This window comes from Rutilus rutilus, assembly GCF_951802725.1.
Source record: "Rutilus rutilus genome assembly, chromosome: 1".
In the NCBI taxonomy this organism is placed as follows: Eukaryota; Metazoa; Chordata; class Actinopteri; order Cypriniformes; family Leuciscidae; genus Rutilus; species Rutilus rutilus.
The window spans coordinates 18,281,441-18,353,529 of NC_140209.1; the positions used below are offsets into that span (position 1 = coordinate 18,281,441).

General features: G+C 38.6%; 2 protein-coding genes across 5 annotated transcripts; one reads left to right on the forward strand and one right to left on the reverse strand.

The window, feature by feature from the left end:
• Window positions 1-1,347: 1,347 nt before the first annotated feature.
• Window positions 1,348-25,059, reverse strand: LOC311304253 (GTPase IMAP family member 8-like; the record flags this gene model as incomplete). The annotated part of the gene is made up of 3 exons (XM_084431178.1): window positions 24,875-25,059; window positions 20,323-20,961; window positions 1,348-2,309 (listed from the first exon to the last, which is right to left on the reverse strand). The coding sequence occupies exons 1-3, from the start codon at window positions 24,900-24,902 to the stop codon at window positions 1,348-1,350; spliced, it is 1,629 nt and encodes a 542-aa protein (XP_084287304.1). The 5' UTR covers window positions 24,903-25,059.
• A 673-nt stretch (window positions 25,060-25,732) lies between these two features.
• On the forward strand, window positions 25,733-50,689 carry LOC311292059 (GTPase IMAP family member 8-like). Of its 4 annotated transcripts, XM_084411503.1 has the most exons (4): window positions 25,741-25,857; window positions 43,574-44,126; window positions 47,082-47,732; window positions 48,647-50,689. In XM_084411503.1, the coding sequence occupies exons 2-4, from the start codon at window positions 43,994-43,996 to the stop codon at window positions 49,642-49,644; spliced, it is 1,782 nt and encodes a 593-aa protein (XP_084267629.1). In that variant the 5' UTR covers window positions 25,741-25,857; window positions 43,574-43,993; the 3' UTR covers window positions 49,645-50,689. The 4 variants fall into 4 exon arrangements, with proteins under 4 accessions (XP_084267631.1, XP_084267629.1, XP_084267630.1 ...); XM_084411505.1 differs by lacking the exon at window positions 43,574-44,126 and having other exon boundaries at window positions 25,733-25,857; XM_084411504.1 differs by lacking the exon at window positions 25,741-25,857 and having other exon boundaries at window positions 43,582-43,868.
• Window positions 50,690-72,089: the final 21,400 nt, after the last annotated feature.

A 72,089-nucleotide genomic window follows, 5' to 3' on the forward strand; every position in this document is an offset into this window, starting at 1 on the left:
TACATTTCTGTATGGGCACTCTGCAATCAGTGGAGCTTAAGTTCCTGTCAATGAAGACAGTGCTCCTGGTTGCATTGGCCTCCATCAAGAGGGTAGGGGACCTGCAGGCATTTTCGGTTGACGAAGCGTGCCTGGAATTTGGACCGGCTAACTCTTACGTGATCCTGAGACCCCGGCCTGGATATGTGCCCAAGGTTCCCACCACACCCTTTCGAGACCAGGTGGTGAACCTGCAAGCGCTGCCCTCGGAGGAGGCAGACCCAGCCTTGGCACTGCTCTGTCCAGTACGCACCCTCCATGCTTACGTAGACAGAACACAGTGTTTCTGGACTTCAGACCAGCTCTTTGTCTGTCATGGAGGGAAGCTGAAGGGAAAGGCTCTCTCCAAGCAAAGGTTGTCTCACTGGATAGTGGACGCCATTGCTTTGGCTTACCAGCAGCAAGGTCGACCATGCCCCCATGATCACTGAACTCATTAAGATCCTTATTTCTGACTTTGATTTTGTTGGTTACAGCATAACTGTGAATTTGCATAAATGCCCAGAATTTTTGATATAATATAAAGGATTTCTTAAAAGTTGTTTAAAAAAAAAAACTTACTTTTAGGCACACGCACACGTCAAGATTCAGTCTATGCATCTCAACAATGGTTACGAGCAGAATATTCAATTAGGAAAAGTAAATTACATAGACAATTCAGATCATAATTTATTCATACCGCAATGCATGATGGGAGCCATTAATGAGTTGTGATTGGTGGCAGCCACTGCAACATGCTTTATTATTGTCACCATTGTTGAGATTCACAGGCTGATTATTGATGTCTGTGTTTCTAAAATAATTTATTAGAAAATCTTTTAATCAGAACAATGTTTATTAAATAATTTGAATTATAAGTTAAGTACTGATAATCATAGGCTGTAGAATCACAAAGCTGCTGCTAACAAGTTAAACCAAACTATCTCAAAAACTATAAGTTTCATTTTTCAGATCACAGCATGATTATGTCAAAACATTACCAACACTATCAGGTCACATTTTACTCTGTTCATTTAACTGTTATAAATCAATAACAGCAGACAAACAACAGTAAAAATTATAGTGTTAATTTAACACTCATATTTTAACACTTTACACTCTTGAGTGTGGACTCATATCTGACACATCTCCATCTGAAAGCAGGTGAAGGCGATTTACTACTAATCAAGGAACCGGCTTTACTGACGAGATGCACCTAACAATATCGTGCAATATATCGCCCAGCCCTAGGCACAGCAAGTGTATAGACATATTCATTTTCAGGGTAATTCAGTGTTTGTCTTCTGTATATGATCATTAACAAGTTTCTCACTGAACTGTGCACATTTTTTGTGTTACTAGTTTTCTTGTTGCACTGATTGCAAAGTAAATGGCCTCTGCATGTCTGAGTCCTTTGCTCTCAGCCTCCTTTATGGTGCTCTCCTTCTCCTCAAGGGTCACCTTCTCAAGTGCTCTGCGAATATCTGATGCATTCACATTAGAATACATAAGAAGTTCTCCCACGAACGTGCCAGAAAAAGACTGCTTAGCTTCATGTCGTGACTCCTCTGCTAAACGCCAGTATAATTCCTGCCATTCTGTTTGATTTAGCTGTTTGTGCTCCTGTTTGTGCTGCTTTTTTTTCTCATCTAGTTTCTGCTTCTGGATCTCCTGAATGCATTTTTCTGCCTCCTTAAACATCTCATTTGAAAAGTATCCATTTTCTTCCATCATCTTCTCTATTTTACTGATCAGATCTTTGAGATGTGGGAAACTGGCAGACTCATTATCCAGACAGAAGAATCTGTTTCCACAACTCTCTACAAGTTCTTTAAGAGCTGGATCACCTTCCTGTAGATACTCTTCAATTGTTTTCTTTCCTTTCTTTAACTGATTTTTGTGAGTGAAGACGATCATGGAATATTTTGGCATCTGTTCTCCAAACACTTCTTTAAGTTTCTTTATTGTATTTTTCTCCTCCTCAGTGAATCGACCCACTTTAATGACAATAATAAAAGCATGTGGCCCAGGAGATGCGAACATTATGCATTTTCCTATTTCAGATATAATCTCATCCTCACTGAGTTCAGTATCATAAAGTCCAGGTGTGTCGACCACTGAGATCTCTTTACTAAACCTCACTGTAGTTTCTGAATGACACTGTTTCGTCAGAGAGTTTAAACTGGCTGAAGATTCAAACACGTTTCTGCCGATGATGGTGTTTCCAGTGGCACTTTTCCCAGCTCCAGTTTTTCCCAGCAGAACCAGTCTGATCTGGTCTTTCCCCGCATCTGGAAATAAAACAGAATTATCAAATGAAACTAAGGCAGACAGATCAAATCACTGATAACGGCAAATAAAGGCACAATATGTCATTTTCCCCTCTACATACGATGGAAAATAATCCAACAATACTCGGAGTTATTAACATAACTGTACACAACAAAATCCCCAGTGTTACATTAACACTGCTCAGTGTTTATATGAGTCCACACTCAGGCTATGTTTACACGGAAACGATCTGAAGAGAAAACGCAAAAGTGGCGTTGCGTTATCACTTTTTATTCTGCGTTTAGACGAGCGTTATGTGGGGGAAATCTGCGTGCATATGGTGACGCAAAAGTGTGTGAAATTCAATGTAGTATGCACTCCAGACGGCTAGGTGGCAATGTGAAGCACTGCCACACAACAACACCAAGTCAGCGCGCCTGCGTAACAACAATCACTGTCTAGCAGACTTTTGCGTTTTTACCCTTTAGACGGAACGCGATGGTGGAGCGTTTTTAAGATTTCCACTCTTGAGGGTGGTTTCACTTTTTTGCGTTTTTAAGCCCCAAAAACGCTGTCGCCGTCTAAACGAAAGGCACATCTGATAAAATATTTTTACGTTTTCACCCGCGAGCGTAAACAGGGCCTCAGAGTGTTATGAGTAACACTGAAGCAATGTTAAAGTGTTTTGTTTTACTGACTCTCTTGTTCCATCTCGTTCATCAAAATGAACGAATCTTTTTCGGGAATATTCACAGGGAACATAAATAATTACTTTACCTTCCGAGTCTTTCATTCATTTGTCACGTGACAGGCACAATGAACGATTCATTACTATTAACTTTAGATTTAGTTTGACTGCTGTAACTGATTTATAACAGCCAGATGAACACGGAGAAAATGTGATCTGATGGTGTTGGTTGTGTTTTAACATAATCATTATTTCATAACCATTTGACCTGAATCACTGAACTCATATAGAGCCTAATTTCTGAGTTAGGTTTACTTTATTGATTATAGCAGTACTATCCTCGAACCACATAATATTTTTAACATTTACAATGTAATCAAAAGACATGAATTATAGATCAATTAATTGAATTTCAATTTCAGCTCCCAGCGATCACCAAAATAGTACAATCGAGAAAAAACTTTTATTTTGCCATGTTCTGTTTTGAAAGAACGTTCTAATTTTGTCTTGTGTTATGAATAACACGCGCACGTGCACATCCACCCCTCCCAAAGCCATAAACTCTCTCAGCTTGAATGCTTGAATGTTAAACTGATAAGACTTAAAAAGAAGTAAAAATGATCAACTTTAATTACAATGCAATGCTGGCCCAATTGTGCAAGTGACAATCCTGTCATGTCCCAACTAAACGCAAGAGTGTAGTTTCAACTCTTGCCTTGTCCAACCCATTTTGAGAGACAGAGAGAGAGAAGACGCAGCACCGCTTAACACTCATGCGGTTTGTGAAATTGCATCTTGGAGAAAGTTTTAAAATGATTAATTTGATTTTATAATCTGTGTGGATTAATTTAGGATACTCATACAATCTACATACTAAAGTGAATCAATGTTTGCAGGGGAATTGTCCTCATTATAAGTGGTAGACCTGCGGGAATTATTAAAATACTCATTTTAATAGTTGAAAAAAGTACAATCAATGTTCAAATTTCGATTTTTTAAGAATTGTTGAAAGGTGTCTTTTTAATAAATGCAACACGTTCCCAAAGTCATGTGAAATAATCGTGCTACATAATCGTGATTTCAATACTGACCAAAATAATCGTGATTATGATTTTTTCCATAATCGAGCAGCCCTAATGAATTATCTGTGAATCTCAACAATGATGACAACTATAAAGCATGTTGCAGTGCATTCTAGGTACCACCAATCAAAACACATTCATGGCTCCCATCATGCATTGCTGCATGAATAAATAATGATCTTATGGTCAGAGTTTATCTGTTTATCTGAATATACGGCATGCCACCATTGCTGAGATTCATACGCTAATTCTTGATTTCTGAGTGTGCCTACTAGGGTTGGGCGATTTAAATCGCGATATTGTTATGCGCATCTCGTCAGTAAAGCCGGTTCCTTGATTAGTAGTAAATCGCCATCAGTCAAATGAAAGATTGGTATCTTAGAGCACACCCAGGATTCTAACCGACAACAAAGACTTGACAGAGCAGCCATCAAGTATTAGACACTATTCTAGATTATTACATGAGGAAGTTTATTGTCCAATAATTAGAATCTCTGTTTTTTCAGAATTACGTATAGAAAGTTGCTAGTCATCCAGTTCCCTTTCAGTCGAGAACGTCAGACGTACACAGCAAAATCCCCAGTGTTATTACTCCTCAGTGTACATATGTGTCCACACTACAGGGTGTTAACATTAACACTGAAGCAGTGTTGAAGTTAATGAGATAATTAAGTGATTAATTAAAGGTGAACTAAGTAACTTTTTTACCTTAACTGAACAGCTTCGGAGTCATTGGAATGGTTATATTTCTTATTTCAGGTTGAATGGTGGTCGTTTCGCACCCCCCTGGTGCCCGTGAGCCGAAAATCCGCACTTGCAACTTTGAGCCGGCGGGCCGCTGGCCGCCGCGTCAGGAAGTATCGCGTGATATCAGGTCTCGCGATGTAAACAATTGCTTTACGGCCAAAAGAAATCTGCTAAAATGCTGTCATTATTGCGCTCCCTCACGCTGTTCGAACCCGAATGAAGAAGACGTTTTAAAGAATGTCCCATCTGCTTTGATGTCGTTGATCTACTAGGTTCTGGTGTTTGATAATCGCCAACGAGTTTTTACAACAGTGTTGTCAAATATCTATTCCGAAGCTGTGGGGGGAGATCTAGAGAGAAACCTGTGAGCAAAAAGCGAGAATACAGCGAAGAAATCCCGAAACTACTGAGCCCCGCTTTAAGTGATGATCGGCCATTAGTAGTGACACCTAATGTTAATAAGCAGAATCATTGATGGAAAGAGAAAAAACAATAACAGAAAAAAGAGAAACACAAGAACTACAACTGACTTCGAGTCATTACACATTGTTGCACTTATTATTACCAGTTTGACTTTATTTCTGTCATACATCTAAAAAAGTTCTTGAGATTCAACAGAAGTTTAGACGGTAATGCTTTATGGAATTTTTCGTTTCACCATTTTTCGTCACCATTATGATGATCAGTGTTTGCTTTAGTTGGGCTCTTGACCCTTTTCATTTTTTTATGTTAGGTTTTCTCTGACTGTTCCAACATTGTGTTTATAAAGCACATTTGTTACTGCAAGAGAAATCATAACCTGTTCACAATATGTTTTGATGATAATGACATTATGAGCATGTAGCAACCTGATTCCATGATGCAATTCAGAGTCTAAATCTTTAACTATATGCTTGATGTCTCATTTTAGTATTGGTGATTCTAGTCCTGAGATTCTACAGTTTGAGATCCAAAAGCAATTTGAACAATTTTGAAAATACTTTGTGCACGGAAGTTATTGTGTTTAAACACACAGATATCAAGAATCAGCATATGAATCTCAACAATGGTGACAATAAAAAAACTAGTGACAAACAGATTAACACTGAACATCACAAAACAAGCTTCTAAAGTTATAATAAAACAATAGCAAAATAAAAGCAAACAGAAAAAAAAACTTTATTTTGCATACTTTATTTATGCTGCAATGCATGATGGGAGCCATGGATGTGTTCTGATTGGTGGCTCCCATCATGCACTGCAACATGAAGCATTTGTGTGATTGTCACCATTGTTGAGATTATTCGTGATGTCTTTGTGTGATTTTTAAACTTTCAGATAATTAAAACATTGCTGGAATAAGCAACTGTAGTGAAAAATTAATAAAGCATTAGGATAATCAGTTGCACATGCTGGGTGAGATCAGTGAATCAGGCCACTAGTAATTTCATCATCTTAAACCTAACTTGATCGCAGACCAACTGCAACAAATGGTCTGTACGATTAAATTAGGCTTACGATGCTTTCGGGAAACACAGCCCAAGTCATAGCTTCTCATGCCACAACAAATGTGCTTTATAAACACAGAGTTGGAGCAGCCAGAGAAAAACTAATGTTAAAAAGGAAAGGGTCAAGAGCCCAACTAAAGCAAACACTGACCACCATAATGGTGACTTGAAATGAAAAAGTCCACAAAATATTACCGTCTAACTTCTGTTGAATCTCAAGAACTTTTGTAGATGTATGACAGAAATAAAGTCAAACTAGTAATAATAAGCGCAATAATGTGTAATGGCTCGAAGTCAGTTGGTGTTTCTCTTTTTTCTGTTCTTGTTGTTTCTCGTTCCGTCAATGATTCTGCTTATTAACATCAGGTGTCACCACTAATGGCCAATCATCACTTAATTAATCACTTAATTATCTCATTAATTTCAACACTGCTTCAGTGTTAATTTTAACACCCTGTAGTGTGGACACATATGTACACTGAGGAGTGTTAATTTAACACTGGGGATTTTGCTGTGTAGTCGACGTCGACAGAATGGGATCACGCATAGGGAGCCTGTCTTCTTCGTACTATTATTTAATCAAGCCAATTCAACATTAGGCTTGTTTGAGATGAGCAAAATCTGCGCAGAATCAATCACCGGTGATCAGCGCGAGATGCATGCCGGTTAGAAATGTGTCCGAGTGCGGTCCGCCTTGCTCTGATGTGTGAATATTCCCAAACTATCTGACAGTGCGATCTCTATGGGTTATGCAATGTAATTTTTATAAAAAAATAAAAAACACATATGTCTGTATTAAAGAAAAAAAAGATTGATAAACATGTATTTGGAATGGAATTAAATAAGTAGGCTACTTTGGGTGTCTTGTTCATTATATATATTTTCATATAAAAGCGACAGAACTTAAATTCCATCCAGTTTATTAGCAACACTGTGCACAAGCGTGAATCCCGTGAATCCCACGATATCCATCTTTGATCTCGTAGGTGTCTGATCCACTGCGAGAAGAGAGATCTGTCCGTCTTGCCTTCACTTTTTTCACTCCTCCCCTCACTGCAGCCGCCTACTCTCGCATACATTTCAGGCGAGGCAAGGCACATCTCAAATAAGCCTATTGGCGTGCGTGATTACAAGCTCAGCCCCGCAGCGGGGGTATAAACATGGAAGTGGACACGTGCACCAGTTGCCTTTCGCTTTGGAGCCGATAGGATGTCTCTGAAGAGTTACTACTGTTTATACTGCAGTTTATACAGCAAGCGAGTGTGTCTGTGTTCTTGCGGGAAGACCTCCCAGTGTCGGTGTTTCTACAGCGCGAGTGCAGTGGTGATCGCAAGCTTCTTGAGCTCTCAACTGCTGTTTTAACAGCATCAAATTTCTATTTGTTTGTTTGTTTGACGGTTGGTTAGAGGGCGAGAAGTGAGTGCTTCACTGTTTCAGTTCGCTGATTCAGTGTTGCCACGGTCATTCCCTGTGTGCTCCGGCACTGGTGACGGTCCCATTTCCTAAAATAGCAACATGGGTGTGAGTGCGTCTTTTTCAAGATGCCATTTCATCCGTGCGTTTCTGGGTGCGGTAAGGCTCTGTCCCCCTCTGACGGTCATGAGAGTTGTATCGCGTGTTTGGGCTTACACCACACTGAGACAGCTCTCGTGGATGAGTCATGTTCCCATTGTGGGAATGTGACCATCTCGGTGTTGAGATCGAGACTCGCCTTCGCCAAAAGCGTGGGTGTAGTCCCCGCCTCTGGGCCCCGCCCTTGTGTCTCCTCTGGGTTACCTTCCCAGAGAAGACCTAGGGTGCCGTCCGAGCTGGGTGATCTGAGGATTACAGTGAGGGGCAATCCGCCCGGTAAATCCCTGTGGTCCCGAACCGTCTCGGTTGGATGATTGGTTTCTCGGGGCGGGCCGGGCTGGTTCTCAGCCCGCCGCCCCGGTACCTTTCTTTCCTGAAGTGCATGAGGAGCTTACAAAGGCATGGACGGCACCTTTCTCTGCCAGAAACCGCCTAAGTAGCTCCTCCCCCCTCACTACCCTTGATGGGGGAGTGGTTAAGGGTTATGAGGCTATCCCTCTGGTGGAGCCGTCTGTCGCGATGCAACTGTGTCCGACGGCCACTGCCTCATGGAAAGGTGATCCTCGTCACCTCTCTAAGGACTGTAAGTTCTCGTCTGCTCTTGTGGGCAAGGGTTACAAAGCCTGTGGGCAAACCGCTTCCTTTCTGCATGCCATGGCATTGCTTCAGGTCCACCAGGCCCAGGCACTCATGAACATGCACAAAGGTAGTCTGGACTGTGAGCTCATGGGTGAGCTCCGCACTGCAACTGATCTTGCCCTCAGGGGCATGAAGGTTGCAGCTCACGCAATCTGTTCAGCAATGTCCACCCTTGTGGTCCAGGAGCGCCATCTCTGTCAGACTCGGCTATGCGATTCATTGTCGCTCGGCTCCGCTCAAGCTCAGTGATAGTCATCACACTACAGGTTGAGCAGATATGCTCCTGAAAATTCAGTGATATTCATCACACCTAGTGTTAAGCAGTGCTCCTGTCTTGCCTTACTACTGGCGAAGGATGCGATATAGCCGCTTCCTCCAGCCGATATGAAGGCCAGTTTTTACAAACTCGTTCTTCATGTACCCAGTATGTGGTGGGTCATGACCATCTTGGCCCTGTGTCACTTGTTACGGGCCCTTTCTATGAAAGCCAAGTTACTACACAGAGTGGCAGTTTTAAGCTCCACCCCCAAGCTTGGTCTGCAGTGTTTGACCTGAATGACATGTACTTCAGATCTCTAACCTTCCGCACCACAGGCCATCCTGCGTGTTGCGTTTGAGGGTTTGAAGTATCAGTACAGAGTACTACCCTTCGAGTGCTCCTTAGCCAGTTGGGTCCTCAGGTCAACTGGGAGAGAGTAATCTCGCCCACGGGCTGAGTATCTCTTTTCCAGTATGGAGATGGACTCGGTCTGTCTGGTCAGTGGTAATTCAGAAGTGAGAAAGGGTCCCACTGAAAGAATTTTTCAGAGGCTCCTGGGGCATATGGCAGATGAAGCCACTTGGCTTCCTCCGTATGAAGACCGCTTCAGCACTGGCTTAAGCTCGAGTCCCGAGGTGACCGTGGCAGAGCAGCACGTCCTGTGTGACAACAGATCACCCCGGCCTGCTGCCAAACCCTCAGCCTGTGTCCGAGGGGCCATGTATAAAGGGCATGCTTTAACGGAGGCCTGGGCAACCTCCGACTGCATTGGTTTTCATTACCTCGAGTTGTTGCAGTTCCCTTCGCTTCGAGCCACGCTTGGAGACTCCATCTCCGGGTGATACAGCAGACACTGGCTCAGCTGGCCCCGGGGCCTCGCAGAAATGCGTTCTCCAGTGAGCCTTCTAAGTGGCTATGCGATTCATTATTGCTTAGCGCTGCTCAAGTTCAGTGATCTTCATCACACTCAGGTGTTGAGCAGAGATGCTCCTGATGCTCAGTGATCCCCTTCACAGCTGGTGTTGAGCATTGCTCCTGTCTTGTGCACCCATATCGCTTAATGTACGTCAGGAGTGGAACAGGTCTTGATAGTTGTTATTGGACAACCAGACCTAGTTCCCTTCGACAGCCCTTCCTGACTTCCCCGAATACATTCTCAGGGACGGGGCATGATGGCACCCGCATTCAGACCCCTGGAGAGATTCCAGGCCGGTCCTAAAAGTGGATGCGGAGGTTCAGGTGGTTACCGTAACAAATGTCTGGTAGTCACCATCACTTCTGCGAGAGAACCCTCTAAAAGTGGTAGTGTTGCTTATGGCAAATAGAACTGAACCTATTCGTGAACCTATTCGTTGAGTGAGTCTTCTCTCCGTGAGGAGATCCTGAAAGCGTTCGGTCATTTCAGTGCTCTCTTTCCTGTAAGATGGGTTGAAGTGAGGCTGTCCTCCACCCTCAAAATTATGTTGCCTCTATTTTTCTTTTTGTTGCACATCATGATGTAGTAGCATGGGAAGCACATCCTGATCGTCAGGTTCCTGAGGGAGCAAGGTACTGAAAGAAGGCCTAGCGCCCCTCTTTATCCTCTTGGGCCTTATCGCTGGTGCTACTGCACTGTAGAGACAGCCCCTGAGCCACTGCAGGCAGTGAGTTCAAAATTCTGTTTTTAAACAGTTCTCCTGCTCGTATGGTCTCTACTAGAGGGTAGGGACTTGTTAGCTTTTGGTCAACGAGTTGTGCCTGTAATTTGGGCCGGCTAACTCTCACGAGTTAAGACCCCAGCCTGGATAGGTGCCCAAGGTTCCTACCTCTCCCTAAAGGTGGGACCAGGAGGAGGCAGACACAGCCCTGGCTTTCTCTGTCCTTCCGCTTCATTGCAGTTATACGTCACAGAACGCAAGTGAGCTCCTCTGAAATGAGTGTGTGCTCCCGCCTAGGCGTTGACACAGTGTGCTTCACTGACAGATATTGTAGAGTTGGGGGCTGGGCGACACCTATGTTCGAACCACTGCTTCTCGTGGGCTCCCTTCTCATGAAGCCAGATTCACTTGAGCCCGGTTTGAAGTGTCGGTTTGCTGCGCCATTCCCCTCCTATGGACCGGATACGTGCGCCATTTTTGCTCCAGTTGAGTTCCCTTTAACTGAACCCTGTCGAGTTCCTCCACACCCTCCTGCGACGGACGCGGCAGAGCGTCTGAAGCCAGGCCTACCACTCGTACGCACTAGTGGAACTTGTGTTAGGCTAGGGTCCATATGTTGTGATCCCTATGGTGATCCCATATGTGTATTCTTCCGCGATACGGCTCCCTACGGCGAGCCTGTGTCTTCTTCCCTTGGCAAAGTTTCTGCTGTCACTGTCTAAAAAGAAAGGTGAATACCTCCCCCTTAAAATTGCAGGGGGATCAGGAGGCTTCTGTCTAGGCACTGGAAGGTGGCAGCTTAGTGGCGTTTTCAATGGGGGATCCCATTCAGTCGACTACGTCTGACGTTCTCGACTGAAAGGGAACGTCCTGGTTGCGTATGCAACCCACTGTTCCCTGAAGGAGGGAACGGAGGACGTAGGCTGAATTTAAAAGAATGTTGTGGTCAATAGTATCAAATGCAGCACTAAGATCAAGTAACACTAATAGCGAGATACAACCACGACCGGATGATAAGAGCAAATAATTTGTTACTCTAATGAGAGCAGTCTCAGTACTATGGTACGGTCTAAATCCTGACTGGAAATCCTCGCAGATATAATTTCTTTCTAAAAAGGAACATGGGCGTCAGTTTGGTTTGAAATGTGCTGGGGACAGAGACGCATTCGGAAGTGCATTTTCAGAAGTGCTGGGTACAATGATGCATTCATTTTTTTTTTCTCTTTCGCACAGGTCATGTTTTGAAAGACAATGTCCTGTAGCTTACTAATGTAAAAAAAATAAAAAAATGTTTAATAAAAAAGCGTTGCTAACACAATGCTAAATCAGATGTATGTACAATAACATTATGATGTCCAGCAATCGAAATGGTACATTGGGTTTAATTTGTCGTTTAATGAGGTCTAATATATATTGTTAGTGGTGAGAATTTTCACGTGAATAAATACATAGATCTGACTATTTTAAGCGTGTATTTAACCCTCTGGGGTCTAAGGTGTTTTTGGGGCCCTTGGGATGTTCTGACATGCCCTGACATTTGTGCTTTTTTCAGTTATTTATAAACATGTTAAAAATTCACTCTATATAGCACAAACAGGGCTACCGTAATATGTGAGCAACATGTCTGTAGAAGTTTGTATTTTTAAGAGAATAATGTTTATGCGTGGTTATTGAAAAAAATCAAAATGAAAGTTGCTGAAATAAGACCACAAAACTCATACTAAATATGTGTCCACAAGACTTGTGACTAATGGATGTTGTCGCTTCGAGTTCTGGCTTCAAAATTATGTGAAAATAGTCTTGCTTTATCGTTCACAATAAAACAATACATTGATTTAAATTGTGTAAGACAGGTTTTGCTTGGAAAGCCAATATGCGAGGGGGGCGTAAAGGGGGAGTAGTTTACACCTGAGAATACAATGTCCCACCCATTGTGCGTAACGTCTTGCATAATGAGCCATTCATTCAGGTGTGACACTGAATAAATAATAGCCACAAGAATAAAAAAATAGCCACAAGAATAAAAAAATAGCCACAAAAATAAATGCAAGGACAAAAGATATATTTAGAAGAAGACTTATATTGACCATTTAAGATTTTGCTTACATCTATCTTGTAAATATGTTTTGCTATTTTATTAAAAAGGTTACAATTACAACAATAATTACAATTTCAACAATATTTCAAGTGTACTCTTTCTTTGTAAAAAAAATGACTATAGGCCTACATTTTATCATATGTATTCATTAGTTTGAATATAGCCAACATTGGAACATCTAACTAGGGCTGGGCGATATATCGCACGATATTGTTATGCGCATCTCGTCAGTAAAGCCGGTTCCTTGATTAGTAGTAAATCGCCATCACCTGCTTTCAGATGGAGCGGTGTTAAATTAACACTCCTGGGGCTGGAAGTGTATATGAGTTAGGGCTGGGCGATATATATCGTGAGATTGTTATGCGCATCTCGTCAGTAAAGCCGGTTCCTTGATTAGTAGTAAATCGCCATCACCTGCTTTCAGATGGAGCGGCATTTACTACAAAGAGCCGTAGTTAACTGACAAGCTGAGCCATATCGCATTAATATCGCGGATGTATCGGCAGCAATAATTAATGCGATATGGCTCAGCTTGTCAGTTAACTACGGCTCTTTGTACACAGCAAAAACTCCAGTGTTAAATTAACACTCCTGGGAGTGTATGAGTCCACACTCAAGAGTGTTTAAGTTAATGAGATAATTAAGTGATTAATTTAGTGATGATTGAACATTATTGAAGACACCTGATGTTAACAAGCAGAATCACTGAAGGAGAAAATCTCAAATTGTAAGTTACCGTTATGACGATCAATGGTTGCTTTAGTTGGACTCTTGACCCATATATAATTAACTTTCGATTTTGTTTGTCTGTTGTTTCTGAATTATAATCACCAGTTGAACAAAGAAAAAAGTGATCTGATGGTGTTGGTTATTATGACAATCATCATTTGAACTTGATCACTGAACTCATTAAAATCCTTCTTTCTGACTTCGATTTATGTTGTTGGTTAGTGAATCTGCATAAATGCCCAGCATTTTTTATATAATATAAAGGATTTCTTAAAAGTTGTTAAAAAAAAAAAAAATCATTATTTTAGGCACACACAGATGTCAAGATTCAGTCAATGCATCTCAACAATGGTGACGAGCAGAATATTCAATTAGGAAAAGTAAATTACATAGACAATTCAGATCATAATTTATTCATACCGCAATGCATGATGGGAGCCATTAATGAGTTGTGATTGGTGGTAGCCACTGCAACATGCTTTATTATTGTCACCATTGTTGAGATTCACAGGCTGATTATTGATGTCTGTGTTTTAAATGAATTTATTTTAAGGTCTTTTGATCAGAACAATATTTAGAATTATAAGTAAAATACTGATAATCATAGGCTGAAGAATCACTAAACTGCTGCTTACAAGTTAAACCAAACTATCTCAATAAGTTTCATTTTTCAGATCACAGCATGATTATGTCAAAACATAACCAACACTATAAGATAACATTTTACTTTGTTCAATTAACTGTTATAAATCAATAACAGCAGACAAACAACAGTAAATATTTAAGTAAACATATAATGGTCTAGAGCCCAACTAAAGCAAACACCCATCACCTTAACGGTAACTTACAATTTGTGATTTTCTTCTTCAGTGATTCTGCTTGTTAACATCAGGTGTCTTCAATAATGCTCAATCATCACTAAATTAATCACTTAATTATCTCCTCAGCCCTAAATGCCACTTCATCTGAAAGCAGGTGAAGGTGATTTACTACTAATCAAGGAACCGGCTTTACTGACGAGATGCGCATAACAATCTCACGATATATATCGCACAGCCCTAATATGAGTCCACACGTATAAAGTGTTAAGATATGACTGTTAAATTAACACTCAAGAGTGTTAAAGTTAATGAGATAATTAAGTGATTAATTGAGTGATGATTGAGCATTACTGAAGACACCTGATGTTAACAAGCAGAATCACTGAAGGAGAAAATCACAAATTGTAAGCCACCGTTATGGCGATCATTGTTTGCTTTAGTTGGGCTCTTGACCCTTATATGTTTACTTTAAATTTTACTGTTGTTTGTCTGCTGTTATTGATTTATAACAGTTAAATGAACAAAGTAAAGTATGATCTGATAGTGTTGGTTATGTTTTGACATAATCATGCTGTGATCTGAAAAATGAAACTTATTGAGATAGTTTGGTTTATCTTGTTAGCAGCAGCTTTGTGATTCTACAGCATGCGATTATCAGTATTTTTCTTATAATCCAAAATATTTAATAAACATTGTTCTGATCAAAAGACTTTTAACCCTTAGAGGTCGGCAATCACGCCGGCGTGATCTGATCGCTTTTTTCTTTATCAGTGCAAAAAGTAATCAAAATTCTAATATTAATTTTTATTTTATATGCTTGTGTTATACATCAATCGATCCTGTTAAATGTGTATTATTTTTGTGTATACTCACAATAAAAACAAACTGTTGTGCTTTTCGCCAAATAAAGAAAAATAAACACGAAGCCAGTTCTGCCTTCTCTCTGCCAGTGTAGTCCATTCTGAAACGCGTCCGAAAATCTGTCGTAACTCAGCGAATACTTCTCACACAGACTTGTGAGATATGTCTTTATGAAGCTTGAATTCTCTTCTTTTAAGTGAAGTAATTAATATAAAAAACAAATGTTTTCAACTCATGTAATCCGTTTGAAAGCAAGGAGAGGTGCCGTTTTTTCTTTCTGCCTCATTATCTCTATAATGAGCTGAGGCCGCCCCGGCCCCGGCACTATTCACATGGTAAATAGTTTAGGTGATCTAGATGCTTCGCACCCGCCCCCCCAATCAATGCCATAAAAACACAAAGTTTCTTCATCAGATTCACTGATAGTTTTCACGTGAGTAAGTACGTATACTCAAGTGGTCTAGTGGTAGAACATTTGCCAAGCGTGTCAGAGGTTCTGAGTTCGAATCTGCACTAATATATATTTTTTTTTTTTTTTTTTATCAAATCAGATTATGTTTATCAGTGGTTGTATATCAGGCAGAGACATGTTTGTGTGTATTTTGTTTTGTAATTTCACTGGAACGAATAGAGAGTCTCCACAACGGATTGAAGCGCGCGTCCGAGTGAAGACTGCGCGAGCCTAAAACAAACACAGTATCCGCGGGAATCCACGGCGCAAACCTGTGAGGGGCTGTGTTTTCTCGAGCCCCATATCAGCTCGAGAAAACACAAGTTTATTCAGATCATTACTTGTTTACACCGTCTCGCTGCTCTGTGAGGAATAATAATAATGGAAAATGTCCCTCAAAAGGTAGATGTAAACAAACTATTAAAAGGTAAACATAATTTTTTTCTTTAAATAATTTTTATTGTGTTTTATTAGTAACAAATTTGGGGAGAGGATGAATATTCCAAAACTGAAAATACAGTATGAGAATTAACTGCACAATTACTAGACATGTATAACTTGGATATTATACAATTTGCAAGCACAATTTGTAAAAAAAATAAAAATAAAAAAAATGTATATAAAAAAATATAAATAATATGTATATGTATATATGTATATGTGTGTGTGTATATATATGAAGAGTTCAGATGCAAAAGCCTCTAAATGCCATCTGAAATTTTCTTCTAGAATGATCAATTTTATGAAGCTTGTATATTTAAGTTAGCTATAGGTGACACACCTGAATGAATGGCTCATTAAGTATGCAGGGGCATTGTCTCACAAGGTGTGAACTACTAAATATGCATGATGCTGTTGGAGCGTTTACGCCCCGTCCGCATATTGGCTTTCCTAACTAAAAGTGTTTCACAAAACTAAAATCAATGTATCGTTTTATGTGAATGATTAGGCAGGGTGATTTTCATATCATTTTGAAGAAAAAATTCTAGGCGATGACATCCATTAGTCAGAAGTCTTATTGCAACATATTTAGTATGTGTTTTGTGGCCTTATTTCAGAAACTTTAATTTTTGGTTTTTAGATAACCATGCATAAACATTTTTCTCTCAAAAATAAAAACATGTACATACATGTGGCTCACATATTATGGAACTCCTGTTTGTGCTATATAGAGTGAATTTACACCTTTGCCATTAATATGTTTATAAGCAACTGAAAAAAGCACAAATGTCAGGGCATGTCAGAACATCTCAAGGACCCCAAAAACAGCCCAGACCCCACAGGGTTAAATGAATTTATTTAGAAACACAGACATCAATAATCAGCCTGTGAATCTCAACAGTGGTGACAATAATAAAGCATGTTGCAGTGGCTGCCACCAATCACAACTCATTAATGGCTCCCATCATGCATTGCGGTATGAATAAATTATGATCTGAATTGTCTATGTAATTTACATTTCCTAATTGAATATTCTGCTCGTCACCATTGTTGAGATGCATAGACTGAATCTTGACATCTGTGTGTGCCTAAAAGTACAAATTTATTATTTTATTTTTTTAACAACTTTTAAGAAATCCTTTATATTACATCAAAAATTCTGGGCATTTATGCACAATTACAGTTATTCTGTAATTAACAACATAAAGAAAGAAGGATCTTAATGAGTTCAGTGATCAAGATCATCATGGCGGCGCGTACAGACGCAGCGGCTCGACGTCTCTCCAGTATTTACAATTTAGTGTTTATTTACCTGGCTATTTTGCTTGTTTTCACTCGAAACACTCGGGCGAACCTGATTCAGAGTTATTTTAACTCTCTGTAGAGAGGGACCAAATGTTCTCTGAACAGAGTTAGTTTAACTCTGGGGATTTTGCTGTGCAGTGGAAAACAAAATTACATTTCATGTAATTTTAAAGTAAAATACTGTTAAATGTACGGATTTTGGAAGTACGCTGTAAAAAAAAAAAAAAAAAAAAAACTTACCATTGTATTTACCATACCTTACCGTAATTTGTATGTTTTACATCATTGAACTAAAATTTACGATAAAAAAATGGCATCTTTGGTTGCCAGTACTTTACTGTAAAAAATACAGTATTCAATATTTTAGTTTTTAACGTTGCTGAGTTTACGGTAAAAACTGGCAGCTGGTTGCAAGTGCTTTACCGTAAAAAACACAGTAGTAATATTTTAGGTTTTATGGCATTGAACTTATTCTAGTACACATTTGTATTACAAACCAATTTAAACCAGAGGTTTAGACGTTGATGCTTTATTAAAAATAAATAGCACCATTATGTAGATCAGTGTTTGCTTTAGTTGGGCTCTTGACCCTTGATTTTCCAACTTTAGATTTTCTCTGATTGCTTTAACTGTGTTTTTAAAACACATTCATTATAGCATGAAAATTAGAGAGAAAATATCATCAGGTGCTGCTGGCTATTTCTTGATGATGATAGTGATGATGCTAGTCATCATGTAATGATATGATTCACTGATCTTATAAAGAGTTTTGTGATTCATGGTATGAGGAATATTTATTACTACTATATTTCATGTTTTTGATTATATTAGCTCTGTGACTCTACTGAATTCAAGCCAGCAGTGACAAACAAATAATCTGAATAACTTTAAAAACACATGGTACAAAAAAGATTTTAAACTACTGAACAATTAAGACCAACACAGTCATCAAGAATCAGTGTATGAATCTCAACAACGGTGGCAATCAACAAAATAATCAGATAAAACTCTGAACATCACAAAACAAGCTACTAAAAAAGTTGCAACAAAAACAACAGTAAAAATAAAAGCAGATAATAATAATAAAAGAAAATACTAAGGCAATTCAGCATAATTTATTCATGCTGCAATGCATGCTGGGAGATATTGATGAGTTTTGATTGATGGCTCCCATCATGCACTGCACTTTTATCATTGCCGTTGTTGAGATTCATACGCTGATTCTTGATGTCTGTGTGTCTGAAAGATACAGTAATTCAAAACTTTAATGTGCACAATGTTTTAAAAATTCTTCTGATTATCACAACACTGATGTATTGCAACAACAATTAATAACCCATATAATCAAAGATAAGACTCTGTATGAGCTCAGTAAATCAGGCCACTATATGATGGATGTGTCATCATCAACATATAACCAACATCACCTTAATCATTTTTTCTCTGATTTTCTTGCCATAACCAACATGTTTTATAAACACAGAGATAAAACATCCAGAGAAAAACTAATGCTAAAAATGTAAGGGTCAAGAGCCCAACTAAAGAAAACACTGATCACCATCATGGTAACTTTAAATGAAACAATAAATCATCAACATCTAAACCTCTGTTAATTCTCAAACAGAGGTGTAAAGTCCTTATATTACTCCATATTTAAGGTCCAGTTCTGGTTTATTTCTTTGCTCTTGGCTGACATGTGGCATTGCTATGCAGAGGTGTAAAGTCCAGGTTCAGAAAGTAAAAGTCCTCCTCAGTATTGTATTCCAATCACCTGGATTTGCTAATTCAGACAGGAGAGAGAACTAATTAGTAGGGCTGACTTCTAATAGTCGAGGATTCGACGATTCGATTCGGAGAGGTCTGATTTGACTATGAACCTCATTGAAATTTAAATAAAGAAAACAAAATTTAAATAAAGAAAAAACTAAATTTAAAATTTAAATAAAGAAAAAACTAAATTTAAAATTTAAATAAAGAAAAAACTAAATTTAAAATTTAAATAAATAAAAGACGGAAAAAAAAAAAAATAATAAAAAAAACGGAAATTTAAGTAAAGACAAAACTAAATTTAAATAAAGAAAAACTAAATTTAAATAAATAAAAGACGAAATTAAAATAAATAAAAAAAAATAATAATAAAAAAACCGAAATTTAAGTAAAGACAAAACTAAATTTAAATAAAGAAAAACTAAATTTAAATAAAGAAAAACGAAATTAAGTTAAATTAAAAACGAGATTAATTTAGATTGATAATAACGGGTAGATTGATAATAACTTCAGAAGAATCAGACAACCACAGGTGCAGTGGAACACTTTTCATATGTGAAGAAGTGATTTTTTTTCTTTTTCTTTTGGGACAATGTGAACTTAAGCTGAAGGCTGCGCGCGAAGCGTCTCAGCAACGAAGACATCCTTTCCTTTTTCTTTTTCTTTTTGCTGCATGTGCACTTTCTGAAGCCCATTCGATTATGACTTATATTAGGCCTATGTTTATTTTCGTTGTTGTGTAATTGTTTTTATTTATTCAGGCAGGCTTATTGTATTTTGAAAAATGTTTATGACATTTTGGACTAGTGCCAGGCTGTTGCGCTAAGTTTAATTTTATTAAAAATTAAACTGTGTGAACTGTGAATTAAAAGCCAAGAAATAGGTTCCTAAGTGAGAGATAAAGGCATGTTTTGGCACGTTGTTGTTTTTGAAGCCAATTTGTTCCTATTTTATGTGAACTTTTCTGATGTTTGATATATGTGTGATATGTTTTGTTCATCTGGCTTTAAATGAATAAAAGGTATTTGTTACACATTTGTTTTTTTTAGCTCTTTTGTTTGAAATGGAAAAAATCTAGCTGCTATCAAAAAAAAAAAAAAAAAAAAAGGTTTGACTATCAGTCGACTACGGCAAAATCTAACGAATCAGATTCGACTATGAAAATCCTTAGTCGAAAACAGCCCTACTAATTAGTGAAATCAGCTGACTGAGTTTATGGGTGGAATAAACATATGGCAGAACTTTTACTTTCTCACCCCTGGACTATACAACTCTGATTAAATCAAATACTGCTTCAGTGTTACTTTAACACCCTGCTGGTGGTTCCCTTATGAACACTGAGTGATGTTAATTTAACACCTGGGATTTTACTGTGCACTTATTGAACGAATTGCCATATGTTTGTATTTTTGAAGTCATTTGTAATGGCAACATGTAAAGGGCACTTACAAAAGACCTCAGGAGCATCCATGCTTGTTCTCCTCGTTTGTTTCATGATAAATTTCCCTTTTTTCTCCACCATCATTCCTTCTATCTTCTGCAGTAGTCCTTGTATCTCAACGTCTGATATACTCTTATTATTGAAACAGTGAAACTTTCCTCCACATTCAGTCACCAGTCGCTGGAGATCCACATGGTTTTGTAGATGTTCATCAATGGTCTCCTCCAGATCCTCCAGTTCATCTCCATGTGTGAATAAAATCATGATGTAATTCTGAACTTCAGGACCAAATAAACCTTTAATGAAATCCAGGATCTCCTCCTCATTTTGCACAGGTTTCTCTAGAGGAACGGTGATCAGAACTGCACTGAGACCTGCTGAACATCGAGAGACCAGCTGATCCTTCATCTTCTCCAGCTTCTCTTTATTCAGATCTGGATCCAGTAGATCTGGAGAATCAATCACACACACCTGCTTCTCTCCTATCTGTGTTTTACCCTCACACACTTCAGACTCATGATTTTTTACTTTAAACTTTTTTTTCCCCAGTATACTGTTTCCAGATGAGCTTGTCCCAGAACCCTTCCTGCCCATTAGAAGAATCCGGATCACTGGATCATCTGAACTGGAGCTGATCGCTGACATCTCTGAAAGATACAGAAAATATATGTAAATATGTAAATATTAGGGATGGGCGATATATCGCACGATATTGTTATGCGCATCTCGTCAGTAAAGCCGGTTCCCTTGATTAGTAGTAAATCGCCATCACCTGCTTTCAGATGGAGCGGTGTTAAATTAACACTCCTGGGGCTGGGAGTAGGGCTGGGCGATTTAAATCGCGATATTGTTATGCGCATCTCGTCAGTAAAGCCGGTTCCTTGATTAGTAGTAAATCGCCATCACCTGCTTTCAGATGGAGCGGCATTTACTACAAAGAGCCGTAGTTAACTGACAAGCTGAGCCATATCGCATTAATATCGCGGACGTATCGCCAGCGATAATTAATGCGATATGGCTCAGCTTATCAGTTAACTACGGCTCTTTGAACGCAGCAAAAACTCCAGTGTTAAATTAACACTCCTGGGAGTGTATGAGTCCACACTCAAGAGTGTTTAAGTTAATGAGATAATTAAGTGATTCATTAAGTGATGATTGAACATTATTGAAGACACCTGATGTTAACAAGCAGAATCACTGAAGGTGAAAATCACAAATTGTAAGTTACCGTTATGACGATCAATGGTTGCTTTAGTTGGACTCTTGACCCATATATTATTAACTTTAGATTTTGTTTGTCTGTTGTTTCTGAATTATAATCACCAGTTGAACAAAGAAAAAAAGTGATCTGATGGTGTTGGTTGTTATGACAATCATCATTTGAACTTGATCACTGAACTCATTAAAATCCTTCTTTCTGACTTCGATTTATGTTGTTGGTTAGTGAATCTGCATAAATGCCCAGAATTTTTGATATAATATAAAGGATTTCTTAAAAGTTGTTAAAAAAAAAAGAAAATCATTCTTTTAGGCACACACAAATGTCAAGATTCAGTCTATGCATCTCAACAATGGTGAGGAGCAGAATATTTAATTAGGAAAAGTAAATTACATAGACAATTCAGATCATAATTTATTCATACCACAATGCATGATGGGAGCCATTAATGAGTTGTGATTGGTGGCAGCCACTGCAATATGCTTTATTATTGTCACCATTGTTGAGATTCACAGGCTGATTATTGATGTCTTTGTTTTAAATGAATTTATCTGAATGTCTTTTGATCAGAACAATGTTTATTAAATATTTTGAATTATAAATATAGTACTGATGATCATAGGCTGAATAATCGCTAAACAGCTGCTAACAAGTTAAACCAAACTATCTTAATAAGTTTCCTATTTCAGATCACAGCATGATTATGTCAAAACATAACCAACACTATAAGATAACATTTTACTTTGTTCATTTAACTGTTATAAATCAATAACAGCAGACAAACAACAGTAAATATTAAAGTAAACATATAATGGTCTAGAGCCCAACTAAAGCAAACACCCATCACCTTAATGGTAACTTACAATTTGTGATGTTCTTCTTCAGTGATTCTGCTTGTTAACATCAGGTGTCTTCAATAATGCTCAATCATCACTAAATTAATCACTTAATTATCTCCTCAGCCCTAAATGCCGCTCCATCTGAAAGCAGGTGATGGTGATTTACTACTAATCAAGGAACCGGCTTTACTGACGAGATGCGCATAACAATATCGCGATTTAAATCGCCCAGCCCTAGCTGGGAGTGTATATGAGTCCACATTCAAGAGTGTTAAAGTTAATGAGATAATTAAGTGATTAATTAAGTGACTATTGAGCATTATTGAAGACACCTGATGTTAACAAGCAGAATCACTGAAGGAGAAAATCACAAATTGTAAGTTACCATTAAGGTGATGGGTGTTTGCTTTAGTTGGGCTCTAGATCATTATATGTTTACTTTAATATTTTCTGTTGTTTGTCTGCTGTTATTGATTTATAACAGTTAAATGAACAAAGTAAAATGTTGTCTTATAGTGTTGGTTATGTTTTGACATAATCATGCTGTGATCTGAAAAAGGAAACTTATTGTGATAGATTGGTTTAACTTGTTAGCAGCAGTTTTGTGATTCTTCAGCCTATGATTATCAGTACTTTACTTATAATTCAAAATATTTAATAAACATTGTTCTGATCAATAGATATTCAGATTACTTCATTTAAAACACAGACATCAATAATCAGCCTGTGAATCTCAACAATGGTGACAATAATAAAGCATGTTGCAGTGGATGCCACCAATCACAACTCATTAATGGCTCCCATCATGCATTGCGGTATGAATAAATTATGATCTGAATTGTCTATGTAATTTACTTTTCCTAATTGAATATTCTGCTCATCACCATTGTTGAGATGCATTGACTGAATCTTGACGTCTGTGTGTGCCTAAAAGAATGATTTTTTTTAAAAACAACTTTTAAGAAATCCTTTATTATATAAAAAATTATGGGCATTTATGCAGATACACAGTTATGCTTTAACCAACAACATAAATCGAAATCAGAAAGAAGGATCTTAATGAGTTCAGTGATCAAGTTCAAATGGTGAATGTTATAATATAACCAACATCATCAGACAACTCTTTTCTTTGTTCAACTGGCAGTTACAATTCAGATACAACAACCAAACAAAATCTAAAGTAATCATATAATGGTCTAGAGCCCAACTAAAGCAAACACCCATCACCACAATGGTAACTTACAATTTGTGATTTTCTCCTTCAGTGATTCTGCTTGTTAACATCAGGTGTCTTCAATAATGTTCAATCATCACTAAATTAATCACTTAATTATCTCATTAACTTAAACACTCTTGAGTGTGGACTCATACACTCCCAGGAGTGTTAGGCCCCGTTTACACGTACATGGTTATTTTGAAAAACGGAGACATTTCCCTTCGTTTGCGCCCTTCGTTTACACGCAAACGGAGGATTCGCCAATGAAACCGATTCTTTCTAAAAACTCCGGCCAGAGTGGAGATTTTGAAAATCTTCGTTTGTCCGTTTGCATGTAAACAGAGAAAACCGGAGTTTTAGGTAGCGACGTCACAGAATGTGACTATTTTCGGGATTCTGATTGGCTAAGGTGGGCTTGAGCTTCTCGTTACACTGACACCTACAGGTTTGGCATGCTCTTGACAGCATATACACAGGTTCGTGTGCACGATGTTATTTTTGAAAACGAAGAGGGGTGAAATGTCCATTTATGAAAATAGCCACCTACGTGTAAACGTAGCCTTAATTTAACACTGGAGTTTTTGCTGTGTACAAAGAGCCGTAGTTAACTGACAAGCTGAGCCATATCGCATTAATTATTGCTGGCGATACGTCCGCGATATTAATGCGATATGGCTCAGCTTGTCAGTTAACTACGGCTCTTTGTAGTAAATGCCACTCCATCTGAAAGCAGGTGATGGTGATTTACTACTAATCAAGGAACCGGCTTTACTGATGAGATGTGCATAACAATATCGTGCGATATATCGCCCATCCCTAAAAAGAAGACATTAAATCTGTGAAGATCTCAGCAGAGGAGGATTAAACAACTCCACAAACCGCATTACCAGCTTCACTTATTACTAACCAGACTGACTTTATTTCTGTCAGACGTCTACAAAAGGTTTTATTGAGAATTAACAGAGGTTTAACTCTAATGTGTTTCATTTAAAATCACCATATCAGTGATTAGTGTTTCCATTAGTTGGGCTCTTAACTTGTATAATATCTTTAAATTTTTGGCTGCTGTTTGTCAAACACATTTACAGCAGCAAAGAAAGCTAAATTGACTTGTGATCAGATGACGATGGTTATCTGTTGATGGTTTGATAATCATCATGAAATAGACTGATTCAGTAAGGTTTTTATAATTTAACAATTGTGTTGTCACATTAATATTTTTTTCACAACACAAACCCTGTGTTACTGCAGCATGAGTTTTTGCTGTGTGTGAAGATATTTCTTACCTGTCAGTGATGAAGGTCCCTCTGCCATCTTTAGTGAATGAAACTTCAGATAAATCACAAGAATAATGCTTCAAACAAAACATTAATAAATCACACTATTTAAATGAAACTTGTCGAGGTTTTGCTCAAAAAACTGAGAGAGCAGTAGCTGTTGAGGTTAGCTTTACATCCACTTTGTTTGTGATGAAAAACTCCCCAGTTAGTTTCCTGTTCTTCATGTTATACCGGTTAGAGGAGTTGTTCATCTTTGTTTCTGGCTTCTGGCAACACAAATGATATGTTTTGGTAACCACTGTTACAAAGACCACAACCTATGGAAGTAAATGTGTAAAGGAAATGTATATTTGTATGTTGTATGTTTAGATTTGTTATGTTTGTGATTTAGTTAATAAAACTTGTGCGCAATACGTATTTGGTTCTGATTCTCTGCTTGCAACAAAGTTTATTTTATGATTTAGATTTTGATTACAGGCTCTTAGTAGTACTTAGTAGTAAGAAAGACATTTCCCGCCCCCGGAAATGAATATATCTTAGAATTAATGGACAATAAACACTGATTGTTCATGGGACAAACAGGTTGATTGATTGTAATATAAATTTTACTACATTAAATTAATTCTATTAACTGATGCAAATATTCATAATTAATTAACATAATAATTATTATAAGTTATGATTGATTTATAATATTTATTTTTAGCTAATTTGCTACACATTTAACAGAAGTAAATCTGGAAAGGAAATACTGTGACAAAAAATAGTGACAAAGGAATGTCAAGAACCTTGGCTCCTATAAATGCGTCACAGTCACTCCTCCCTCAGCTCAGTTTAGCTCATATTTCAGTAACGCTCCTCCCTGCATGTTTATCAGTATCTGTCTCACACATTAAAGCTGACAACGCTCTCTCAGTCTACAACAAGCAGCTTTTGGGACGAAAATCCTTCAGCTTTCATTGTTTATTTTAGTCAAGGATTCGCTTAAGGTATGTAGCATGTTTGATATATATATTTTGTTTGTCTTTTTTTCCCCCAGAAATGGTCCAGTTTGAATATTTCACTTTCACATTTTGACTTCTAATAGATTGTATGTAATGATGTTTGGGTTAATCTTCTTTGTGAAGTTTTTGGTCCTCTGACTTCGACGGGAATCAGAATACTGGGACAAAATCCTTTGTAAAACTAGAGAAGTTTTTGAACTTCACATGACGTCACATTTATGAAACATCGCTCTTTATGGCATTGTTGTGTCTGTGAACTGGAAAAAAAAAATGTTGTAGGATTCATTTTGAATATTTTCATTTAGAAATTGCTAGTAAATTTCACAAATACTTACAAAGAAACTGCAAGTAACATGTTGAATCAAACGTGACATTTTGTAGTAGGAAAACTGAACTAGGGGTTTCTTGTAAAACTTGCTCCAATAATCTCTTTGGAGTTGGAGGAGCCATTAGTTGATACAACATCCATTGTAAAGCTGCATCATATGCTTAACAATTTTGTATTAATCTACTATGTCAATGTGGATCTCATCACTTACATTATAAATAAGAGATATTTGTATGTTTTTTTTCTCTATAGTTGCTCTCTATCAAGCATTTTCATATGCTTGTTGTGACTTGTCACAAAGATAACACTTGTTATAGAAAACACTTGTTAGAGAGACTCCCTACTACCAGAGAAACTTGTAATGATGGATGTGAATTGATCTGATATTAGGCTGAATGCACTTTTGATTTGCTTTTTGCTAATAAAGTCCATCTGAGAATCAAATAGCTTCTAAAATAAGCTTCAAGCTTCAAACTGGACTGAGGTGCTTTAATATAGGCTTTGTTTATCTGTTGCTGTTAATTATTTCTCCCAGCGGGCACCTTGACGTCAATTTAACATCAATATGACATCAACATTGATGTCAAAATGACGTCAAGAAATAGGTCAAAAGTGAAAGTCATATTGACGTCAAAGTGTCGATGTCAATTTGATGTCAAGATTTTGACCTAGAGCTGCTGATGTCATTCTGCCAAACAAAAAGGTGAAATGCATGGCTGTACACTTATTACCAGCTTCACATAAAGCTAACCAGATTTACTTTATTTAATTTCTGGTTTAATGAAATCATATTTTGTACTTTAAGGTCACCATGATGGTGGTTAGCATTTGCTTTAGTTGTGCTCTTGACCCTTGACTCTATAATATAACATTTTCTCTGGCTGCTATAATTGTGAGTTTATAAAGCACATGTGTTGTAGCAAAAAAAGCCATGAGAAAATGAGATCAGGTGATGTTGGTTGATTATTGTTGATGACATCATCATGCCTGAATTCCTGATTTTATTCAGTGTCTAATGCTTTGATTATATAGGACTTGTGGTTTTAGAACTGTTTTATTCATAATAGAAGTCATTTGATTCTACAACACGTGTAGCAGTTTTATCAAATAATATACTTGTTTTTTTAAAAACTATTTAGTGCACAAAAACCTTATATCTATTGCAGTACTTAGATGTACTTACTTGTTGAATTTCAACAATGGTGACAATCAAACAAAATATCCAGATAATCAGATCAACTCCAGCTGCATAATTTATTAAAGCTGCAATGCATGCTGGGAGATAAGGTTGAGTTTTGATTGGTGGTACCCAGCATGCACTGCAGTATGAAGCATTTCATTGATTGTCACCATTGTTGAGAGTCATACACCAGGGGGGCAGGGATTTGTATTATTTTGAAGCTACCCCGGGCGCCGCCATTGGCTTGCGGAACCCCACCTGCAGTTAGCATCCCATTGACTCCCATTCATTTTGGCGTCACTTTGACAGCGAATAACTTCACATCTGAGGCGTTTAAAGACTCCATTTGTCCATTATTTATTTCTAAAGAAACACGAAAATGTATAAAAGTCTCCATTACCTTGTAGCTTACGTTATGGCCCTGTAGAAGCAGTTTTTGTAAAAGTAGGCTTAACGATTGCGTCACAGCCACGCGACTCTCTGTCGCACAGTAGGAAATTACCGTATGGACAGGAGGAGAAGCTCGCGGGCAATCGGGAGGACGTCGAGGCAAAATGACAAAGTAATTAATCAGAACACCTACAAAAAGTTTCTCCTGCTCCAAGATCATGGACAGCTCCTACTCACGCTCTCCGTCTCTGCGAGTTTCGGAAGGTAATGATTCAGATTGATCTTGGCACAGCTACTAGAAGACAGACGGTTTGCTCACGTCACATCTACGTCGTCGAGCTCAGTTTGAGTCTGCGCAGTACGCTGGACCCCCAGGAAGTAAAGAGTTTCTAATTGGCTTCACTTTGTCTCCGTTGAATCCAATGGGGTCGCTGTGTCCATTTCTTTTACTGTCTATGTCATACACTGATTATTGATGTCTAAGTAATAATGTAGAGGAAAAACTTTAATGCACTAAATGTTTTTAAAATCCTTTATATTATTTGATAAACATCACTGCTCTCATGCTGTAAAATTAAATGGAGTCTATTATAATACAACATAAAAAACACAAATCCTATATAACATTAGCCTCTGAATAAGATCAGAGATTCAGACATGATGATGTCATCAACAATAATCAACCAACATCACCTGATCTCATTTTCTCATGGCTTTTTTTGCTACAACACATGTGCTTTATAAACTCACAATTATAGCAGCCAGAGAAAATTTTATATTATAGAGTCAAGGGTCAAGAGCACAACTAAAGCAAATGCTAACCACCATCATGGTGACCTTAAAGTACAAAATATGATTTCATTAAACCAGAAATTAAATAAAGTAAATCTGGTTAGTTTTAAGTGAAGCTGGTAATAAGTGTACAGCCATGCATTTCACCTTTTTGTTTGGCAGAATGACATCAGCAGCTCTAGGTCAAAATCTTGACATCAAATTGACATCGAAACTTTGACGTCAATATGACTTTCATTTTTGACCTATTTCTTGACGTCATTTTGACATGAAGGTGCCCGCTGGGCTGTACAGCATCAGTGGGAGATTATTATTGACACAATGAATGAAGTTTATTGAACAAACACTCTTATGATGGTGCAGGCGCTAACTATCTACAGTGAGGAGTAGGGCTGGGCGATTTAAATCGCGATATTGTTATGCGCATCTCGTCAGTAAAGCCGGTTCCTTGATTAGTAGTAAATCGCCATCACCTGCTTTCAGATGGAGCGGCATTTACTACAAAGAGCCGTAGTTAACTGACAAGCTGAGCCATATCGCATTAATATCGCGGACGTATCGCCAGCGATAATTAATGCGATATGGCTCAGCTTATCAGTTAACTACGGCTCTTTGAACGCAGCAAAAACTCCAGTGTTAAATTAACACTCCTGGGAGTGTATGAGTCCACACTCAAGAGTGTTTAAGTTAATGAGATAATTAAGTGATTCATTAAGTGATGATTGAACATTATTGAAGACACCTGATGTTAACAAGCAGAATCACTGAAGGTGAAAATCACAAATTGTAAGTTACCGTTATGACGATCAATGGTTGCTTTAGTTGGACTCTTGACCCATATATTATTAACTTTAGATTTTGTTTGTCTGTTGTTTCTGAATTATAATCACCAGTTGAACAAAGAAAAAAAGTGATCTGATGGTGTTGGTTGTTATGACAATCATCATTTGAACTTGATCACTGAACTCATTAAAATCCTTCTTTCTGACTTCGATTTATGTTGTTGGTTAGTGAATTTGCATAAATGCCCAGAATTTTTGATATAATATAAAGGATTTCTTAAAAGTTGTTAAAAAAAAAAGAAAATCATTCTTTTAGGCACACACAAATGTCAAGATTCAGTCTATGCATCTCAACAATGGTGAGGAGCAGAATATTTAATTAGGAAAAGTAAATTACATAGACAATTCAGATCATAATTTATTCATACCGCAATGCATGATGGGAGCCATTAATGAGTTGTGATTGGTGGCAGCCACTGCAACATGCTTTATTATTGTCACCATTGTTGAGATTCACAGGCTGATTATTGATGTCTTTGTTTTAAATGAATTTATCTGAATGTCTTTTGATCAGAACAATGTTTATTAAATATTTTGAATTATAAATATAGTACTGATGATCATAGGCTGAATAATCGCTAAACAGCTGCTAACAAGTTAAACCAAACTATCTTAATAAGTTTCCTTTTTCAGATCACAGCATGATTATGTCAAAACATAACCAACACTATAAGATAACATTTTATTTTGTTCATTTAACTGTTATAAATCAATAACAGCACACAAACAACAGTAAATATTAAAGTAAACATATAATGGTCTAGAGCCCAACTAAAGCAAACACCCATCACCTTAATGGTAACTTACAATTTGTGATTTTCTTCTTCAGTGATTCTGCTTGTTAACATCAGGTGTCTTCAATAATGCTCAATCATCACTAAATTAATCACTTAATTATCTCCTCAGCCCTAAATGCCGCTCCATCTGAAAGCAGGTGATGGTGATTTACTACTAATCAAGGAACCGGCTTTACTGACGAGATGCGCATAACAATATCGCGATTTAAATCGCCCAGCCCTAGTGAGGAGGAGCATTTCAGCACAAACAGCAAAAACTCCAGTGTGAAATTAACTCTCTTGGGAGTTTATTTGTCTCCACACTCAAGAGTGTTAAATGAACAATGAAGCAGTGTTGAAGTTAATGAGATAATAAAAGGGATAGTTCACTTTGAAATTAAATTTTGGTATGTTTTAGCTTACCTCAAGGGCATCCAAGATGTAGGTGTCTTTGTTTCCGCAGTAGTTTCAACTGTGATATTTTTAGGTCAAACCGTTCTTGTCTGTCAGTAATGCAGGTCTATGGTCACCACCTCAAAGAGCATGCACAGAGAAGTCCAAATTAAACAATTCCCCATCATAATACACATTGATGGCCTAAGACACGAAACGAGTGGTTTGTGTGAGAAAACGAACAGTATTTATATCGTTTTTACCTCTTGTACACAACCACGTCCAAGTGATCTGAGGGCGCATGTGCTTCCGGCGCTTTGCGCAGACTAAGCCAGAACACAAGAGGTAAAACCGATATAAATACTGTTCGTTTTCTCACACAAGTGAGTTACAACTCTCAGATGAACAAAGAAAAAAGGTGATCTGATGGTGTTGGTTATGTTTTGACATAATCATCATGTTGATATCTGAAACACCAAACTCATTTAGAATAAGGTTTACCTTGTTGATTACAGCAGGCCTGTGAATCTACAACATACAATTTTCAGCATTTTCAATATAATCCAAAAGATTTATTAAAATTTATTCTGATCAAAATACTTTTATTTAGACACACTGACATGCTTGTCACTGGGGCTGTACCCTCAATGGTACAGCTTTTGTACCCTTGGCATAGGGTACATATTTGTATCTGTTACAAACTGCTCCAAGACACAGACGTGAGATCCAAATGCAGCTTTATTTTAAGGCGTAATCCAGAATCAATATCAAACACAAGCAGAGGGTCAAGCACAGGAAGGCAGTCCAAACAAACAAATAAACAAAACAGGCAGGGGTCAGAGGCAAAAGAGTAATCCAGAGAACAGGGCAAGAAATCCAAAAACCAAGAGACATGAAAACCAGGGGAAACGCTCAGAAGTGCAGTGCAACAACATACAAAACGTCACAGTGAGTGATGGGGTGAACCAGGCTTATATGGGGTGAACTAAACAAGAAGATAAGATACAGGTGAATGTGATAATGAGTGCTGATGAGTCCAGGCAGAGAATGATGGGAGATGTAGTCTGTGAGTGAACGTGAGAGTCTGGTGTGGAGTGCCCTCTGGTGGTTCTCAAGGGCACTCCAGCTGGTGACCGTTACAGTACCCTTGTGACAAAACTTTTATTTCCTTTATTTCAAGGCTACTCAAATATAGTGATAAGTTAAAATCTACCTTAAACAGTGTTGTAATGTAACGGAGTACAAATACTTCGTTACTGTACTTAAGTAGAAATTTCACGTATCTGTACTTTACTTCGCTATTTAAATTTATTTCAACTTTCACTTTTACTCCACTACATTTCCTAGATAAAATGTATACTTTTACTCCGATATATTTCCACTAAGCATCTTCGTTACTCGTTACTACAAAATAAAATCAGAAGAAATGTGTGCGACTGCAATAAGGGAGGTTTGGCGAATCACTGCTCCTAGATTGCATTACACACGCTCCGCACGTTCTATTTCAGCGTAATGGTTGTTTGTTGCCATGCCAAAGGAGGAGGAAGCATAACTGAAACCGCTATGGAAGCACGAGCACCTACTGGAGGACCTCCCGTTATCGTAGACGACCACCCTGACGCAGAGCTGCCAACTCTCACGCATTCACCGTGAGACTCACGCAATTGACACTTTTCACACGCTCACGCGCCACACATCCATTTTCTCACGCACAGACAAATCGCGAAGCAAAGAGGACACGGAGACCGACAGACTAGACAGAGCAGGTTACTTATGATATTAAAAAAAATCTCAGCTCTCAGATTCTGTCAATTTTATTACGAAATTAAAACAATAAATACCGTTTTGGCGCTTGTAAATGTGACGTGACAGATCCCTAGCGCACGTGAACCGATCATCTCTACTACACTGTTAGACCTTACCGGGTTTTTTTACAGTAAAATACTGGCAACACTGTTGCCAGTAATTTACTGTTAATTGTGCAGTTCTTTACTGTAATCTACAGTATGTTACTGTAAAATGCACTAAAACTCGAGTTAACTAATTTCACTTGCAGAAACCTTAAATTGACCAACTGTCATTTAAATGTATTAAACTAAAATGTATAATGCATTAATAACATGAGCAAAGTATTACTGTGAACTTATTTAATTTGAAACCACAACAAAACTTTTGTAAATAAAGAGATTTCCACTGGACCAGCAACTACACAGTCACCGCCTGTTAAATAAAGCAACATGCAGCATATCATCAATGTCTCTAGATCTTCTCCTGGACTGAAGCACAGGCTCTACTCTTCAGCACAATGGTGACCCAAAAAACTAATTTTACAGTAAAAACCTGTTTTATAACTTACAGTTTATTACTGTTAAAATACATTTTGTGGGTGTGTCTTTTTATCTTACACTGTTAACCCTTTCAACCCCACAGGGAAATCCACACTACAAAGAGTAAAAGTAACATTGAGACAGTGTTGCAGTGAGATAATTAAGTGAATATGTAAGTGATTGTTGAGCATTAGTGATGAACACCTGCTGTTAACAAGCAGAATCACTGAAGGAAAGAGGAACACACAAACAGAAAATAGAGAAACACAAGAACTACAACTGACTTCCAGCCATTACACATTATTACACTTATTATTAACCAGTATGACTTTATTTCTGTCATACAGAAATTATTGAAAATGTTTGTTTGAAGTTACCATTATAGAGATCAGTGCTTGCTTTAGTTGGGATGCTGATGCTAAAACATTCACCTTTCTATTGCTGCTTGAGCTGTGTTTTTGCAAGTCACACTTGTGCGCACACAGTTTATGAATGATTGCGGTTGTAATGCTTATGATGACAAAATCCTCATATTGCCTGTTCATTCACTAAGGAATTAATTCTTACTCATTCAGAGTTTTATCCTCAATCAAAAGTGTTACATTAGCACCACTGTGAAACTACAGCAATAAATTACTATGACTCATTTTTTTTAACACATCATGCATAAACCAAAAAAAAACAGAGCTACACTATGTTCTAGAAACACAGAGATATCACAATTTAGCACATTAATCTCAACAATGGTGGCAATATTTCTTTTTTATTATTATTATTCATGCAGCAGTGCATGCTGGGAGTTTTATATTTTCCTGGAACCCAGCATGCATTGCGACATGAAACTTTTCACCATTGTTGAGATTCATATGCTGATTGTTGATATCTGTGTGTGTCTGAGTCAAGCAGAAGTAAAATAAAACTCAATGCACTATATGATTGTTATTTTTCAGAAGACCTGATTACGGAAATATTGATTTCATTTTGTAGATACACAAATTTATGCTAAATATGACATACCCATAATTTCAATTTATATATACAGGAAAAATCAGATAGTCCAAGATGATTGTGACATCATCACAAAAGAACAAAAACACCTGATCATCTTCCTCTTGACTTTTTCTTGCCTTATCAATGTGTTTTATAAACTCACTGTTACAGCAGCCAGAGAGAGATGAAGGATAAGAAATCAAGGGACAAGAGACCAACTAAAGCAAATACTGATCTCCATCATGGTGACAACACATTTTATTATTAACTAAATTTCTGTTAATTCTCAACAAGAACTTTTGTACATGTATGAAATAAATAATCGTAAACTCGTTTGTAAACTGGTTTCACACTTAGTGTTACTGGAAGTCAGTTGTAGTTCTTTTGTTTCTCTTTTTTCTGTTCTTTTTTCTCTGTCCTTCAGTGATTCTGCTTATCAGGTGTTCATCAGTGTCTCAATTCACTCTCTTCTTTTAATTCACTCTGTCAAGTGGACTATATTAGTGAACTAATGTAGGGAATAGTGAATGAGGGTATAGGGTGTGATTGGGAAAACAGCCTCTGAGTGTCGATTTTGAGCACTGTTCATTTACAGTATATTCCTGTAGGCTATTTTTGTTTTCTACGGTATATTACTGTTTTAATGGAAAATGGTATGATACTGTCTGAATTACGCCTTTTTTAAAGCAAGGGTTAACAGTGTAGCTAATAGTAAATAAACACGAATGAACAATGTTAAAAGAAACAGTACAACTTACCGAAATGTATATTCATCATACATAATATCGATCAATCAGTGTTTTTCAACCGCGAAAAGGGTCAGTAAAACAGCTGGAGAACAATTATGTCACATAACATTTACCTCAGGAAAGCCATTTGATGACCATAATATAGGCTATAGCACGTTAGTTGGCTAGAAAAAAAAACAGCTATAGAGAGTATTTAGCTAAATATGTGTACTATATTACATATTTATTATATTTTTACTTATATCATTAAATAAAGTTGTAATTATGATAAAAAACGCATTATATTTTATTTGAATTATATTTAACCCTAAATAATACTACCAGCTGATAGGGCTCACTGTATGTTTACAGCATTAGGTGAGATTTTTTTTTCTGGAGAAAAATTAATGCCTATCTTGTAGCCAGTAATTTACTGTTAATTGTACAGTTCTTTACTGTAAAAATGCACTAAAATTTGGCTGTTTTCCCAATCGTACCCTATATCCTCATACACTATTCCCTAGTTTACTAATAAAGTCCACTTGAATGAAAAGAAGTGAGTGAATTGAGAAACTGATGAACACCTGAAAAGCAGAATCACTGAAGGAGAGAGACAAACAAGAACAGAAAAAAGAGAAACACAAAAACTACAACTGACTTCCAGCAACACTGCCCAGCCAGCACAGCCATGTGGGGCCCAAATGGGTTTGACCTGGGCTATCTAACTGGGACCCAGCCAGTTTTGTCCTCGGTTTCCATGTTGGCCCCACATGGGTTTGCCCAGATGAAATGAACACTGCTTAGTGTGCACAGTACAGGCTGTTTAATGTAACACTGAATCAGTGTTGGAGGTAATGACATAATTAAGTGATTGAATAATGATTGTGCATTATTGATGAACACCTGCTGTTAACAAGCAGAATCACTGAAGGAAAGAGAAACACAAGAACTACTTCCAGCCACAGCCTTGGATGAAATCAACTGAAGATAAAATACATTACATCTCTCAAGATCTGATTAAACAACTCCACAAACAGCATTACCAGCTTCACTTATTACAAACCAGACTGACTTTATTTCTGTCAGACATCTAACGAAAAGAATTAAGAAGAGGTTTAGATGTTGATTACTTTTTTGAAAGTAATAGTTTGATTTGATGTTACCATTGTGGCGATCAGTGTGTGCTTTAGTCAGGCTCTTGACTTTTTAACATTAGTTTTTCTCTGGCAGCTGTGTCTGTTTGTTATGGCGAGAACAGCAAGAGAAAATATAATCAGATGCTGTAAGCTGATTGATGATAAGAATATACTTATCATATAGTGGCTTAACTCATTGATTATTTTTGATGTTCATACGGGTAGTATGTTATTCATTTTGTTTTATTGTTGTGATTCTACAGCAAGAGATCCAGCACAGTTTAATCAGAACATCAAATGATTTTTAAAACACCATTTACACATGTTGGACTACAGAAAGTTCCACTTGCACGAGACATCAAGAATCAGCATATGAATCTCAACAATGGTGACATGCTTCATGCTGCAATGCATTCTGAGTGCATCATACAAAACTTATCCATGGCTCCCAGAATGCATTGCAGCATGAAGCATGTCACCATTGTTGAGATTCATATGTTGATTCTTGATGTCTGTGTGTGAGTAAGATTAGGAGGAGCCCAAAATATGTAAATGGAGTTTTAAAAATAATTTGACGTTCTGATTAAATTCTATTATTCTCTTGTTGTAGAATCACAACAATAAAACAAAAATGAATAACATACTACTGTATGAACCTCACAAATAATCAATGAGTTAAGCCACTATATGACGATCATATTCATATCATCAATCAGCTTACAGCATCTGATCATATTTTCTCTTGCTGTTCTCGCCATAACAAACAGACACAGCTGCCAGAGAAAAACTAATGTTAAAAAGTCAAGAGCCTGACTAAAGCACACACGGATCGCCACAATGGTAACATAAAATCAAACTATTACTTTCAAATAAGTAATCAACATCTAAACCTCTTCTTAATTCTTTTCTGTAGACGTCTGACAGAAATAAAGTCAGTCTGGTTACTAATCAGTGAAGCTGGTAATGCTGTTTGTGGAGTTGTTTAATCTGATCTTGAGAGATGTAATGTATTTTATCTTCAGTTGATTTCATCCAAGGCTGTGGCTGGAAGTAGTTCTTGTGTTTCTCTTTCCTTCAGTGATTATGCTTGTTAACAGCAGGTGTTCATCAATAATGCACAATCATTATTCAATCACTTAATTATCTCATTACCTCCAACACTGATTCAGTGTTACATTAAACAGCCTGTACTGTGCACACTAAGCAGTGTTCATTTCATCTGGGCAAACCCATGTGGGGCCAACATGGAAACCGAGGACAAAACTGGCTGAGTCCCAGTTAGATAGCCCAGGTCAAACCCATTTGGGCCCCACATGGCTGTGCTGGCTGGGTGAGTGTGAAACCAGTTTACGATTATTTCTTTCATACATGTACAAAAGTTCTTGTTGAGAATTAACAGAGATTGAGTTAATAATAAAGTTTGTTGTCACCATGATGGAGATCAGTATTTGCTTTAGTTGGTCTCTTGTCCCTGGACTTCTTACCATTCATCTCTCTCTGACTGCTGTAACAGTGAGTTTATAAAGCACATTTGTTAGGGCAAGAACAAGTCAAGAGGAAGTTGATCAGGTGTTTTTATTCTTTTGTGATGATGTCACAATCATCCTGGACATGTCTAGTTTTCAGATTTTTTCTGTATATATTAATTATGACCGTAGCTAGCGAAAGCGGTCATATAGGGATTGTCAAAGTTTTTTTTGTTGTTTTTTTGTTTCAATCTATTGAATTTTCCGTTAACGATACCAGGGACACCGAAACACCGGGGAACATGAAATTTGGTGAACATGTAGCCCCACTAGACTTTTACGGAAAAATTTCATTTGGTCCCCGGGGGCCACTCCCCCCCCCCGCGCTGGGCCCCCCCAAACCCAAAAAATGCAGTTTTTCCTAAATAATTACCTGAATCGTGGCACCAAGGATGAAGAAATTTGCAAAGTATGTTGGTCTTAAGGGCCCACATCAACCTAGCCCATAATCGATTGTCAAAGTTTTTTAGTTTTTTTTTTCCCGTCAATCTCCTGAATTTTCCATCAACGATACCAGGGACACCGAAACACCGGGGAACATGAAATTTGGTGGGCATGTAGCCCCACTGAACTTTTATGGAAAAATTTCGTTTGGTCCCCGGGGGCCACTCCCCCCCCACGCTGGGCCCCCCCAAACCCAAAAAATGCAGTTTTTCCTAAATAACTACTTGAACCGTGGAACCGAGGATGAAGAAATTTTTATGGTATGTTGCTCTTAAGGGCCCACATCAACCTAGCCCATAATCACTCATTTGTGATTTGCGCCCCTTCCCATAAAAAATGAAAATGCAATATTATTCTGCTTTAATCACCCCTATCTTCAGTTGAGATGTTCAGAACTGCACCATATTTCATGTGTATGATTAACTTGACATCCTCTGGGGGTATGCTAAGTTTCGTAGAATTTCATCCATGGGGGGGTATAAAATAAATTAATTTATGTGCACATTTAGTGACTGTACACTCATCGGCCTGTAGATGCTGGTGTTGAGCGAAGGGTTGCTGGTTTAGGATGATACTGTCACACACACACATGCAGGAATACAAACAAACGCAAGCATGCACACACACTGACATCCACACGCACAGACACACACCCATACACACACATACAAATCCACATGCACAGACACACACACACAAACACACATGCGCACACACAAACACACACACATACACACACACACAGACAGACATGCACATACTACTACTTTTTTTAGGTATATACATAAACATGCAATACAGCCAAATTGCTCCACGTCATTTATTTTTGTGGAAAGCCAGTGCAGGCCTGAGCGGCGGTCATATTTTGTACCGCCATGCGGTACATCTAGTTGAAATGATTGGTATTTCATATTTAGCATATATCTGTGAATCTACAAAATGAAATCAATATTTCTGTAATCAGGTCTTCTGAAAAATATCGTAATCATATAGTGCATTCAATTTTATTTTAGTCCTGCTTGACTCAGACACACACAGATATCAACAATCAGCATAATTATGAATCTCAACAATGGTGAAAAGTTTCATGTCGCAATGCATGCTGGGTTCCAGGATAATATAAAACTCCCAGCATGCACTGCTGCATGAATAATAATAAAAAAAGATATATTGCCACCATTGTTGAGATTAATGTGCTAAATTGTGATATCTCTGTGTTTCTAAAACACACCGTAGCTCTGTTTTTTTTGGTTTATGCATGATGTGTTAGAAAAAAATGAGTCACAGTAATTTATTGCTGTAGTTTCACAGGAGTGCTAATGTAACACGTTTTCAGATAATGAAAACTCTGAATGAGTAAGAATTAATTCCTTAGTGAATGAACAGGCAAAATGATGATTTTGTCATCATAAGCATTACAACCGCAATCATTCATAAACTGTGTGTGCACAAGTGTGACTTGCAAAAACACAGCTCAAGCAGCAATAGAAAACGAATGTTTTAGCATCAGCATCCCAACTAAAGCAAGCACTGATCTCTATAATGGTAACACAAAAACATTTGTGTTGTAAAACAAACATTTTCAATTAAACATCTTAATAACACCTTCTGTATGACAGAAATAAAGTCATACTGGTTAATAATAAGTGCAATAATGTGTAATGGCTGGAAGTCAGTTGTAGTTATTGTGTTTCTCTATTTTCTGTTCTTGTGTTTCTCTTTCCTTCAGTGATTCTGCTTGTTAACAGCAGGTGTTCATCACTAATGCTCAACAATAACTTATTTCACTTAATTATCTCACTGCAACACTGTCTCAATGTTACTTTTACTCGTTGTAGTGTGGACTTGCCTGTGGGGTTGAAAGGGTTAACAATGTAAGATATAAAGACACACCCACAAAATGTATTTTAACAGTAATAAACTGTAAGTTATGAAACAGGTTTATACTGGCAACACTGTTGCCAGTAGTTTACTGTAAAATAATTTTTTTGGGTCACCATTGTGCAGAAGAGTAGAGCCTGTGCTTCAGTCCAGGAGAAGATCTACAAACATTGATGATATGCTGCATGTTGCTTTATTTAACAGGCGGTGACTGTGTAGTTTCTGGTCCAGTGGAAGTCTTTTTAAGTATTTTAAAATAGTTTTTTAGTGGTCTTAAATGAAATAAGTTCACAGTAATACTTTGCTCACATTATTAATGCATTATACATTTTTGTTAATACATTTAAATGACAGTTGGTCAATTTAAGGCAGTCGGTTTCTGCAAGTGTAATTAGTTAACTTGAATTAGAATTTAGTGCATTTTTACAAAAACAAACTAGATTACAGTAAAAAACTGTACAATTAACAGTGTTTTACTGTAAAAAACCTGGTAAGGTCTAACAGTGTACTTTAAGACTTTTACTTAAGTAATATTCTAAAAGGTAACTTTCACTTCTATCATAGTCTTTTTCTAGTATGATACTTGTACTTTTACTCAAGTATTGCTTTCTAGTACTTTATACAACACTGACCTTAAATAATTAAGGTATCATTGAAACCTTTAAACTAGGGCTGGGCGATATATCGCACGATATTGTTATGCGCATCTCGTCAGTAAAGCCGGTTTCCTTGATTAGTAGTAAATCACCATCACCTGCTTTCAGATGAAGCGGTGTTAAATTAACACTCCTGGGGCTGGGAGTGTATATGAGTCCACGCTCAAGAGTGTTAAAGTTAATGTGATAATTAAGTGATTAATTAAGTGACTATTGAGCATTATTGAAAATACCTGATGTTAACAAGCAGAATCACTGAAGGAGAAAATCACAAATTGTAAGTTACCATTAAGGTGATGGGTGTTTGCTTTAGTTGGGCTCTAGACCATTATATGATACTTAAATTTTTACTGTTGTTTGTCTGCTGTTATTGATTTCTAACAGTTAAATGAACAAAGTAAGATGTGATCTGATATTGTTGGTTATGTTGTGACTAGGGCCATGACATTAACGCGTTAATTTCGATTAATTAATCTGAGACAAAATAACGCGTTAAAAAAAAATAACGCAGATTAATCCATTCCGTATTGACCTTTGAACCTGGAGCCGTTCTAGCCACAATTCGACTGTAAAATGAAGGAGGGAGACGAGAACGCGCTGGCGCTGCCTGGATCATTGATTGGAACATTTACTTATAAAAAACAGCCGGCATTTCAACGTTGATTCACCGGTGAACGTAAGGGACCAAGGTCGAATCAATGTTGGATTATGTTTCGATTGTGCAAAACGAATCAACGTTGAAATCGTGACGTTGTTTCATTGTTGATTTCGTGACGTTATTTCACCGTCTCTTCTTTCAATATGGGTGAATAAAGATTGTATGTCGACGTTGTTGAACCAATGATGAATTATGCTTCGGTTTTGCAAATTGAATCAACGTTGATATCGTGACGTTGTTTCACCGTATTACCTGGCTTTCATCATGGGATAATGAGTCATGACAATGCTGACTGAATTTGTGATTAACTGTACACTAAAATATTGTTAACTGTCAAATTACTTGCAGCAATGGCTTAATTAAACACATTTAATAAAAATATAACACATGCTCAAGATTGTAAAACAAGTTTTATTCTGAAAAAACAAAAGTCTAAAAATACTTTCTAAAACAGATGAAAAACATCTCAAACTTTAAATTTCAGCATTTTCGAAGTAATGTTAAAAACCTGTAAAGCAAGTGTAAATGTTTATAATTTAATGTTTAATATCAAATGTATAATTTAATAATGTTCAATCATTTAATAATGTTCAATTGTATTGTATTGATTATTTGCTAGGCACAATTATTTCAATGCTCACCCTTTGAACATTTGAACATTATTTCAATAACATGTTCAACACAATTATTTTTAATTGATTGACAGCCCTAATTTATATGCAATTAAAATGCGATTAATTTCGATTAATTAATTACAAAGCCTCTAATTAATTAGATTAATTTTTTTAATCGAGTCCCGGCCCTAGTTGTGACATAATCATGCTGTGATCTGAAAAAAGGAAATTTATTGAGATAGTTTGGTTTAACTTGTTAGCAGCAGTTTTGTGATTCTTCAGCCTATGATTATCAGTACTTTACTTATAATTCAAAATATTTAATAAACATTGTTCTGATCAATAGATATTCAGATTACTTCATTTAAAGGTCCCATTCCATGGATTATTTTTATTATTTAATAATGTTTCCAGGGGTGCCCTTATAATGTTAGTATGTTTTTTAGATCAAAAATTGTTATAATTTAGAAATAAAAGGCATATTTCCTAGCCTGATTTCATTCCCTGGTTTGAACACTCTGTTTGAAGGGGCGTGTCTGCTGTGAGACTTCAGTGTAAACGCCCTCTGCTGTGATTGGCTGACATGCTTGCATATGAAATATATGGCATTAAATGTGGAACTATCTGGAAAACTTTTACTATTACAGCTATTATACGTTTTTACTATTACAGCTATCTGGATTAACGAATCGTGAGAAGTTTTTTAAGTATTTAGATCTATTACAATCACATAAAAGGTTGCAGTTATGAGCACTGAGCAGATGACAGCCTGTTGATCGCGTGAAAGATCTTATCATTGCAACGCAGTTTCTGCACTCACTAATGATTTCACCAATGCAAACATGAGGCATATAAATACAGTAAGAGCTTCGTTGTGCAGTGTAACAGCGTCATTGATTTCATAACGAGTTTTGGCAAGTGTCCAGATAAACTCGCGCTGTGTGATTGACAGCTTGGGCGATTGGAAAGGGATTGTTCTTTGATCACTTTCTGTATATTAATCACAGTTTAAGTAAGATTATTTTCATCCTACTAAGAGAAACGAACGATGTGAAGAGTGATCGCTACTTCCATATTAAATCACTACTTACCGCTTGCTGGAATATAGTTGAAATTGCCCCCTTCGTCAGTATGAAACGCTGAGAGAAGCCTGCTTGATATTATTCATTAATTACAGCAGTATAATATTTTTAGCCTTTTCAATGAAATCCATATGATCAAATCAATAATAAAAAATAAATAAATATATGTTTTATTTAGTTTTTTTTTTTTAGGCACAAACACACATCAAGATTTTGCGTATGAATCTCAGCAATGGTGACGAACAGATGAACATAAGCTCATTATTTATTCATGCAGCAATGCATGATGGGAGCCATGAATGAGTTTTGATTGGTGGAACCCAGAATGCACTGCAACATGCTTTATAAATGTCACCATTGTTGAGATTCACAGGCTGATTATTGATGTCTGTGTGTCTCCTTTTTATGTAAGAGAAACTTTTTAGAAATTATTTGCCTTACATTGTAAAAGTTAAAATATTATGCCGTACAAGGCCAGTGCTGCTATAATTAATATAGTTCACCTAACTCATAAATTGGACTCTATGAGTTCAGTGATTCAGGTCAAATGATTGTGAAATAATGATTATGTTAAAACACAACCAACACCATTACATCACATTTTCTATTTGTTCATCTGGCTGTTATAACTCATGTACAGCAGCCAAACAAAACTTAAAGTTAATAATTTAAGGGTCAAGAGCCCAACTAAAACACACACTGATCACCATAATGGTGACTTTAATTATGGTTTTCTCCTTCAGTGATTCTGCTTGTTAACACCAGGTGTCTTCAATGTTGGCAATAAAAGATATTTTGTAAATTTTACTCATTTTAAATGGTTACCTCTAAAGGAATTCATTTGATTAATTATTACTCAATTCTAATTTGTTAAATTTAATTAATAATATTGCTTGTAATCTGTTGCCTCATTTTTATTAATTAGATATCAATAAAATCAATGTATTCTTTTTTACAGTGTACACTCCCAGCCCCAGGAGTGTTAATTTAACACCGCTCCATCTGAAAACAGGTGATGGCGATTTACTACTAATCAAGGAACCGGCTTTACTGATGAGATGCGCATAACAATATCGTGCGATATATCGCCCATCCCTACTTACAGGCCCTGGTTCTCTGCGCCAAGTGGAGTTAGGGCACAGCTGCATAGCAACGGCCTGCTCCACTGACGGATATGCGTGTATCCCTTAGCTGCCCTGCCATCAAGGGTGGTGAGGGAGGAGGAGCCACCGGAAGGTTTCTGGCAGTAAAAGGTGTGTGGTCCACGTCCCCGTAACCTCCTCGCGCACTTCCAGGAAGAAAGGCACTGGGGTGGGTTGCTGAGAACCAGCGCGCGCCACCCTGAGATACCAATCGTCCAGCCTCGAGGGCTCGGGACATGGTGGAGGGTTCCACACGAGCCCGATCCTGTTGGTGGCCCGGGAAAGCATGGCCATCATCTCCGGGTCCGTCTCGGGCACTGCTGACACACCCGAAGGAGGTAGCGGCGCCGAGTCGGCATCCGCAGAGAGGTCTGACCCATCTTCCGATGTAGCGATCGACATCTGTTCATCGCGGGGAGCACCAATATACAATAAAAATACAAAATATGTGCAAAAAACAATATAGTCAAACAATATCAATTATATAGTCATTTAACTTTTGTAAGACACTTAATTGTCAGAATGGCTGTATGCAGGGAGCATGAAACATCATGAATAATGCTGTGATTCACACCTGAAGAGACAAAGACTCTCCACTGGGAATATCAATGAGGAATGAGGGAACTATAGAGAATGAATGTGAGGAGACTTAAAGGTATAGCGGAGGATCTTTCCGAATTTTAGATAAGAACCGCCCTCTCCACTTTTTGAAAAAATGCACATGCGCAACACTCTACCTGCTCCCGAGAGGGAACGCCTATTAAACGTGTGCGAGGTTCTCCTCGTGCACGCTCTGTTTACAAGTTGCTGTCGGCATCGCTCATACAAGATTACTTTCCAAAAGAAGATTTGCACTTTTTCTCCAAATAGCATGCCAAACTTTACCTGTCGAGTAGAAACTTCGCGACTGAGGCATCAGTGGGAAGCCCAACCTGTGTTTTCAGCGCACGCCATCGTGTGAAACAATCTCCCAAAAACACTCTGATCTTGTTTCTCTCTTCTGAGGCCTTTCTCTTCTTCTCATACAGTTCGTACAAACTTTTTCTCTTGCGACCCTCAGACATTTTCAAAGGACCCGGTGAAACGGCGAGCTTCAATGAATGGCTGAGCTCTAGCTCACCACACATAAACACCTGAAAGTGCGCATGCGCAGAAAGCGAAAACTAAGGGACGAGCACGTACGACGGCCTTACGTAAACATATCACCAGAATGATTGACACTTAGGTGGACCAATAGTTTACACTACCCACCCGGAAAAAGAAAATCCTCCGCTATACCTTTAATGATTGAATGTATTGTTTGTAGCTTATTCACAAAATCAAGTTTAAGTTAAAATAAGTAGGCTAATCTGACTATACATTTTCTTTACACAAAGACTTTACTTAAAAACCTTAAGACCTAGACTATCGTTAAAATTTTTTAGTTCAGTATTTTTTTTTTAAAAGAGGTCTCTTCTGCTCACCAAGGCTGCATTTATTTGATTCAAAATAAAGCAAAAACTGTTTATTGTTTCAATTTAAAATAAATATTTTCTATTTAAATATTTTAAAATGCAATTTATTCCTGTGATAAACATGTTCAGCATTTTTACTCCAGTCTATAGTGTCACATGATCCTTCAGAAATCATTCATTTTCTGCTCAAGAAACATTTCTGATTATTATCTATTGAAAATTTTTTTTTTTTTTTTTTTTTCAGGATTCTTTGATGAACTGAAAGTTCAAAAGAACATTTATCTGAAATAGAAAGATTTTTTTTAACATTGTAAATGTCTTCTTTACCGTTACTTTTGATCAACTATTCATCTATTCATCAAAGAATCCTGCATTTTTTTTACACAACTGTTTTCAACATTCATAATAATAATACTACATGGCATGTTTCTTGACCATCAAATGAGCATATTAAAATGATTTCTGAAGGATCATGTGAAACTGAAGTAATATGAAGACTGGAGTAATAATTGACATCACAGGAATAAATTGCATTTTAAAAATATATCCAAATAGAAATCTGGAAATAGTCCAACCAATGTAAATAAAAACGTACTCATTGTATCCACGGCTGGAATAAGTCGCTATTCAAAATAAGCCTCACTCTTCTTCTGAGGAGTTAGTTGGGCAGGTTGACTTTTGCCCTTTTTTTTTTTGAGTTTGTGGTTTTTGTAACAGTGATTATCACACATAAACACATAATTTGTTGCAAAGAAAGCCGGAAACAAAAATGATCAGGTGATATAGTTTTCAACAACATAAAGGAGAATAATGCACTAATCTCATCACTGACTGAAAGTGGTTTATTGATATTAATAGATTATCACAAAACATTATGTGAAAAAAAAAAAAAAAAAAAAAAACCCGGACATCAAGAATCAGCAAATGAATCTCAACAATGGTGACATGATTAATGCCGCAATGCATGCTGGGAGCCATAATAGTATAAACAGCATGGCTCCCAGAATGCATTGCGGCATGCAACATGTCACCATTGTTGAGATTCATATGCTGATTCTTGATATATGTTTGTCTATAAAAATAAAAGTTATTTCTACAATATATTTAATAGTCTAAATTCTGAATGTGTTATCTGTTGCAATAGTTTATTGTTAGTGAATATAATCTATTAACAACAAATAACCACTTTTGGTCACTGATGAGAGTAGTGAATTATTGTACTTTATCTTGTGGAAAACTATATCACCTGATTATTTCTGTTTCTGGCTTTCTTTGAACCAAATTATGTGTTTTGGAAAAACTGTTTAAAAAAAAAACTTTTACTTAAAGTCGAAGCTAAAAGTCAAACTGCCCAACTAAATGAGACACTAATCACCATAATGGTGACCAAACATTTTCAATAAATTGTCAACATCTAAACCTCTGTTCATTCTCAATAATAACTTCTGTAGACAAATGACAGAAATAAAGGCAATCTGGTTATTAATAACTTAAGATGGTAATGATGTTTGTGCAGTTGTTTAATCCTCCTCTGCTGAGATCTTCAGAGATTCAATTTCTGTGGCTGTGTCTGGAAGTCAATTGTAGTTCTGTTTCTCTTTCATTCAGCGATTCTAATAGTTTACAGCAGGTGTTCATCACTAATGCTCAATCATCACTTAATTAATTATTTAAGTATCTCATTAACTTTAACACAGATTCAGAGTTATTTTAACTCTCTTTAGAGAGGGACCAAATGTATTCTGAGCAGAGTTAATTTAACACAGGGATTTTGCTGTGTACATCTTGTTCTGTTCATATCTTGGACACCTGTCATGAGAAGAATTACCTTGACCTATATCTTATTCCACATATTTATTGTATCTTTCAGAGATGTCAGCGATCAGCTCCAGTTCAGATGTTCCAGTGATCCGGATTCTTCTAATGGGCAGGAAGGGTTCTGGGAAAAGCTCATCTGGAAACTCTATACTGGGGAAAAAAAAGTTTAAAGTTAAAAATCATGAGTCTGAAGTGTGTGAGGGTAAAACACAGATAGGAGAGAAGCAGGTGTATGTGATTGATTCTCCAGATCTACTGGATCCAGATCTGAATAAAGAGAAGCTGGAGAAAATGAAGGATCAGCTGGTCTCGCGATGTTCAGCAGGTCTCAGTGCAGTTCTAATCACCGTTCCTCTAGATAAACCTGTGGAAAATGAGGAAGAGATCCTGGATTATAATAAAGCTTTATTTGGTCCTGAAGTTCACAAGTACATAATGATTCTGTTCACACATGGAGATGAACTAGAGGATCTGGATGAGAGCATTGAGGAACATCTAAAAAATCAAGATCATGAGGATCTCCAGCGACTGGTGACTGAATGTGGAGGAAAGTTTCACTCTTTTAATAACAAGAGAAAACTTGGTAATCAGGTCCCAGAACTATTGCAGAAGATTGAAGGAATGGTGATGAAGAACGATGGGATATTTATCAAGGAGCAAATGAAGAGGAGTGAACACAAGGAGACTACTGTCAGTTGTAATTGTAAGTTTTTATTGTAATAATTTGGAGCATCTGTAAATGCTTTAAATTTAAATCTAACACAACCAATGTCTTTTCAGTTGGTTTCATCTAAATGTGGTTGAAGTCAGTTGTAGTTCTTGTGTTTCTCTTTTCTTCAGTGATTCTACTCGTAGTCACCAAATTACTTAAATTATCAAACAATCATTACTGTATTAATCACTTAAGTATCGAATTAACTCTAACACTGCTTCAGTGTTACTTTTAACACACTGCTGGTGGTTCCAATATGAAAACTGAGCTGTGTTAAATTTAACACCAGGTAACTTATGAGCACAGTATACTGTGCAATGTTCTCAATGCACTCTAACACTATATTATCTGATCTTTATTGAATATGATTTCTTTTGTAACAAATTATGTGCTTTGTTAACACTGTCACAAAATCCACAAACTGATATAAAAAGCAATGCATTTCAAATCTATCCAGAAAGGATTTACGGTGAAGAGGGAGACAGTACCGTTACGGTTAAGTGTTCTCGACCCAGATGGCGTTGCCTATAGACGAGCACCACAATCCTGGTCCAAACTTTAATGCTCATCTATATATAAAGCTGGCTACCTCCATCCAGTCTGAAAATTGTTTTTGCCTGTAAAGTCCAGTGCAGTGCTATAGCCTATTTTGTAATGTCCCAAGACAAATGGTAATGGCATGTTGGTATAGCAACAAATTCACCATATTTTGACTTTATTCACAAAAAATTAAGACTTTATTCTCATAATGTTTCGACTTTAATCTCGTAATTTTAGATTTCTTTTTTTTTTTTTTTTTTTTTTTTTTTTTTTTTTTTTTTTTACTCTGTGGTTCAGGGCTTCCGTAGATCAGGGATTTGATCTTTCTGCCTTAGTTTCATTCGATTTTTCTGTTTTATTTTCAGATAGATGTCCAGAGAAGATTGATGAGATTCCTGAGAGGAAAGACCAGATCAGACTGGTTCTGCTGGGAAAAACTGGAGCTGGGAAAAGTGCCACTGGAAACACCATCATCGGCAGAAACGTGTTCAAATCTACAGCCAGTTCAAAGTCTCAGACGAAACAGTGTCAGGCAGAAACTACAGTGAGGTTTAGTAAAGAGATCTCAGTGATCGACACACCTGGACTTTATGATACTAAACTCAGTCAAGAGCAGGTTATTCCTGAATTAGTAAAATGCATAACATTATCCTCTCCTGGGCCACATGCTTTTATTATTGTCATTAAAGTGGGTCGATTCACTGAGGAGGACAAAAATACAATAAAGAAACTTAAAGAAGTGTTCGGAGAACAGATGCCAAAATATTCCATGATCGTCTTCACTCACAAAAATCAGTTAAAGAAAGGAAAGAAAACAATTGAAGAGTATCTACAAAATGGTGATCCAGATATTAAAGACCTTGTAGAGAGTTGTGGAAACCGATTCTTCTGTCTGGATAATGAGTCTGCCAGTTTCCCACAATTCAAAGATCTGCTCAGTAAATTAGAAATGATGGTGGCAGAAAATGGAGGGCACTTTAAAAATGACATGTTTGATGAAACAGAAAAACACATTCAGGAGATTCAGAAGCAGAAACTAGATGAGAAAGTGAAACAGCACAAACAGGAGCACAAACCGGTCACTCAGACAGAATGGCAGAAAATATTCTGGCGTTTAGTAGAGGAGTCACGACAAGAAGCTAAACAATCTTGTTCTGACACATTCATAGAAGATCTTCTAAGTTACCATAATGTGAATGTATCAGAAATACGCAAAGGCCTGAAGAAGGAGGTGACCCTTGAAGAGAAAGAGAGCACAATAAAGGAAGCTGAGAGGAAAGGAATCAGTCGTGGGAAAGCAGTAGGACTTGCAATGAAAGCTACACGAACACTAGCAAAACAGAAGCTGTGCAAAGTACAGTGAGAGACTCAAAAATGATAAATAATGTGTGTGTGAGAGAGAGAGAGAGAGAGAGAGAGAGGGGGGTGGATGTAGAGTCAGATGAGTGTTGATGATCTGACTTAAGATCAGTGTCTGTTCGTCGTACTTTGCTTAATACATCTGAGATGATTTGAAAAAAGCCAGATCTTCTAATCATGATAACTGATATCTGGCTAATTTGGATTTGACCAAATTATTAAATTTAATTTTGGTTTTGTGTAGATATTTAGCACTCAATGTGTGTTAAAATTTAACTTTGGATAGAATAGCGCTGGTTGGACGGCGATTTTTGTTTATGAAAAAATAAGTATATTTTATATGGTATTCCATGAAAAGTTCTAAAATAAATAATACAATCAATTTAAATAAATAAATAAAAAATTAATTTAAAAAATCTTAAAGATTAACAGGTGCTTTTTGGCAGCCAATCATGTCATGCCACTTGTCTTTTTCAAACTTAACATTCACATTGGTTTTCAGTAGTTTATACTAACTAGATTGGCTTTTTTCTGCCAGACAACTACATAAGCTCTTATTGAGAATGAACATGTTTTGGTGTTGATGTTTTATTTGAAATCAGCAAAATTGCAATTATTAATACCTTTATTTAGCATCTTGACCCCCAACCAGACTCACACAGACATCAAGAATCTGCACATGAATCTCAAAAATGGTGACAATCAAAAGCTTCATGCTGCAATGCATGCTGGGTGCTACCATAGTACAGAACTCATCCATGACTCCCAGCATGCATTGCGGCATGAATTAATTATGCAGCTGAATATTCCTACTATTCTGACTATTTGCTTTTATTTTAGCTGTTGTTTTTGTTGTGACTCCATTTTTATGATATTCAGATTATATGAATATTTTGTTAATTGTCACCGTTGTTGAGATTCATTCGCTGATTCTTGAAGTCTGTGTTTGACTGTTATCAAGCTTTCTGATGTTTTTTTTATTTTTATTTTTTTATTTTTAAAGAAATCCTTCTGTATTACTGGATAACATGAGTAACAAGCAGTTTCACAAGACTGTAATAAATTAACAGATGCACATCATCCATATACTCAAAACCTTCAGATCAGTACTTGATAATTGTATCATCATCTGAAAAAACCTGATCTTTTTTCTCTTGCCATAACAAACGTACTTTATAAAAACACAGTCTATATCTCTCAATTCATTTTCTACTCTTGACATACCACTACCTGAAACTCCTGATAAACGCCCATCACGTGTAACAGCGAACTAAGATAAACAAACTCTGTTATCTTGGCCGTTATTAAAATAGGCAAACGCCAAGAGGAATCTTTGGCGAGGATTCAATATTTTTGTCTGTTCAAGAAAACACTGCTTCTCTTGGCACCTTCTCCTCATCCAGGGAATTATTTGGCAAGGAAATTGAAGACGTTACAAATAGAGTTGCATCTCTGGAGAACACAGTTACTAACCTCATGAAACTGGATGAATATAAACGGAGAACTTCCCAGCTAACAGACTTTAGTTATACGAACGTTCTCCAAATATTCAGTGTTGGTTCTGGCAATGCAAAAAATGCCCAGTTTTCTTGACGTTAGGGGAACGTGTTTTAAAATGTATAATGTTCCTCAAATGTTAATGGAGAAATGTTTTCCATAAATACCTACAACTGCTGATAAAGCATCACCTTAATGAAAGTCAAGGGTCAAGAGCCCAACTAAAGCAAACACTGATCTCCATGATGGTGACCTCAAACCAAACATTTTCAATAAGACATCAACATCTAAACCTCTGTTCATTCTCAATAAGATCTTCTGAAGACATCTGACAGAAATAAAGTCAGTCTGGTTAGTAATAAGTGAAGCTGGTAATGCTGTTTGTGGAGTTGTTTAATCAGATCTTGAGAGAGTTAATGTCTTTTATCTTCAGTTCATCTAAGACTGTGTCTGAATAAAGTTGTAGTTTGTGTTCTTATTACTCTTTCGAAAGATGATTGAAAGAGTGTTTCAGGAACATCATTCTAACCTTTAAATAACATTCTAGTAACATTAAAGAAACTGGATATTTTTATGTTCTTGGAATGTTATAAATCAACGTTCCTATAATGTTGAATTTTAAATCAAAATTAAGTTGAAAGAACATTTGAGGAACATTATACCTTTTAAAACACGTTCCTCTAACGTGATAACATATTTTACATTCCCAGAACCAACACTGAATATTTGGAGAACGTTCTTATAACAAAAGTCTGTTAGCTGGGTAATAGAGAGTCAGAGAACTCTAACTCTCTATTATATCTGACATATCATATAATCATATAAAATGATATCTAAATATCTAAACTCTAAAAAGAGATGTGTTAAAAAACAACACACAGCATGTGTTGATGGTATTTTGACACATGTTGTGTAGATTTTTAACACACAATGTGTGTTAAAATGTAACTCTGGATAGAATAGCACTGGGTGGAGGAGAGTTTGTGTTTATGAAAAAAATTATAGGTATATTTTATATGGTATCCCATAAAATACTCTAAAATAAATAAAGCAATACATTCAAATAAATAAATTAAATCTTAATTCATGAAAACTTAAAGATTAACGGGTGTTTTTTTGCAGCCAATCACATCATGCCTCTTTTTCAATGTCTTTTTCAAATGCTGCTTTCACTTGTTATTAATAACCAGATTAACTTTATTTCTGTCAGACTCTACAGAAGCTCTTATTGAGAATTAACAGGTTTTGGTGTTGACGATTCATTGAATGTTTCATTTGAAGTCACAAGAATCGTGATTAGTGTCAGCTTTATTTGAGCTCTTGACTCTTTAACATTAGTGTTCTCTGATTGTTGTAAATGTGTATTTATTTTAACACGTTTGAAACAGCAGAAATAGTCATGAGAAAAATGTGCTCAGATGATAATATTGTCATCATGGACATGTAGGGTTGTTAAGCTCAGTAAGAGTGTAATGTTTAAAAGATGCCTTTTTAATAGTGATGGGATTTATGGCTCTTTGAGGGGATCCGGATCTTGGCGATCCGTTCCTTTCAAAAGAACGACTCTTTTTAAATATTTAGTCAGTTTTAAGAAGCCAGCTTGGGGGCATCTCAGTTTATCCTGGAAATAATCACTGGGAGGAATGTTGAGGTGAGATTTGTAGTCAAATAATTAAAACTCAGATATCACACACCAATATCTGAGTTTGAATTATTCTGAAATATTGATTATTACCTCATTTGTCATGTGTGGACTATATTCCATAGGGTTGCACGACATCCCTCTGCTTAGACAGTGACATCACTATTTTGGATTAGTACAAAGTGTGTGTATGTGTAAAGCTACGTTGACTTATGTTATTCATACAATACCTACTCACAAATAAACATCAAAAACAAAGCCGGCTGCAATGAATTTCTGTGCAAAACAGCTTTTACTACAAACAATTCCACACAAGAACATTGTTATCACACAAGAACATTTTGATAGAAAACAAAAAATATTTAACGTTTTAAATATATACTGTAGATAAAATTAGAATAAATAAAATGGAAATGTCTACATACAGTCCAATATTACTACTATTACTACTGTAAACTTTGCAAATAGGACATAGGCAGTAGCACCCCTGCGCTGGGTGCGCCCCTCCCCCTGTTCTGGGGTGCGTTTCCCGAAAGCATTGTTGGCCAACTATGGTCGCAAGTTCATCGCAATGTCCATTGAACTCTATTGGTAACGACGGAACTTGCAACCATAGTTGGCCAACGATGCTTTCAGGAAACGCACCCCTGTCTCGCGGAGGAGCTAATTTGTGTGCATCTGTGTGAAACACGCATAGGAAAAAAAGAACGACAGAAAAAACGGCTCCCATCGTTCATGTTTATGAGCCGTTCAAACGAATCGGTTCTTTCGCGAACGTCACAACTCTACTTTTTAAAGATTTAGCATAATGCACTTAGCTTAATATTAGTTTTAAAATACAGTTTGTACAGAATGTATCAAACAGACCTCAAGTATCAGCACATGAATCTCAACAATGGTGACAAACGAAAAGCTTCATGCAGCAATGCATGCTGGGAGTCATGGATGAGATTTGTACTATGGTGGCACCCAACATGCATTGCGGCATGAAGCTTTTCGTTTGTCACCATTGTTGAGATTCATACGCTGATTCTTGATGTCTGTGTTTGACTAGTTTCTGCTGCAGAATAAAATTTACAGAAAACTTTTTTTTTTTTTATATTCTGCACTGCTGGATAACATGATGTAGTTTCACAAGATCATTATAACTAACAGCACATATATGAATTAAATGCACACCATCCATATACTCAAATGGTGAAAATTTTGATTCTTTCCAGAGACTCGTTCATTTTTAGTTCGTTCACCTAAATGATTCGTTCAGATTCGTTCACTGATTTGTTCAGTGACCATTTTTCCATATTACACAAATCCATCAGCAGGTGCGGCAAAATGTGTTGTTCAACTAACGTATTTACTTGTTACAAAATAAAAACTGATTTGACTTTATTAAAAATGGTGCCCTACTCATTAAATTAATAAAATAAGTCAACAACTGGTTCTTTTCATTCACGAACGAGATGTATGTAACAGTTCATTTGACTCGTTCAAACTCAAAGCAACTCAATGAAGGGCGTATTCATTCACTAGATTCAATAAATCACATGCTCCGTCCTCGTATCATACTCGAATGCTATTGGCTCGAGGTTTAGTCATTCTTTGACAGATGAAACGGTCCACAGAGCTACACGGTTCACTGAGCTGTGTATGGGCTCAATAGCGGCCCGCTGTGGTGGAGGGAGGAATTTCAGTGAACGAGAAATATGAGTCAATGGGTTATGTGAACAAGAATGATTCGTTCACCTAAAAGATTTGTTCAAAAAGAACGATTCATTCACGAACGTAATATACTCATAAACTTAATCAGATCAGCACTTAAAACATCTGATCATATTTTCTCCCACTATAACAAATGTATTTGATTAAAATACAGTTAAAGCAGCCAGAGAAAAACTAAAAGAAAAGTAAAGGGTCAAGAGCTCAAATAAAGGAGCCATTAATCACGATTCTGGTGACTTCAAATAAAACATTCAATGAAACATCAACATCTAAACCTCAGTTAATTCTCAATAAGAGCTTGTCGATTCATGATGTCTAAAACATCCAAATGTTCAAACAAACTCTTTATTAAACGTCACTGGACTCCATAAACACAAGTTAACAATACGTTTCAGTGTTCGTCCAAACACTTAGTTGTAAAAACACAGGAAGTAACTCTGGCAAATACACACTGACTACAGTCACATGTGACACATATCTGACACAAGTTGTGTAACTATAACACATTAGTAGGGCTGGGCGATTTAAATCGCGATATTGTTATGCGCATCTCGTCAGTAAAGCCGGTTCCTTGATTAGTAGTAAATCGCCATCACCTGCTTTCAGATGGAGCGGCATTTACTACAAAGAGCCGTAGTTAACTGACAAGCTGAGCCATATCGCATTAATATCGCGGACGTATCGCCAGCGATAATTAATGCGATATGGCTCAGCTTATCAGTTAACTACGGCTCTTTGAACGCAGCAAAAACTCCAGTGTTAAATTAACACTCCTGGGAGTGTATGAGTCCACACTCAAGAGTGTTTAAGTTAATGAGATAATTAAGTGATTCATTAAGTGATGATTGAACATTATTGAAGACACCTGATGTTAACAAGCAGAATCACTGAAGGTGAAAATCACAAATTGTAAGTTACCGTTATGACGATCAATGGTTGCTTTAGTTGGACTCTTGACCCATATATTATTAACTTTAGGTTTTGTTTGTCTGTTGTTTCTGAATTATAATCACCAGTTGAACAAAGAAAAAAAGTGATCTGATGGTGTTGGTTGTTATGACAATCATCATTTGAACTTGATCACTGAACTCATTAAAATCCTTCTTTCTGACTTCGATTTATGTTGTTGGTTAGTGAATTTGCATAAATGCCCAGAATTTTTGATATAATATAAAGGATTTCTTAAAAGTTGTTAAAAAAAAAAAGAAAATCATTCTTTTAGGCACACACAAATGTCAAGATTCAGTCTATGCATCTCAACAATGGTGAGGAGCAGAATATTTAATTAGGAAAAGTAAATTACATAGACAATTCAGATCATAATTTATTCATACCGCAATGCATGATGGGAGCCATTAATGAGTTGTGATTGGTGGCAGCCACTGCAACATGCTTTATTATTGTCACCATTGTTGAGATTCACAGGCTGATTATTGATGTCTTTGTTTTAAATGAATTTATCTGAATGTCTTTTGATCAGAACAATGTTTATTAAATATTTTGAATTATAAATATAGTACTGATGATCATAGGCTGAATAATCGCTAAACAGCTGCTAACAAGTTAAACCAAACTATCTTAATAAGTTTCCTTTTTCAGATCACAGCATGATTATGTCAAAACATAACCAACACTATAAGATAACATTTTACTTTGTTCATTTAACTGTTATAAATCAATAACAGCACACAAACAACAGTAAATATTAAAGTAAACATATAATGGTCTAGAGCCCAACTAAAGCAAACACCCATCACCTTAATGGTAACTTACAATTTGTGATGTTCTTCTTCAGTGATTCTGCTTGTTAACATCAGGTGTCTTCAATAATGCTCAATCATCACTAAATTAATCACTTAATTATCTCCTCAGCCCTAAATGCCGCTCCATCTGAAAGCAGGTGATGGTGATTTACTACTAATCAAGGAACCGGCTTTACTGACGAGATGCGCATAACAATATCGCGATTTAAATCGCCCAGCCCTACACATTAGTGTGTAAAAGGTTTCAACACACTTCTGTGTAAGAGGAATAACACATTAGTTGTGTTAAAGGTAATACAAAATGTGATCATGTGTCATTTTTAACATCTCTTTTTACAGGTTGTGTTGTTTTCAACTCATCATTTTATAAGAGCGTGCCGACACTCACCATCACTGTGAATGGTATGCAGTGTTTGCTATGTTCTCAAACAAACAGGCCAGTGTAAATATAAGTTATTAATATACAATATTTTGTCAGTTGCTACATTTTAATTAAATTCAAAGTGCAAACTCTGTTAACTGTTAATCTCTTCATGAACTTTTGTCAAAAGCAGCATTAACAATTAGGGGTTGAAGCATGAGTGACTGAATAATGTCCAGTACAGTGAGTCTGTCCAGTCATTGAGCTTGAAACATTGTCTTGTATTTTGTGTGCACATGCATTCTGTACTCGACTATTGATTAAACGGTTAATATTTTTGCATCTGGCCCTTTTGCTTTATTTTTTTAAATGAAACAATTTGTGTGTTAAAATGACGTACACATTTATTGTGTTAAATTTGACACAACATGTGTTGTCCCTGAGCACACTCACTACATGTGTCATTTTTAACACATCTCTTTTTAGAGTGTATACAATATTTTCTCAGTTGCAACATTTTAATTAAATTTCAAAGTGCAAACTTGCTTAAAGGTAGGGTAGGTAATCCTGTTCAGAAACACTTTTTTTTATACTGGGTGAAATGGTCCTTCCATCCTGAGAGTAGTCAATACATTATGTGTTCAGAAAAAGGAATGAAAACAATCAGACCTCTGTAGCAGTTATAAAATAAATTAAAAAAAAACCAAAAAAACCCCACATAATTCGTTAAATTATTAATAAAACACAGGCAGCAAGTTTATTTGCACTGAACACACATTTGCTTTCTTTCGTCATATTCTGTGCTCATCTGCTTTTCTGTAGTATGCATTATAAGCATCGTGTTTACTGCGTTTGATAATATCGTTTATTTCTTTTAATATCAGTCTAATGCATTTCAGTGCACATGGGTTTCGTGACATCATCGAAGTCCCATTTCATTGGCTAGCTGCCAACCAATAAAACGGCTCCTTTGAACACCCCAGCTCCCGCCCCCTTTCTCTCTCTCACCGCCTCTCAGTTTCAAGTGCACAAGTTAGTTTTGCACCTGATATATCGCGAAAAGAGTAGCAAAAGTCAAGGTGCGAAATTTGAAATTGCAGTGACAGATTTGAGAAGTTGCAAATGCCTATTTGAGGTAGTACTGCGAATGTGAACGTAAGATTAAACGCAAAATATATATTACAAGTTTGTGCCTGTCGTTGTATTTCTGTGAATGGCATTTTACACATTTGTGTCTACTTGTCTGCAGCTTCAGATTCAGAATACAGGTTTGTGACTATTGTCTGCGAGTGCAAATTTCAACATTCAACTTCAGATTTTTATTTTACAGGTTTTCCCATTGGAGCTGTGAGTGTAAATGTTCACGTACAAGTACGAATATTTATTGTACAAGTTCTCAAATTCACATTTACGTGCTCTCGAGTTTTGCTACTGATTTACCTTCATATTTTTAACACATCTCTTTTGCATCACACCGCACCGAAATGCATGTTGCGTTCTTGAGCACCTGTATTTTTTTTATTATTATTATTTATTTTTTTCGCATGATTGTCTGTTCTTTTTCCTTCAAGAAATATTGTGGAAAACTGATGTTGTTTTAAAATAATATGCAGAGGAAAACCAAGTCCTATGTTTGGTGGACCCTTTGTGTTACATACCTTAGTATTCTAAAGTATTTCGATTAAGTTACAAAAGTAAGTTCTATAATCTAAAAAAATATGTTACAAATTATCTTTTAAAGCTTGTATTGTGTAATCTGTAGGCAAATACATTTTAAAAGTAACCTTCCCATCCACTATATCTGCCTCGTGCTTTGCTGTGTTTGCACTCAGATCGTTATTTGCTCATGTCCTGTCGTTGTTCTTGCCAGTGTTTTTCCAGTTCTCTGATCCTGTGTTTGCATCCTGCCTTATGTGTATTTACTTTTACTGAGCTGTTTCTGGATTACTCTTTCACAGACAGACCGGTTCTGCCTGTTGCAGTCTTCGTGCTACACTGTAAACCCAGAACAGTACTACTAACCTATAAAGATTGAGAACACTTTAATTAAAGTCTGTTATGTGGCGAGACGCGGAGGGATTAAAAACTGACAACTAGCGACTGCTCCATCCTGGAATCTTGCCAGGGACAATACTACATGGAATTTCCTAATTAGGCAACACAGGTTAGCTCACAGTGAATCGGCAGGAGATGTGGATATAAAAGAAAAATATTATTTTATTAAGATAAGGAAAGACTTTACAAAAGCACAGAGAAATAACCAACAATAACATTTAACCAAATACACAAAGAGCGACCGGAGTAGTCAGGGACATCTGAGTTTTAGGGTAAAGAAGCCGAGGCGTGACAGCAGGGAATAAAGGGCACAGTAAGTCCTCCACGGCAAGTCATCATTCCCATACACCTGTGCATCAACACTCCAGACACATACAAGTACACACACCACTCATAACACAGCACTCGTGATGAAAAGACTGCCACCAGAGATCCACCCAGTGTTAAATTAACCCTTCTCAGTGTACATATGTGTCCACACTACAGAGTGTTAAAAATGAACACTGGAGCAGTGTTGAAGTTAGTGAGATAATTAAGTGATTAATTAAGTGATGATTGACCATTATTGAAGACACCTGATGTTAATAAGCAGAATCATTGAAGGAAAGAGAAACAAGAAGAACAGAAAAAAGAGAAACACAAGAACTACTGACTTTGAGCCATTATACATTATTGCACTTAATATTACCAGTCTGTCTACTTACCCACCAGTGCATCTATGGTGAAGCTACCTCAAGGAACTCCTCACCCCACAGACCTCAATACTTGCCCTCCGATCTGCCTCAGCGTATCTCCTGAAACCTCCCAGGACTAAGCTTTGTACAATAGGAGATCGGGCTTTCTGCTCAGCTGCTCCTAGTCTGTGGAATGCTCTCCCTGACCACCTGAGGACACCACAGACTGTGGATGCTTTTAAACGAGGCCTTAAAACCCACATTTTTAGGAGAGCTTTTGATTAAACCCCCCTTTTCCTGTTTTTTCCTCTTTTTTTATCATGTAGCACTTTGGGATTTACTTAAATATAAAGTGCATTATAAATTAAATGTATTATTATATTATTTTTCAGTGGTGGAAAGAGTACTGAAAAAACATACTCAAGTAAAAGTACCATTACATTCCAAAAAAGTAAAAAGTACACAGCAAAATCCCCAGTGTTAAATTAACACTGCTCAGTGTTTATTTGAGTCCACATTCAGAGTGTTATAAGTAACACTGAAGCAGTGTTAAAGAAGAACTCCGGTCAATTTTAACATTGAGCTAATCAGTTCAATTTCAATTGAGCTGTCAGTACAGAGAACAATGACAAAAATCGGTGTTGCCTGCACCGTGTTATCCTCTTTTTAAAATTTGCACCCTGTTGACTTCAATGGGGCAAGTTTTAAACCTGCTTTTAGCCTCTTAACATCCTTGATGTGTCATTACAAGTGCCCAGCCATGTGAGTGATTCCTTCAGAGTGAACACGGTGAATCTGACTGCAGTAGATGTGAAAGATATGGCTAAAAATTATGTTTATTCAGCCAGCGCACATACCTGTATTTACTTCCCGTTTTCGGTTGAAGTCCACAGTAGTCGATTGTCGAGTTCACGCGCGTGATCATAGGTAACTAAGCAACAGTGGAGAACTGGAATAAGAGATCATGCAGGTCTCTGGTGTGTGTTTGTGTTGGAAAGCATTGGAGTAAGAAGTGAACTGAACTGTGATCTAACAATAAGATCAAGATTTAGGAAGTATCGGTTTGGTAGACGCTTAGGAAGAAAGCGATTAACATCGCATTCAAGGAATAGAGGCCATGCGTTATCCAGTTTATGAGAATTTTATGAGGACCCTATGACCTTGGCACTGCAATTCTGCTCTTCAGTTTGAGCTGTATGATATATATTAATAAACATATATTGAGTGCTGATTTACATGATTGCATCACATTAGTTCCACACAAATCAATGTCGTACTTCACATTTATCTGTCTATCTATCTACTCATTTAACATATATTAATTTTATAACTTTAAATGTTCCGATTTTTTTCTATTGCTGTTTAATCTTAAGTTGTATGATGTGTCTTCACAAATAAGTTAGAGACCAGTCAGTGTAGCCATATTCATGTTTTTCATATTAATGTAATCAGTGTCATACGATGATATTGTGAAACAATAATTAAAACTTTTTTGTCATGACTTTGTCTCCTGCTTCCTGTTCTCCCCCTTTGTTGGTCTCTGGTGTTGATGGAAGGCTTGATGAACACTTTTATTTTTTTATTTTTTTACAGAGAAAATGCAGTATAATTTCACAAAATATATATTTTTTACTAGAATAAAAATGCATGAATTTACACAAAATTTTCATTTTCCAGTTAGGAGACGGAATGTGTGTTAAAGGAAAAAATCCTTCAAAATAAAGGCAATTTTCATGATTTTAATTTGCATAAATATAATGTTAACCTGATATGTCCATTACAAAACAAAAAAAAATAAAAAAATTCTTAGTATTGGAAAATAAATGTTCTTTTACGAGAGGTTCTCTCGTATTGCGTAAGTTGCTTACGCTACGGGAAAGTTCTCTTTCTTCGAGATCTGAAGCCAAAAATTATCCTTAATTTTGTATTCATTGTCAACGCAGTGCGGCAGCCGGCAGCCGGCAGACCATGGCAAGCTGTATAAGCGTGCTCATTGGCTTCCCGGCGGCAACTGCTTAAGCCTATCAGTGAGCCTTGTGTGACCTCACATCCAATGAGGGCGCTTTGCGCCCTCCACACCCCTCTAACCGTCAAGATGGGTGTGGCCAGTGTGTATATAAGCAGGGCTCACAGGCTGAGAATCAGATTTTCTTGTCTTCAGCGAAGCTCTTCGCATCGCTGGATCTTGAGAGCCGCCGCCGTTGAAACCAGCGACCAAGCAAGCCTAGGACAGCGCCTGAAGAAGCCGGCCGCCTTCGCCGCCTTCAGCCATCCGTGCCTGCTACGCTATCCGGCGACATATCCTTTTCATTACTGCTGTGTGTGTTCGCCCTGCGACACACATTTTCTCTCTGTATCTAAAAGAGCACGAGGCGTTTTTATCAAAATGCCTCGTTTTTCCTGCGGCTCGTGCCGCGCCCCGCTCAGCAACGGAGACCGCCACCTCATCTGCGCTCTCTGCTTGGGCCGCGAGCACGCCGCCACGCACTCTCTACGGGCGGCTGCCCCGAGTGCGAAGAACTTTCAATGTCGACCCTGTGGGCTCGACTTGAAGTTTTCGACGATGCTGTCGCTCCGCCTGTCCCTGCCGGGCCGCGCAAAAAGAAGCGCCGCTCGCAGCGACCACCGGAGACCGACGAGGCGCTTAGAAGCTCGCCGGAGCCCCTCCCTCGAGCTTCTCTCTCACCCTCTCCGCCCCCCCTCCCGGCCGCTCAACCGCCGGCTCCCGCCCGCGCCGCCGCTTCAGGGGATGAGGCGGATGAGTTGGAGGAACGCGCCGCTGACAGCTGTTCCATCCTGGCCTCTGACAGCGAGGAATGGTCTACCGCCTCCTCTTCAGTCCAGGACTCCGGCCGTACTCGAGCGGGCGAGGACGCGGAGCTCTTACGCCTCCTCACCCGGGCTGTCGACCAGCTAGGCCTCGAGTGGGCTCCCCCTAAGGAGCCAGCGCCGAACAGACTCGACGGCTGCTTTCTTCAAATCCGCTGCCCAGGCCCTCGGACGGTGCATGGCTTCTCTGACTGTTACGGAGAGGCATCTCTGGCTGACGTTCGCCGACATGAGGGAGTCTAAATACAAATGCTGTGCCCGCTCCCCTGCGCTCACACATTCTCACGAACATTTCGCCCCCGACGCCGCCCTCGCGCGTCGAGCCTCACACTATATGTTCCCCGTCCAAAGCTACTGGGACACTATGTGTAAAACGGCCAGCTATCGCCGTGAGCGATCCGCCGTATCTAAGCACCGAGAGCGCGCATGCTGCGCCCGCCCCTCCGTTTCGAGCTCTCGAGCCCGCGATTTGCGGCGATCAGAGCCCGGAGGCCATTCTGCCCCTGGCGGCACACGCAAAAGCATGGGAAGCGATTCCAGGCGCATCAGAATGGGTGCTAAGCACAGTAAAACAGGGCTATACTCTGCAGTTCGCTCGCCACCCTCCGCGCTTTCGGGCGCGTACCGAGACGAGAGTGAACAGGGAAGTAGCACATCTACTTCGAGCAGAAATAGCGACACTTCTGTGCAAAGGGGCTATAGAACCGGTTCCCCCTTCTATGAGCGAGTCAGGCTTTTACAGCCGTTATTTCCTCGTTCCCAAGAAGGACGGAGCTCTCAGACCGATTTTGGATCTGAGATATTTGAACAAAGCTCTTATGAGAAGACCGTTCAAAATGCTCACAACCAGGCAGATCCTCGCGCAAATTCGCCCGAGAGACTGGTTTATCTCCCTCGATCTGAAAGACGCATACTTTCAGATCCAGATAATACCCCGTCACAGGCCATTCTTGAGATTCGCCTTCGACGGTCAGGTATATCAATACACCGTCCTACCGTTCGGCCTGTCTTTAGCACCCCGTACATTCACGAAGTGCATGGACACGGCTCTCGCTCCCCTGAGAGGGCAGGGAATGCGAATTTTGAACTATTTGGACGATTGGCTGATTCTAGCACAGTCAGAGGCCGAGCTCTTCGCCCACAGAACAGTGCTTCTCAGCCACCTGGACAGCCTGGGGCTCACGGTCAACTGGACCAAGAGCTCATTAGTGCCCAGTCAATCAACCTCTTTTCTGGGTTTGGATCTGGACACTGTGGCAATGACGGCCCGCCTGTCACCACAGCGCGCGCGCTGCATCCGACGCCTGGCCGCGTCCTTCCAGCCGGGCAGCACCGCACCTCTCAAGACATTTCAGAGAATGCTGGGTTGTATGGCTTCAGCTGCAGCAGTGCTTCAGCTGGGTCTATTGCGTATGCGCCCGCTACAACGCTTGCTGAACGCCCGAGTGCCTCACAGAGCCTGGGCTTCCGGCGGCATTCGAATCAGAGTGACTCAGAGCTGCGTTTCAGCACTGAAGCCCTGGTTAGCGGCCGACTGGTACCAGCGGGGAGTGACAATGGGAGCCATCTCACACCGCAAAGTTATCTCGACGGACGCTTCCATCTCAGGTTGGGGCGCTCTTTTCGAGGGCAAACCGGTCTTTGGCCTGTGGTCAGACCAGGAGAAATGCCTCCACATAAATTGTTTGGAGATGATAGCGGTCGAGAACGCGCTCAAGCGCTTTCTCCCATTTATACGGGATCACCATGTGCTAGTCCGCTCGGACAACATGTCCGTGGTGTCCTATGTGAACCGACAGGGCGGTGTCAGGTCCAGGAACCTGTGCAAACAGGTGTGGGCTCACCAGCCTCCCGCTTTACGCTTTCCCTCCGATCTCCCTGTTACCACAGATCATAATGAGGATCAGGGAAACGCACCACCCAGTGCTTCTTATAGCTCCGCGCTGGGAGAACCAAATCTGGTACCCAGAGCTAGTGAGGCTGTCGCACTCACCCCCATGGCCGATCCCGCTGAGAAAGGATCTCCTCTCTCAAGCCGGGGGATCGATCTGGCATCCCCATCCGGAGCGATGGTCTCTGCATGCATGGGTGATCAACGGATAACCGTTGACCTGCCAGAAGGGGTCGTGAACACGATCGCGCAGTCTAGAGCTCCCTCTACGAGACGGCTCTATGTCTCTAAATGGTCTGTGTTTTCTAAATGGTGCGCTACTAAGAGCTTGGATCCACAAACATGTGGGGTCCCGCGGGTGCTCTCCTTCCTACAGGAGCTGTTGGATAAGGGCAGGTCCCCTTCCACGCTCAAAGTATATGTGGCGGCTATTGCAGCGTTCGCTCAGACGACGCTCGGCCGCGCAATAGGAAGGAACGAGCTTATTATCCGTTTCCTCAGAGGAGCCAGACGGATGAATCCCCCGCGGCCCCCCTCGGTTCCTATTTGGGATCTGTTCTTGGTCCTGGAGGCCCTGAAGGCTTTTCCCTTTGAACCGCTTGAATCCGTGGATTTTAAGTATCTTTCGCTCAAAACCGTTTTTCTGATAGCTCTGTCTTCAGTAAAACGCGTGGGGGATCTGCACGCGCTATCTGTTAGCCCTGCATGTCTTGAGTTCGGACCGAATGACTCGAAAGTCATTCTCAGACCGAGACACGGTTACATCCCCAAAGCGATTGGAACCCCCTTTAGGGCACAAATCATCTCCCTTTCGGCTCTGCCAGCATCCGATAACAGGGACAGTGATAACCTCCTATGCCCTGTTAGGGCGCTGAGAGTTTACATCACGCGCTCCGCCGCTTTCAGGCGTTCCGAGCAGCTCTTCGTTACTTTTGGCGGGCACACCAAGGGTCTCGCCGCCTCGAAACAGAGCCTGTCCAGGTGGATAGTGGACGCGATTGCAGCAGCTTACGCCTCCAAACACATGCAGTGTCCTTTGGGTATCAGAGCCCACTCCACCAGAGGCATGGCCTCTTCGTGGGCCTGGTCCAGCGGAATTTCTATTTACGATATTTGTATGGCGGCGGGCTGGGCCTCCCCATCGACATTCGTGAGGTTTTATAACCTGGAAGTTCCTGCCTTGCAGGCTAAACTGTTATCAGTATAAGTGGTTTGTATGCTCTGCCCAGTCGCTTATGCGCAGACTACGTTCACATACTGGTTATATTTCTGGTATGGCACCAAGGGAAGGAGTATTCGGTGTTCAGACCGGCTGTGCCGCTCTGTCCCTTATTTCCCATTGCGCGCTGTGTACCGGTGCTGGCCCGCGCTGCTGGCCGCCCCTCTTGCACTCTGCCGCGCTGGGGATTATTCTCCCCATAAATAGACTGTGTACTGCTCTATTTATTTCCCTAACATGTGCTTATGTATTGTGTGGGCCCGCACCGCCGGCCGCACTATTTACATTGATATGAATAGACCGGCTGTGCCGCTCTATCTATTCACAAAGTGAAGTGCTTTGTACATGTGTTGGCCCGTTTCTCCTACCGGCCACCTGTTTTCAGCGTTATGTTTTCCCCGGTCTCCCTGGGATTCATGTGCTGTATGCTCGGCGCGCACGGCGTTGACAAGGGGTTCCCGTAGCGTAAGCAACTTATGCAATACGAGAGAACCTCTCATAAGAGAACGTACTCGGTTACTTAACGTAACCTCGGTTCTCTCTAGAAGAGGGAACGAGTATTGCGTAACCTGCCGTGACGCGCCACGAGCTTTTGCGCTTCAGACTACGAAAACCAGATTCTCAGCCTGTGAGCCCTGCTTATATACACACTGGCCACACCCATCTTGACGGTTAGAGGGGTGTGGAGGGCGCAAAGCGCCCTCATTGGATGTGAGGTCACACAAGGCTCACTGGCATAAGCAGTTGCCGCCGGGAAGCCAATGAGCACGCTTATACAGCTTGCCATGGTCTGCCGGCTGCCGCACTGCGTTGACAATGAATACAAAATTAAGGATAATTTTTGGCTTCAGATCTCGAAGAAAGAGAACTTTCCCGTAGCGTAAGCAACTTACGCAATACTCGTTCCCTCTTCTAGAGAGAACCGAGGTTACGTTAAGTAACCAAGTACGTTTTTTTTTTTTTTTTTTTTTACAGAGAACATGCCGTTTCATTTCAACTTTTTTTTTTTTTCATAAAACTGCTCAATTCTTCTAGAAATGCAGATATTCAGACCACTGAAAAAAACAGGCCTTCTTCCTTACAAGTAAACATTATGAAGTTTAACCTGAGATGTGCATAAATAGAAGGCTTGATGAACACTTTTATTTTTTTATTTTTTTACAGAGAAAATGCAGTATAATTTCACAAAATGTATCTTTTTTACCAGAATAAAAAAGCATGCATTTACACAAAAGTTACATTTTCCAGTTAGGTTTCCTGTGTTAAAGGGAAAAAAATCCTTCAAAATAAAGGGAATTTTCATGATTTTCATTTGCATAAATATATTGTTAACCTGATATATCCATTACAAAAAAAAAAATATATACAATTTTCTTAGTATTGGAAAATAATTGTTTTTTTTTTTTTTTACAGAGAACATGCCGTTTCATTTCAACTTTTTTTTTTTTTTTATTATAAAACTGCTCAATTCTTCTAGAAATGCAGATATTCAGACCACTGAAAAAAAACAGGCCTTCTTCCTTACAAGTAAACATTATGAAGTTTAACCTGAGATGTGCATAAATAGATCTATAATTTAGTGATAATGCTGTTAACAAGCAGAATCACTGAAGGAAAGAAGAGAACAGAAAAAAAGAGACAAGCAGGAACACAAGTTATAGGATGCCCTCTTGTGGTGAATGTTACTACACAGAGAGAGTATTTGTCATCATCATGAAGCTCACCTACACAACAGGAGGAAAAAATAAATGAAAGGAATAGAGAGGAGAAAACAGCCAGATCAATTATAGTAAGACATGATTGTAAGACTTCCTGCATAGATGGTGTTTGTTCATTGTCATTCATTTCGCCTATTAGTGAATTAACATGTAACCAAATGAAGAAATTTATGAAAGTGACGTGTAGCGTACCCATCCAAGTGCACACACACAGTACATTGCACAACTTTTAAGAAAACCTTTGGATTCCATTGAAAATGGTAAAAATGTTATGCTGTACAAGGACAGTGCTGCTAAAATCAATAAAATTAGCCTCTAAATGAGTTCAGTGATTCAGGCCGAAAAATTATTATGTTATATCATAACCAAAACCATCAGATCACCTTTTCTCTTTGTTCATCTGGCTGTTATAACTCAATTACAGCAGCCAAACTAAATATAATGTTAATAATTTAAAGGGATACTCCACCGTCTTTTCATATTAAACTATGTTATTCCCTTAACTAAGACGAGTTGATACATACCTCTCTCGTCTCAGTGCGTGCACTCAATCGCTCTGGCGTGCGGCGAAACTTTGTTCACTCAGTTCATTCAATATGGGCCAAGCAGAGAAGCTACCAAACACCTCCACGTTTTCCCTATTTAAATACAGTTACTCGCGTAGTGTAACTCGACCTAGGACGGTGACACAAAACAAAACGTTGCGCTTTTCTAAGCGTGGAGTTTTTGCTGTGCACAACTTTCCTAAGATGAGAATCACTCATCACGATTTCCCTTAAACTACCGGACCGTTGAATGCTTAAATCTGATTGGTTGACGAACGTTCTAAAGTGTGCAATTATTTTCAGGGAAACTCACGCTAAAGTTTTTCCAGGCAGATCTTGACCGCATTACAGTTGCATATCACTACAGTTCCACATTCACAGTTGACTGTAATAACGGAAAATAGGATACAATTCATAACAAGAAAAAAAACATGCAGCCCCACGCGCTGTCGTCAATTATTCCTTACATATCTAACAAATCACAGCAGAGCAGAAAAAGCATGTGACCAAATTGGGATCAACACATCTAATCTCATCTAAAGTAATCTGTGCCAATGTGACCACAACTTGTGTGATGTGTAGGTCAACGGATTCACATATTGATCAATACACTCTCAGAAAATAAAGTACATAATTGTCACTGGGGCTGTACAGACCCTCAAGGGTACAGCTTTTGTACCCTTGTGACAAAACGTTTATTTCCTTTATTTCAATTACGGGTTGTGGGAATGGGGGTGTTTCATTAATAATATTATTATTTGTTTTTTTGTTGTTGTTATTAATAATTGCTTATATACCAAATACAAAGTATTTATTCAATTTCCGCAGTGTGTGTGTGTGTGTGTGTGTGTGAGTGTGTGAGTGAGAGAGAGAGAGAGAGAGAGAGAGATAGAGAGAGAGATAGTATGACTGGTTTTGTTTATTGTAAGTGTTTGTTGCCTTTTTGGACTTGTTGTCTTCCACCTGCACTGTCTCTTCCTCTGTCTCCTCCTCTAATGGGCCTACCCTTTTCGCCTCCTTCTTTGGGCCAGCATCCTCTAACCTGGCCTTTTTAGGGGACTCTCCTCTCAGGGCGAATGAGAGGATGCTTAATTGCTTTTTACCTGACATCTTTGAAAGAGAAAGACAGATGCAATGATTAATACATCCATGGCCAGGATATAATTATAAAATATGACATGATTTTAAAAGTGACCTATAACATCGATTATGCAATACACTTTAATTTATTTAGTGCTAATAAAATGATTAAGCCTATTTGGAGAGAGAGATGTTTATAATGTGACAATATGTCAGTCATCATGTGATAACGAAAATATGACTAGGCCTAGACTACTTGTTCTGAGCAGGTGTTGTCAGTGAACAGGCTGTAAAACTGTTGGCTAAGTTACAGACACTCATGAAAAACTGATGCTAATTATCTGGGAAACATTCTCTAACAGCAGTCAAGTTGTCACTGTTTGTGTCAAACAAGTTGTGAATTTGTTGTAACATTAAAACAGGAGATCGTGACTTACTCTGTGCTCAAAGTGATGCTCGGAGTGATTTCCTATATGGGTGAACAAAACTTTTGGGCAGAATCACGTGAACAATTCCAGGATATGCTTTTTTTTTCATTGGTTGTTGCGTTAAATCTTACCCAGATACAATGGTGCTATTTTCTGATTGGCTATTGTGTAGCCCCTTTCTTTTTTTTTGATTGGCTGATAAGTGGCTCGACTAACAACTTTAGGGGAGACATGCTTGATTCCTGCCGGTTCCATAGTGAGAGCGGCGCGGCCAGAGAAATGTTGGGCGCTGCGGCATATTAAATATATTATAAATAGTTTTTCCGCGTGAGAAATACAATTTGTGGCGGGAGTGCGTAACAAAAGACCGAAATTAGTGACTGTCACGCTCAATGCGTGACACTTGAGAGACTATTATTGAAGAGACCTGGGGCCCTATTTTAACGATCTGAAACGCAAGTGTCAAAGCGCAAAGCGCAAGTAACTTTGTGGGTGGGTCTCGGCGCTGTTGCTATTTTCCCGGCGGGATAAATGACTCTTGCGCCGGGCCCAAATCTAAAAGGGGTTAGTCAGAAGTAGCTTCATTATTCATAGGTGTGGTTTGGGCGTAACGTGAAATAAACCAATCAGAGCATCATCTCACATTCCCTTTAAGAGCAGACGCACTTTTTCCTTGGCGTATTGCTATTATAACGGCGGATTTGCCAGGCGCGCGTCAAGAGCGGTTCACAGCCGAGGAGACCAACGCTCTCGTCACGGCCGTAAAAGAGAGAGAAGTGACATTGGGGATGGGAGAAACACACCCAAATTAGCTTCGGTTAAACAGGCATATAATAATGTGGGTAAATGTGTAAGCTAGATGTATGCTTTTATAATAAATTATTATATTTATTATAAATTGTCTATCTATCTATCTATCTATCGTTTGTAATAATATGATTTGCAAAAATGAAAACTGCTGCTTCTGTGTAGATTAGAGAATCACAGTGTATGAGCGTTGTGCACTCTATACATTATGGTCAAGCATGCGCCCTTAAAATAGCATAATGAACAACGCGCAACGCGCCACTGACTTTAGACTAGGTTTTTTCTGGCCAGTGGCGCAATTGTTTTATGGAACAGTAAAATAGCACCAGGGAACGTTTGCGCCGGAACACGCCTCCTTTTTTGCGCTGAACCGCCCAGGGAGCGCAAGTTCATTCCCTAGTTTAGCGACGTGCTTCTGTGGAGGGAAAAGCGCGCTTTGCGCGGGTGCAAAATAGGAATGAAACATGCGTCGCTGTACAAAGTCAATTGCGCTGGGTGCAAGATAGGGCCCCTGATGTTAACAAGCAGAATCACTGAAGGTGAAAACGTACTCGGTTACTAACGTAACCTCGGTTCTCTCTAGAAGAGGGAACGAGTACTGCGTTTTATCAAAACGCTACGGGAAAAGTCTCTTTTCACGAAACACTGAAGCAAAAATTATCCTTTAATTTTCATATATGTAAAACGCGTTGCGGCAGCAGCAGTCAGCTATGGCGAGACGGCTTGCTCGCTCATTGGCTGCTCTGCGGCAACTGCTTAAGCCTATCGAGCGAGGCCTGAGATGACGTCAGGCCAATGAGGGCGCTTCGCGCCCTCCTCGCCACTTCCCGCCGAAACGGGCGTGGCTTACCTCTATAAAAGGAGCTCGAGAAGGCTGATTCACTTGATTTTGATCGCCGAAGCGAACCAGAGTGAACCGTACGCACGGCAGAGAACGCAGTACTCGTTCCCTCTTCTAGAGAGAACCGAGGTTACGTTAGTAACCGAGTACGTTCTCTTACGAGAGTTCTCTCGTACTGCGTTTTATCAAAACGCTACGGGAACCCCTTGCAAAACGCCGTGCGTGCTGGGATAAAAACACTGATCACCGGAAGCTATTTCAGGCACACAGTGCATAATCACCAGATTGACTCACACAGAGTCAGGGAATAAGGGTGGGAGCCTTAATTCCCTATACTGTAGCGTCGTAGAATAGACATGTCCACAGACGCAAGTATAACATCACATAGACAGGGTAGGGAACCTGAACTAATGTGGGAAATGTGGGTCTTACACAGTTCTGCCCAAGATAGTCGGTAGCGCATTGCGCATGGGTTTCAGCGGTCTGACTAGACGGCTGAACAGATTACACCGACAAAAGCTTAGCCTGTAAGGCGGGAACCTCTAGGTTATAAAACCTGATAAATGTAGACGGAGAGGCCCAGCCTGCCGCCGTACATATATCCTGTAGGGAAATCCCGCTGGACCAAGCCCACGAAGAAGCAACGCTTCTTGTAGAGTGCGCTCTAACTCCCAACGGGCATGGAATGCCCTTGGCAGTATAAGCCAGCGCTATGGCGTCAACTATCCATCTGGATAGACTTTGTTTCGAAACAGCCATTCCTTTGGAACGTCCGCTGAACGAGACAAAGAGCTGCTCTGTCTGTCTGAAGACAGCAGAGCGGGACATATAAGCTCTTAAAGCCCTAACAGGGCAAAGAAAACTCGAGTCCCCTTCCTCACTCGATGCCGGCAGGGCAGCCAGGGAAATAACCTGAGCCCGAAAAGGCGTGTTGAGGGATTTCGGCACATAGCCGTGCTTAGGTTTGAGTATGACTTTAGAGTCATTAGGACCAAACTCCAAGCATGCCGGGCTCACAGAGAACGCGTGCAGATCGCCTATGCGCTTCACTGAAGCGAGAGCCATCAAAAACACTGTTTTGAAAGACAAATGTTTGAGGCTAATAGACTGGATAGGCTCGAAAGGGGCACCTTTCATGGCCGCCAGGACCGTAGAAAGGTCCCACATAGGGACTGAAGGAGGTCTGGGTGGATTCAGTCTCCTAGCTCCCCTGAGGAAGCGGATGACTAAATCATTCCTTCCCAGTGACTGACCCAGCGTTGAACCGGAGAACGCTGAAATAGCCGCCACATACACTTTGAGCGTGGAAGGGGATCTGCCCTTATCCAACAGCTCTTGTAGGAAGGAGAGAACCTCCGTTACCTCACATTCGAGGGGTGA

What these genes read in the sequence shown, in the direction of transcription:
- LOC311292059 (XM_084411503.1), top strand. Translation starts at nt 43,994, where the DNA reads ATGGTGGAGGGTTCCACACGAGCCCGATCCTGTTGGTGGCCCGGGAAA. An exon ending in GAGTCGGCATCCGCAGAGAG is followed by an intron (nt 44,127 to 47,081) that starts GTCTGACCCATC and finishes TGTATCTTTCAG; the next exon opens with AGATGTCAGCGATCAGCTCC. An exon ending in GACTACTGTCAGTTGTAATT is followed by an intron (nt 47,733 to 48,646) that starts GTAAGTTTTTAT and finishes TTTTATTTTCAG; the next exon opens with ATAGATGTCCAGAGAAGATT.